The sequence below is a fragment of the Panthera tigris genome, chromosome X (genome assembly GCF_018350195.1).
Source record: "Panthera tigris isolate Pti1 chromosome X, P.tigris_Pti1_mat1.1, whole genome shotgun sequence".
Taxonomy (NCBI): Eukaryota; Metazoa; Chordata; class Mammalia; order Carnivora; family Felidae; genus Panthera; species Panthera tigris.
Window position 1 is genome coordinate 66,747,809 of NC_056677.1, and position 72,089 is coordinate 66,819,897.

The following is a 72,089-nucleotide window of genomic DNA, read 5'->3' on the forward strand; positions in this document are numbered from 1 at the left end:
GACAGATGATCTAAGCAGAAAATCAACATGGAAAAGTGGCTTTGAATAACACACTGGACCAGAAGTTCTTAACAGGTAAATTCAGAACATTCCATTCTAAAGCAGCAGAATACACATTATTTTCAGTGCACATGGGACATTCTACAGAATAGATCACATACTAGATCACAAATAAAGCCTCAACAAGTACAAAAAAAATAAGAACACACTATGCATATTTTCTGATAATAACACTATGAAACTTGAAGTCAACCACAAGAAAAAAAAAGGAAAGTCCACAAATACATGAATATTAATCAACATGCTACTAAAGAATGAATAGGTCAAACAGACAAACAAAGAATAAATTTAATATACATGGAAACAAATAAAAACACTGCAATCCAAAACTTTGGGATGCAGTAAAGTGGTCCTAAGAAGCAAGTATATAAAGCGATACAAGCCTATATCAAGAAGAAATAAAAATCTCAAACAACTTAACCTTACACCTAAGGGACCTAGAAAAGGAACAACAAATGAATTTTAAAGGCACCAAAAGAAGGAAAATAATAAAGATTAGAACAGAAATAAATGACATAGAAACAGAACAAAACAAAATAACAGATCAAAAGGACAAAAATAAATAAAATCACAAATGAAAGAGGAGAAATAACAACCAAACCAAATAGTCAACCAAACTACAGAAATACAAACAACTATAAGAGAATATTATAAAAAATATATGCCAACAAATTGGACAGCCTGGAAGAAATGGATAAATTACTAGAAACATAGAACTACCAAAACTGAAACAAAGAAAGAAAACTTGAACAAACCAATAACCAGCAAAGAAATTGAATCAGTAATCAAAAACTCTCCCAACAAACAAAAGTCCAGGGCCAGATATGTTTACAGGGGAATTCTACCAACCATTTAAAGAAGAGTTAATACCAGGGCACCTGGGTGGTTCAGTCGGTTAAACGTCTGACTTCAGCTCAGGTCATTATCTTAAAATTCACAAGTTCAAGCCCCATGTTGGACTCTGTGCTGACAGATGGAAGCTTGGAGCTTGCTTCAGATTCTGTGTCTCCCTCTCTCTCTGTTCTTCCACCACTCGCACTCTGAACCTCTCTTTTTCTCTCAAAAATAAATAGGGGCACCTGGGTGGCTCAGTCAGTTGGGCGTCCGACTTTGGGTGGGGTTGTGATCTTATGGTTCATGGGTTCAAGCCCTGCACTGGGCTCTGTGCTGACAGCTCAGAGCTTGAAGCCTGCTTTGGATTCTGTGTCTCCCTCTCTCTCTGCTCCTCCCCTGCTCACGCTCTGTCTCTCTCTCTCTCTCTCTCTCTCTCTCTCTCTCAAAATAAAATAAATATTTTTAAAAAGCTTAAAAAAATAAATAAACATTAAAAATTAAAAAAATAAAAAGTTGATACCTATTTTTCTCAAATTAGTCAAAAAATAGAAATGGAAAGGAATATTTCAAATTAATTTTATGTGTGCATTATCCTGATACCAAAACCACAAAAAGTTTCCACTAAAAAAGAGAATTACAGGCCAATATTCCTGATGAACATGGTTGCAAAAATTCTCAACAAAATATTAGCAAATCAAATCCAACAATACTTTTAAAGAAACATTCATCCCAATCAAGTGAGATTTATTCCTGAGCTGTAAGGGTGGTTTGGTATTCACAAATAAATCATTGTGATACATCACATTAAAAAAAAGAAAAGATAATACTCATATGATATTTTCAATAAATGCAGAAAAATCATTGAAAATTATAATATCCCTTCATGTTAAAAACCTACCAGAAAGGAGGGATAGGGGGAAAATACCTAGACATCATAAAGGCTATATATCAAAAACCCACAGCTAATATCATCCTCAAGGGAGCACAAGTGAGAGTTGTTCCTATACAGTCAGGAACAAGACAGGGATGTCTACTCTCACCACTAGTATTTAACAAAGTACCGGAAGTCCTAGCCATGACAATTGGACAACTAAAAGAAACAAAAGGGGTTCAAATTGCCAAGGAAGAAATCTAACTTTCATTATTTGCAGATTACATGATACTCTATAGAGAAAATCTGAAAGACACCAACAAAAAATTGGTAGAACTGATACATGAACTCAGTAAAGTCACAGGATCCAAAAATCAATGTTTACAAATCTGTAGCATTTCTATAGACCAATAGTAAAACATCAGAAAGAGAAATCAAGGAATCGATCCCATTTACAATTGCATGAAAAAACATAACTAAAGAGGTAAAATATCTGTCCTCTGAAAACTATAAACCAGTGATGTTGGTAGTTGAAGATGACACAAAGAAATGGGAAAACATATGCTCATGGATTGGAAAAACAAACATTGTTAAGATCGTTATACTACCTAAAGAAATGTACACATTTAATACAATCCCTATCAAAATAACAGCAGCATGTTTTACAGAGCTAGAGCAAACAATCCTAAAATTTGTATGGAACCAAAAAACCCTGAATAGTGGAAGTAACCTTGAAAAGCAAAGCAAAGGGGGAAGCATCGCAATTCTGGACTTCAAGATATATTAAAAATTTGTAGTGATAGAGACAGTATTGTACTAGCAAAAAGACACACAGAATAATAGAACAGAATAGAAAATCCAGAAATTAACCCACAACTATATAGGCAAATCAGGAAAGAGTATTCAATGAAAAAAATACAGTTTCTTCAACAAATGGCATTGGTAAAACTGAACAGCAACATGCAAAAGAATGAAATGGGACCATTGTTTTTAAACCATTCACAAAAATAAATTCAAAATGGATGAAAGACCAAAATATGAGACAAGAAACTATCAAAATCCTAGAGAAGAACACACAGGCAATAACTCCTTGACATCAGATGCATCAACTTCCTACTATATATGTCTCCAGAAGCAAGGGAAACAAAAGCAAAAATAAACTTTTGGGACTTCATCAAAATAGAGTTTCTGCACAGTGAAGGAAATAATCAACAAAACTAAAAGTCAACCTACAGAATGGAAGAAGATATTTGCAAATTATATAACTGATAAATTATTACTGTCCAAAACATATAATGAACTTATGAAAGCCAACCCCCAAACCCAAATAATCCAGTTAAAAATGGGCATGGATAGACATTTTTGAAAAGAACACAAACAGATGGCTAACACACACATATAAAGATGCTCAATATCACTCATCATCAGGGAAATGCAAATCAAAACTATAACTAGATATCACCTCATCCATTCAGAACAGCTCAAAGTAAAATCATAGTAAAAAATGGGTGTTCATGAAAATTCAGAGAAAAGGAGGAAGGGGAGCCCTCTTACATTATTGGTGGGAATGCAATCTAGTCCAGTCACTCTTTAAAACAGTATGGAAAGTCCTCAAAAAAAGTTAAAAATAGAACTACTCTATGATCCAACTACTGCACTACTCGGTATTTAACCAATGGATGCAAAATACTGATTCGAAGTGATACATGTACCCCAATGTTTACAGCAGCATTATCAGCAATATCTGAATTATGGAAAGAACCCAATGTACCTTCAGTAATGAATGGATATATTAATACTATACACACACACACACACATATGTACACACACACACACACCATGGAATATTACTCAGCCATAAAAACAGAATGAAATATTGCTATTTTCAATGATGTGGATGGAGATAGACTCTATTTTGCCAAGGAACAGACTCTTAAATACAGAAAACAAACTGGTGGTTTCCAGAGTAGAGATGGATGGATAGATGTGTGAAATAGGTAAAGGGGGTTAAGAGTACGTTTATCATGATGAGCACTGAGTAATGTAAACATTGTCAAATCATTATACTGTACAATTGAAATTAACATAACACTATATGTTAATTATACTTCGATAAATTTAAAAAGCGCTAAAAAGAAAATAAAACTGTACAACCTGGAATAATCTACCCAGCAAGATTATCATTCAGAATTGAAGGAGGGCTAGAATTTCTTAGACAAACAGAAGTTGAAGGAGTCCATCACCACTGAATCAGCCTTACGAGGAAAGTTAAAGGGAACTATAAATAAAAAGAAAAAAATCATTCCCAGAAGTGAGAAAATTATGAAAGAAAAAAATTACTGGCAGAGGTAAATACGTAGTAAAGATAGAAGATCAATCAAATAAAAAAACTAGTAACAAGGTTATAACACAAAAGTAGTAAAACAAGTATATATAACAAATTTACTCAAGGGATACACAAAGTGAAATGATATGAAATATGACATCATATAAAGAAAACATGGAGAAGTGAGTCAATATTTAGTGTGTTTATAATGTGTTTGAATGTAAGGGACCATCTACTCAGTGTAGACTACATACACATAAGATACATGAATGCCATGGTAACCACAAACCAAAAACCTATAATAGATCACACACACACACACACACACACACACACACACAGGAATTCAAGCATAACAGTAAGCAAATCAATAAAACCACAAGGGAAAATAGCAAGAGGAGAAGAAAGGAACAGAGAATAATTACAGAAATCATCAGAAAACAATTAACAAAATGGCAATAAATTCATACCTATCAGTTTTGTGTGCTTTTGCCACTCAGGGATATCTAAGCTCAACTATAATTGAGTGTTATATTCCCCAGAGTGTTTACCAGAGAGGCCCTGTTCTTACATGACTCACTGACCTGCCATGTTTTGTGAGGCAACTCAGAGAAAATACTCTTATAGTCATGCCACAGGATGGGCACCATTTAACTGGGTGTAAAGATTCTTAGAGCAAAATCCACATATGAGTGAAAACATATGATAACTGTCTTTCTCTGACTGACTTACTTCACTTAGCATAATACCTTCCAATTCCATCCACATTGTTGCAAATGGTAGGATTCCATTCTTTCTCATTGCCAAGTAGTATTCCATTGTATATATAAACCACATCTTCTTTATCCATTCATATATGGAACTTAAGAAACTTAACAGAAGACCATGGGGGAAGGGAAGGGGAAAATAGTTTCAAACAGAGGGAGGCAAGCCATAAGAGACTCTTAAATACAGAGAACAAACAGAGGGTTGATGGCTGGGGAGCAGGAGAGAGGGGAAATGGGTGATGGGGATTAAGGAGGGCACTTTTTGGGATGAGGAGTGGGTGTTGTATGTAAGTGATGAATCATGGGAATCTACCCCCAAAACCAAGAGCACACTGTATACATATACACTGTATGATAGCTAACTTGACAATAAATTGCATTAAAAGAAGATTCTTAGAGCAAGAGAATCAGAGTGGCTACACTGTCTTGGAGGGCACAGTAATGTAATTCAAGTAATGTAATTCAAGTAATTCAAGGACAGACATGCAACAACGCAAACAAGCGACAAAAGTGGGAAAGTTTATTAAAGCATAAAGTGTGCTCTCCAGATTTGAGAGTAGCTGAACTTGAGAAAGAGAGACAGACAGACAGACAGACAGTGACAGAGATCATGAGATGTGTCCCTGGGGATCACGTTTTTCTTTTTTATCAGCAGTGTTATATAGGGGGTGGAATAATCATTAATTGGGTCATGGAAACAGCGTTCCATGTCTTTTCTTCCTTATTTGGTCAGGAATTTCCTGTCATGACAGCCATCATCTTTGGCCTGTCTGATCTGATCTGGTTTCTTGTGGAGTGCTGCCAAGACAGGCCTCTAACTTTCCCAATAGTTGATAGTTGATAAGGACATGACTTCCTTATTGCTGGTCTCCAGGTATCCTGTTAGAACATAACAAACTGCCGGCTCCAACACTTGGGTGGGGATTTTAGTATTATAATGAAGTAAATGTAGTTGTCTTTCGTTTTGAGGTCATTTCATCGTCCATCTATGCAGGGATTATGTTTAAACTTGTTTGGGTGGTCTGGGCCTTGTCTTGTCAAGGCGATCACTATCACTTGAGGTGTGGTTTTGGTTTCCATATGCCTGAATTAAGATATAAGCTGGGAATAAGAGTTTAAGGGAAGATGTGGGACAAAGATAATTGAATACAATCAGGTGGGCAATAAAGGGCAGTTCTTGGGGTCTAGCTGGTGACAGTACCTGATAGCTAAATTTTTTATTCTTTCAGCCGCTTAAGGAGTATAAGAGAAAGGAAAAAAATGCAATTGAAAATAATATTTTCTGAACTATGACTCTGGTGTTTGATATGTCCCAGATATTTGGTTAAACATTATTTATGAGTGTGTCTGTGATAGTGTTTCTAGATAAAATTAACATTTTTATTGGTAGAAAGAGTAAAGCAAATTGCCCTCCCCAATATGAGTGGGCCTTATCCAATCCACTGACAGCCAGATAAAACAAAAAGACTGACACAAATGACCATCAACTGATGAATGGGAAAAAAAATAAGTGGTATATATATTCAATGGAATATTACTCAGCCATGAAAAATGAATAAAATCTTGCAATTTGCAATGATATGGATGGAGCTAGAGTGTATTATGCTAAACAGAATAAGTCAATAAAGACAATACCATTTGATTTTACCCATATGTGGAATTTAAGAAATAAAACAGATGAACATGGGAAGAGAGGGTGAGAGAAAGAGGAAACAATAAAACAGACTCTCAACTGTACAGAACAAATGGGGCATTGCTGGTGGAGAGGTGGGCTGGGGAATGTGTTAAAGTATTGATGGGTAATAAGGAGGGCAGTTGTGATGAGCACCAGGTGTTATATGTAAGTGATGAATCATTAAACTCTATTTGTGAAACCAATATTACACTAGAAGTTAACTAACTAGAATTTCAATAAGAACTTGGAAGAAAAGAAAGAGAAATTTTAAAAAAAGACTGAATAGAAAAATTATTTCTTTCAGAACGTCTTTGTTCTTAAGGGTTTATTTTGAGAGAGAAGGAGAGAGCCTGCATGCACATGAGCAGCGGAGGGGCATAGAGAAAGGAAGAGAAAGAACCCCATGCAGGCTCTGCACTGTCAGCACAGAGCCTAATGTGGGGCTCAGTCTCATGAACTGTGATATCAAGAGTCAGAGTCTCAACCAAGTGAGTCACCCAGGTGCCCCCAGAATGTCTTTGAGGTGAAACATCAATCTTCTCCTACCTCCAGACTCTGACTTGGACTGCAAGTAGCACTGTCAAATCTCCATGTTCTCAGGACTTTAGACTTAGACTAAAACTTAGACTGGGTTACCATCTGTAGATCAAGGAAATTCTGAGACACCATAATAGCACAAGCCAATTCCTTTAAATAAATCATATATATATATATATATATATATGTACATATATGTACATATATATATATATGAATACCTCACTTTATTACACATCACTCTATTGTGCTTTGCAGATGTTGCAATTTTTATAAATTGTTTGTTGAAACCCTGCATTGAGTAACACTACTGGTGCAATTTTTCCAAGGGCATTTTCTCACCTCTTGTGTCTCTATCACATATAATAATCCTTACTATATTTCAAATGTTTCCATTATTATATCTTTAATTTTTATTTAATTAATTTTTTTTACATCCAAGTTAGTTAGCATATAGTGCATCAATGATTTCAGGAGTAGATACCTTAATGCCCCTTACACATTTAGCCCATCCCCTCCCACAACACCTCCAGTAACCCTCTGTTTGTTCTCCATATGTAAGAGTCTCTTATAGTTTGTCCCCCTCTCTGTTTTAGATTACTTTTGCTTCCTTTCCCCTATGTTCATCTGTTCTGTGTCTTAGAGTCCTCATATGAGTGAAGTCATATGATATTTGACTTTCTCTGACTGACTAATTTTGCTTAGCATAATACCCCCTAGTTCCATTCACATAGTTGCAAATGGCAAGATTTCATTCTTTTTGATTGCCGAGTAATACTCCATATATATATATATATATATATATATATATATATATATATATATATCTCACATATTCTTTATCCATTCACCCATTGACAGACATTTGGGCTCTTTCCATACTTTGGTTATTGTTGATAGGGCTGCTATAAACATGGGGGTGCATGTGTCCCTTTGAAACAGCATGCCTGTATCCCTTGGTTAAATACCTAGTAGTGCAACTGCTGGGTCATAAGGTAGTTCTATTTTTAATTTTTTGAGTAACCTCCATACTGTATAACAGAGTGGTTACACAAGTTTTCATTCCCACCAGCAGTGCAAAAGAGATCCTCTTTCTCTGCATCCTTGCCAACATCTGTTGTTGCTTGTGTTGTTAATGTTAGCCATTCTGACAGGGGTGAGGTGGTATTTCATTATGGTTTTTATTTGTATTTCCCTGATGATGAGTGATGTGGAGCATTTTTTCATGTGTCAATTTGCCATCTGGATGTCCGCTTTGGAGAAGTGTCTATTCATGTCTTTTGCCCATTTGTTCACTGGATTTTTTTGGGGGGGCTGTTCAGTTTGATAAGTTCTTTACAGATTTTGGATACTAACCCTTTATCTGATATGTCATTTGCAAATATCTTCTCCCATTCTTTACGTTGCCTTTTAGTTTTGCTGGTAGTTTCCTTTGCTGTGCAGAAGCTTTTTATTTTGATTAGGTCCCAATAGTTCATTATTGCTTTTGTTTCGTTTGCCTCCAGAAAAGTGTTGAGTAAGAAGTTACTGCGGCCAAAGTCAAAGAGGATTTTGCCTGGTTTCTCCACGAGGATTTTGATGGCTTGCTCTTTTACATTTAGGTCTTTAATCCATTTTAAGTTTATTTTCTGTATGGTGTAAGAAAGTGGTCCAGGTTCATTCTTCTGCATGTCACTGTCCAGTTTTCCCAGACCGCTTGCTTAAAAGACTGTCTTAATTCCATTGGGTAGTCTTTCCTAATTTGTCAAAGATTAGTTGTTTATAAGTTTGTGGGTCCATTTCTGGGTTTTCTATTCTGTTCCACTGATCTCTCTCTTTTTGTGTCAGTACCATACTTTCTTGATTACAGCTTTGTAATACAGCTCGTAGTCTGGGATTGTGATGCTTTTTGCTTTGGTTTTCTTTTTCAAGATTCCTTTGGCAATTTGGGGTCTTTTGTGGTGGCATAAAAATGTTAGGATTGTTTGTTCTTGCTCTGTGAAGAATGCTGGTGCTATTTTGACAGGGATTGCATTGAATATGTACCTTGCTTTGGGTAGTATTGACATTTTGACATATTCTTCCTATCTAGGAGCATGAAATCTTTTTCCATTTTTTTGTGACTTCTCCAATTTTCTTCATAAAATTTCTATAGTTTTCAGGTACATATTTTTCACTTCTTTGTTTAGATTTATTCCTAGGTACTTTATGATTTTTGGTGCAGTTGTAAATGGGATAGAGTCCTTGATTTCCCTTTCTGTTGCTTCATCGTTGGTGTATAGGAATGCAACCGATTTCTGTGCATTGATTTTGTATCCTGTAACTTTGCTGAATTCATGGGTCAGTTCTATCTGTTTTTTGTTGGAATCTTTTGGGTTTCCCTATAAAGTATCATGTCATCTGCGAGGAGTAAAAGTTTGACCTACTCCTGGCCGGTTTGGATGCCTATTTTATTTCTTTGTTGTGTCTGATTGCTGAGGCTAAGATTTTCAGTAGCATGTTGAATAACGGTGGTGAGAGTGAACATCCCTGTGTTGTCCCTTACTATAGGGGGAAAGCCCTCAGTTATTCCCCATTGAGGATGATATTAGCATTGGGTCTTTCATACATGGCTTTTATGATCTCAAGGTATGATCTTTCTATCCCTACTTTCTTGACGGTTTTCATCAAAAAAGGATCCTATATTTTGTCTAATGCTTTCTCTGCATCTATTGAGAGGATCATGTGGTTCTTGTCCTTTGTTTTGTTGATGTGATGAATCACATTGATTGTTTTCTGGATATTGGACCAGCCCTGTATCCCAGGTATAAATCGCACTTGGTCATGGTGAATAATTTTTTAATGTATTGTTGGATCCGGTTGACTAATGTCTTGAAGATTTTTGCTTCCATGTTCATCAGGAAATTGGTCTATTGTTCTCCTTTTTAGGGGGGACTTTGTCTGGTTTTGCACTCAAGGTAATTCTGGCTTCATAGAAAGAGTTTGGAAGTTTTCCTTCCATTTCTATTTTCTGGAACAGCTTCAAGAGAATAGTTGTTAACTCTTCCTTAAATGTTTGGTAGAATTCCCCTGGAAAGCTATCTGGCCCTGGACTCTTGTTTTTTTTTTTTTTTTGGGGGGGGGGAGGAGAGATTTTTGATTACTAATTCGATTTCTCTACTGGTTGTGTGTCTGTTCAAATTTTCAATTTCTTCCTGTTTCAGTTTTGGTGGTTTATATGTTTCTAGGAATGTGTCCATTTCTTCCAGATTGCCCATTATATTGGCATATAATTGCTCATAATATTATTTTATTATTGTTTTCATTTCTGCTGTGTTGGTTGTGATCTCTCTTCTTTCATTCTTGATTTTATTTATTTGGGTTCTTTCCTTTTTCTTTTTGCTCAAACTGGCTGGTGGTTTATCAATTTTGTTAATTCTTTCAAAGAACCAGCTCTGGTGTCATTGACCTGTTCTACTCTTTTTTGTTTTGATAGCATTGATTTCTGTTCTAGTCTTTATTATTTTCTGTCTTTCGCTGATTGTTGGTTTTATTTGCTGTTCTTTTTCCAGCTCTTTAATGTGTAAGGTTAGGTTTGGTATCTGAGATCTTTCTTTCTTCTTTAAGAAGGCCTGCATTGCTATATACTTTCCTCTAACGACTGCCATTCCCACATCTGAGAGGTTTTGAGTTGTGGTGTTATCATTTTCATTGCTTCAATGTACTTTTTAATGTCCTCTTTAACTTCTTGGTTAGCCCATTCATTCTTTAGTATGATGTTCTTTAGTCTCCAAGTATTTGTTACCTTTCCAAATTTTTTCTTGTGGTTGATTTCGAGTTTCATAGTGTTGTGGTCTGAAAATATGCACGGTGATTTCGATCTTTTTGTACTTGCTGAGGGATGATTTGTGTCCCAGTATGTGATCTATTCTGGAGAACGTTCCATGTGCTCTAGAGAAGAATGTATATTCCACTGCTTTAGGATGAAATGTTTTGAATATATCTGTTAAGTCCATCTGGTCCAGTGTGTCATTCAAACCCATTGTTTCCTTGTTGATTTTCTGATTTGATGATCTGTCCATTGTTGTAAGTGGGGTGTTGAAGTGCCCTACTATTATGGTATTATTATCAATGAGTTTCTTTGTTTGTGATTAAGTGATTTATATACTTGGGTGCTCACACATTTGGCACATAAATGTTTACAATTGTTAGATCTTCTTGGTGGATAGACCCCTTAATAATGATATAATGTTCTTCTTCATCTCTTGTTACAGTCCTTATTTTAAAGACTAAATTTTCTGATATAAGTATGGTTACTCTGACTTTCTTTTGGTGACCATTAGCATGATAGATCATTCTCCATCCACTTACCTTCAATCTGAAGGTGGCTTTAGGTCTAAAGTGTGTCTCTTGTAAACAGCATATAGATGTATCTTGTTTTATTGTCCGTTCTGTTACCCTATGTCTTCTGATTGGAGAATTTATTTCATTGCTGTTTAGAGTGAGTATTGAAAGGTATGAATTTATTGCCATTATGTTTCTTGTAGAGTTGAGTTTCTGGTGGTGTTCTCTGGTCCTTTCTAGTCTTTGCTAAATTTGCTCTTCTCCTTCTTCTTTTTTTTTTTTATTTTTTCTCCCCTCAGAGAGTCCGCCTTAAAATGTATTATGGGGCTAGTTAGTGGTCATGAACTCCTTTAATTTTATTTTTATTTTTTTGGTCTGGGAAACTTTTAATCTCTCCTTCTGTTTTGAATGACAGCCTAGCTGGATAAAGAATTCGTGGCTGCATATTTTTCCAATTCAGCACATTGAATATATCCTGCCACTCCTTGGCCTGTCAAGTTTCTGTGGATAAGTCTGCTGCAAACTTGATTTGTCTTCCCTTATAGGTTAAGGATTTTTCCCCCTTGCTGCTTTCATGATTCTTTCCTTGCCTGAGTATTTTGTGAATTTGACAATGATATGCCTTGTTGATGGTTGCTTTTTGTTGAATCTAATGGGAGTCTTCTGTGCTTCCTGGGTTTTGATGTCTGTGTCTTTCCCCAGGTTAGGAAAATTTTCTGCTATGATTTGCTCACATAACCCTTCAAATCCTTTTCTCTCTCTTCATCTTCTGGGACCTCTATGAATCTGATGTTGTTCCTTTTTAATGAGTTAATGATTTCTCTAATTCCTAAATCATGCTTTTTTGCCTTAGGCTCCCTCTTTTTTTCTGCTTCATGATTCCTTATAAGATTTTACTCTATATCATTTGTTCAATGTTCTGCCTCATCCATCCTTCCCCCGTGGAGTCCATTCGAGATTGCAGCTCAGTTATAGCATTTTTTAATTTCATCCTGACTGGTTTTTACTTCTTTTATCTCTGCAGAGAGGAATTGTAATCTCTTTTTGACCCCAGCTAGTATCCTTATTATCGTGATTCTAAATTTTGGTTCAGACATCTTTCTTCTATCTGTGTTGATTAATTCTCTGGCTGTTGTTTCTTCCTTCTCCTTCTTTGGGGGTGACGTCCTTCATTTCATCATTTTGAAGGGAGAAAGGGAGTTGATAAGGTTAAAAAAATAAAATTAAAGAATTAAAATCAATAAACACACACACAAAACCAAATAAATGATGCTAAATTCTAGGTTCGTTTTGGTCTGATTATTGAAAGGAACTTGATATATTATAGCAAAAAGTGAAAAAAAGGAAATGTTTGAAAATTTGAGAAAATGAATACAATGAAATAGAATAAAATGAAATGATGGAAGTAAAATAGAATTTGAAAAATTTACAAAAAAGTAAAAAAAAATTAGAAAAAAGAAAAATATTTTTAATAATAATTGAAAATGTAAACAAATTTTTTCTCTTCCTGTATTCAAAAAAAAAAAGAAAATAAACAAAAAAGAAAATTTAATAGATGGACCAGTGAACAGGCTGAAATACGATTGAAATTACATTAGTTTCCCCTAGAGGTCAAACTATGAAGCACTTTATAGTCCATAAATTAAGCAGGCGAAGAGATTTGTGGTGTTCCTGAAGAGCAAGGTTGGCCCAGTTGGGTAGGGCTTAGTGTAATGGCTCCTTTCACCACTAGATAGCACTGCTTAGCTTACTGAGGTGGATTGTTGTCATGCTTGTAGGTGTGGATGCACATGCGAGGGAGGGGTGAAATGGTGTTACCCAGCTACCCAGTCTCTAGTATCTGAACTCTGTGTTCTCCCTGACCAGCAATCAAGCACCTGTCCTTTGTCCCTGGCTGCCATCCACTCCCTGCTTTTACACTGTGACCAAGCTGTTAGGTTGCCAGGTGGCACCTTTCTCCTGAGTTTTATCTCAAATGCAGCTATTTTTCCCAATCCCTCACTTCTGAGGGACTGTGGCTTAGACCAGCTCAGATCCTCTGGGGTAGGGTCTCACCAAGCAATGGCCAGGTGCTAGCCACACCCAGGAACTTTCGTTGGACCATGCTGCTGCTGATACCCAGAAACTGCGCTGGATGCCAGCCCACCCCAGAAAAATTTCCTGTGATTGTGTAGCAGCAGCGTTTCAGGGATTATGGAAAATCATAACACACATCTGGCATCAGGCTTCACCCCTAATGACCTTCTTTTAGCACCAGCAAATGAGATTGTTCTCTGGGGTCTGCTGGGACTGGGTGACCACACAGCCTCTACCACATATCCTTCCAAAAGTGGAACCACTTCTCTCCATGTGGCCTGAGAGCCTCCTGGAACCCACTCTGGTCCTGGGAATTTGCCTTTCTCACCAGAGCACCTCCAGGTATTGAACTGTAGAATTTCAAACTCTGTGCTTCCCCTGTTTATAGAGTCTTAATGGAATTTAAACCCTCTCCTTTCTCCTTTCTTCCTTTTTAGTTCAGTCTCTGTGGCTATTTCCACTTTTCCACTTTCTCTCCAGCTGCTTTTTGGGGAGGGGAGGTTTCCCAATGTATCCCCAATCTCTGTCCTCTCTCCACAAGCAAAAACAGCTCCCTGTCCTCCAAAGCTTCTCTCTCCCCCAACTTACCTCTCCACGCCGTGTACCTGCTGAGTTCTGTAGTTCAGGTTTTTCAGATTGTTGTGTTAATCCTCAAATCAGTTTTCTAGGTGTGCAAGATGGTTGAATGTTGATCTGGCTGTATTTCATGGATGCAAGATGCAAAACCAAACAAACAAAAACCTTCCATGCTGTTCCCTTCCATTACTATTATATTATTCATCATGACCTGTGATCAGTAATTTCTGATGTCAACTATTGTAATTTCTTACATGAACAATGCCCATATAACATGGCAAACTTAATAAATATTGTGTGTGTTCTGACTACTCCATCAACTGGTCTTTCATCCATCTCTGTCCCTCTCTTTGGGCCTCCCTATTTCCAGAGACACAATAGTAATTAAATTAAGCCAATTAATAATCCTGTAATAGCCTATTAGTGTTCAAGTTAAAGGAAGAATTAAACACCGTTTGCTTTAAATCAAAAGCTAGAAATGATTAAACTTAGTGAAGAAGGCATGTTAAAAGCTGAGATAAGTAAAAAACTAGACATCTTGCACCAAACTATTAGTAAAGTTGTATATGCCAAGAAAAAGGTTTTGAAGGAATTTAAAAGTGTTACTCCAGTGAACACATAAATGATAAGAAAGTGAAACAGACTATTGTTCCAAATGTAAAGAAGGTGCAATATATATATATATATATATATATGAATATTACTCAGTAATCAAAAAGAATACAATATGGCAACAATGTGGATGAAACTAGAGTGTATTATTCTGAGATAAATAAGGCAGAGAAAGACAAATATCATATGATTTCATGCATATGTGGAATTTAAGCAACAAAACAGATGAATATAAAGGAGGGAAGGACAAATAAAATAAGAAAAAACAGAGAGGGAGGCAGACTATAGGAGACTCTTAGTTATAGAGAACAAACTAAAGGTTTCTGGAGGGAGCTGGGGGGCATGGACTAAATGGGTGATGGGAATTAAGGATGTCACTTTTTGGGATGAGCACTGTAAGTGATGAATCACTAAATTCTACTCTTAAAACCAATACTACATTATATGTTAACTAACCTGAATTTAAATTAAAAAAAATAAAGAAAATTACCAGTCTTAAAAAAAAATTAGTAATGGTAATAGAGGTAAACAAGCATTTATGATATACTTTTATTTTTGAATCATTCAAAAAATTCAGTTTAAAATTAACAGAGTGCTTCTTTTGGGGAATTTTCCTCATAAAATGTTCTTAATCCTGAACTAAAGGATTAAATTATTATTGAGGTTTACTTGTCTTTCTGCTTATCTCCACAGGAAGTCTCTACTTTCAAGGAACTCTTCTGTTGTCCTTGTTCTCTCCCAGGACCTAGTAGAGTACTCACAAGTACTAAGAACTCGGTACATACATAATGTTTTGAAAAGTTCATTATAAGTATTTCTTTGTACAGTTTTGGCATATTAAATACTCTTTCTTTAAAAAAAAAAAAAAAAAGAAAGAAGGGGCACCTGGGTGGCTTGGTTGGTTAAGCGTCTGACTTCGGCTCAGGTCATGATCTCACGGTCTGTGAGTTCGAGCCCTGCGTCAGGCTCTGTGCTGACAGCTCAGAGCCTGGAGCCTGTTTCAGATTCTGTGTCTCCCTCTCTCTCTGCTCCTCCCCTGTTCATGCTCTGTCTCTCTCTGTCTCAAAAATAAATAAACGTTAAAAAAATTTTAAAAAAGAAAGAAAGTGAAACAGGCTATTGTTAATATAAAGAAAGTTTTAGTGGTCTCAATCAAACCACCCACCCAATATTTCCTTAAACCAAAGCCTAATTTAGGGCAAGACCCTAACTCTCAATTATATGAAGGCTGAAGGAGGTATGGAAGCTGCAGAAGAAAAGTTTGAAGCTAGGACAGGTTGTTTCATGAAATTTAAGGAAAGAAGCCATCTCCATAATAAAGAAGTTCAAGTTGAAGCAACATGTACTGATGTATAAGCTGCAGCATGTCATGCAAAAGATCTAAGTAACATAATTAATGAAGGTTGCTAACTAAGCAACAGATTTTCAATGTAGATTAAAAATCTTTTATTGTAAAAAAATGCCATCTAAGACTTTTGTAGCTAAAGAGAAGTTAATGTCTAGCTTCCAAGCTTCAAAGGACAGGCTGACTTTTTAGGGGTTAACTACCTGGTGACTTTAAGGTGAAGGTAATGCTCATTTACCACTTCCAAAATCCTAGGGACTTTAGGAATTATGCTAAATCTACTATTCCTGTACTCTACAAATAGAACAACAAAGCCTGGGTGACAACACTTCTGTTTATGAAATAGTTTATTGAATATTTTAAGCTCTCTTTTGAGAACTACTCCTTTCAAAATGTAACTGCTTATTGACATACACCCGGTCACCCAAGAGGTCTCTGATGGAGATGTACAATGAGGTTCGTGCTGTTTTGTGTCTGCAAATACATGACCCATTTTGAAGCCCATGGATCAAGGAATAATTTTGAATTTCAATTCTTATTATTTAAGAAGTATATTTTGTAAGGCTATAGGTGTCATAGTGATTCCTCTGATGCATCTGAGCAAAATAAATTTAAAACCTTCTGGGAAAAATTTGCCATTCTAGATTCCAATAAGAACATGTATGATTTGGGGCTCTTGGGTGGCTCAGTCGGTTATGTGTCCAACTCGGTTTCAGCTCAGATCATGATCTAGCAGCTTTGTGGGTTCAAGCCCAGCATTGGGCTCTGTGCTGGCAGCACAGAGCCTGCTTGGGATTCTCCTTCTCTCCCTCTCTCTATCTGCCCCTCCTCCACTCACACTGTCTCTATTTTACAATAAATAAATAAACTTAAAAAAATAATATCATGTACAATTCATGGGAAGAGATTAAAAATACCAACATTAACAGGAGTTTGGAAGAAGTTGATTCCAAACCTCATGGATGACTTTGAGAGGTTCAAGACTTCAGTGGAGAAAGTAACTGCAGATGTGGTACAAAAGCAAGAGAACTAAAATTGGAAGTGGGGCCTGAATGGTGACCCAGTCAGTTGAGTACCCAACTTTGGCTCAGGTCATGATCTCATGGTTAATGAGTTTGATCCCCACCTCAGGCTCTGTGCTGAGTCTGCTTCAGATTCTGTGTCTCCCTCTCTTTCTGCCCCTCCCCTGCTCACACTCTGTCTCTCTCAAAAAAAAAAAAAAACACATTAAATTTTTTTTTATTTTTTTATAAAATTTTTTTTTATAATGTTTATTTATTTTTGAGACAGAGAGAGACAGAGCATGAATGGCAGAGGGTCAGAGAGAGGGAGACACAGAATCTGAAACAGGCTCCAGGCTCTGAGCTGTCAGCACAGAGCCCAACGCGGGGCTCGAACTCACGGACGGCAAGATCATGACCGGAGCCGAAATCGGCCGCTTAACTGATTGAGCCACCCAGGCGCCCCCACATTAAAATTTTTTAAAAAAGAAGTGGAGCCTGAAGATGTGACTGAATTGCTGTAATCTTATAATAAAATTTTAACATATAAGGATTTTCTTCTTATGGACAAGCAAAGAAAGTGATCTCTTTTTTTAATATGAAATTTATTGTCAAATTGGTTTCCATACAACACCCAGTGCTCCTCCTAACAGGTGCCCTCCTCAATGCCCATCACCCACCCATCACTCCCTCCCACTCCCCATCAACCCCCAGTTTATTCTCAGATTTTAATAGTCTCTTATGGTTTGGCTCTGGCCCTCTCTAACTTCTTTTTTCCCTTCCTCTCCCTTATGGTCTTCTGTTAAGTTTCTCAGGATCTACATAAGAGTGAAAACATAGGTTCCTCAAAAAATTAAAAATAGATCTACCTTATGACCCAGCAATAGCACTGGTAGGAATTTACCCAAGGGATACAGGAGTCCTGATGCATCGGATGCTTTAGTCTTAAACCTGTTTAACCCATTGGTGCAAGCTCAGAGAATTCCTAAACTTATTCCCCACAGAAAACCATCAAAATACTACAGGAGAACACAGGCAATAACCTCTTTGACATCAGCCATATAAACTTCTTTCTAGATATGTGTCCCAAGGCAAATAAACCTTTGAGACTTCATGAAAATAAAAGGTTTCTGCACAGTGAAAGAAAAAAATCAACAAATCTAAAAGGCAACCTATGGAAGAAGATATTTGCAAATGACATAACATATAAAAGGTTATTATCCTAATATATATAAAGAAGTTACAAAAATGAACACCTATGGGTGCCTGGGTGGCTCAGTCATTTAAGCATCCAGCTCATGATTTTAGCTCAGGTCATGATCTCGTGGTTGTGGGATTGAGCCCCACATTAGCGCAGAGCCCATTTGGGATTCTCTTTCTTCCTCTTTCTCTGCCCTTCAACCACTAGCATGTTCTTTCTCTCCCGGTCTCAAAATAAATAAATACATTTTTAAAAAACTGTACACCTAAAAACAAATATTCTAGTTAAAAATGGAGGAAAGTCATGAATACAAAATTTTCTAAAGAAGATAGACAGATGGCTAACAGACACATGAAAAAATGCTTAGCATCAGTTTTCATAAGGTAATCGAAAATCAAAACTACAATGAGGTATTACCTCACACCCGTCTGAGTGACTAATATTCACTACACAGAAACAACAGCTGTTGGCGAGGATGTGGAGAAAGGGGAAACCTCTTGCACTATTTGTGGGAAAGCAAACTGGTGCTGCCACTCTCAAAATAGTATGGAGTTTCCTCAGAAAGTTAAAAATGGAAGTACCCTATGATCCAGCAATTGCACTACTAGGTATTTACCCAATGGATACAAAAGTACTGCTTTGAAGGGGCACATGCACACTGATATTTATAGCAACATTATTTAAAATAGCCAACTCATGGAAACAGCTCAAGTGTCCATCAATTTATGAATATATACATACATATATATATACATATATATGTATATATATATGCTTTTATCCTGTGACTTCCCATTCTTATGCTTTTGTACTATCCTGGGGGTGCTTTTGCCTTGTTTACCTAATCTCGGATGGTTAATCTTAAGCCTTGTTAACCCATTGGTGCAAGTATGTACATATACATACACATGATGGAATCTTGCTATTTCCAATGATGTGGATGAAACTAGAGTGTATTATGCTAAGCGAAATAAGTCACTCGAGAAAGACAAAAATACCTAATGATTTCACTCATACGTTGAATTTAAGACACACAACAAAAGATCGTAGGGGGATAAAAGAGAGAGCTAAACCAATAAACATATTCTTAACTATAGAAAACAAACTCATGATTACCAGAGGGGAGGTGGATGGGGGAATGGGTGAAATAGGTGATGGGAATTAAGGAATGCACTTATTGTGAGCACCTTGTATTATATAGAAGTATTGAATCACTGTATTGTACATTTGAAACTATTGTTAAACTGTATGTTAACTAACTGTTAAGTTAGTTTAAGTTTTTTTAAGTAAAAACTTAAACAAAATAAGGTAGCTAACCTCTAGCATTTGCTTAATTCAAACCTGCAAATTCCAACCGTTCAATAATAAATAGAACTAGGGTGGAATGAGTGATTTCTAGTTCTAGAAATGGGGCCTAGTTGAGAGGGTGCAACATAAGTGCTGACTGATCAACTGCATGAGTCTCATAGTTTAAGGGAAGGAGTTGTGGAAGTAAATAATATAGACTGAAAAGCATTTCCAAGCTCAGGAAGGTTTAAAAAGCAAATATATACCTGATAGAGTTTGTTGTTGAAAGAGTTTCTTCCCCTCACTCCAGCAAGCCCACTTCTGTATATATCCCCAAAGGAAATAAAAACAATATTTTTAAGAGATATATGTACTGCCATGTTTATTGCAGCATTATTAACAGTAGCCAAGATATGGAAACAACATAGATGCCCATTGACAGATGAATGGATAAAGAAGATGTAATGTGTGTGTATGTGTGTGTGTATTCATATGTATATCGATATAATTATACATGGATATTATATAATATAGTTATATATTAATAATGGAACATTATTCAGCTATGAGAAAAAAATGACATCTTGCCATTTGCAACATAATTGATAGTCCTTGAGTATATTTTACTAAGTGAGATAAGTTAAATACAAGTACCTTATGATATCACTTGTATATGAAAACTTAAAAACTCAAACTCATACAGTGAGTAAAATGTAGTTACTAGTGAATAGAGGGTAGCAGGGATAGAACAGATGTTGTTTAAGGGTACAAATTTGCAATGAGTAGTAAATAAGCTATAAAGATATAATACACAGTATAGTAAATATAGACAACAATATTGTGTTGTAATCAAGAATTACTAAAAGGAGGGGCACCTGGGTGGCGCAGTCGGTTAAGCGTCCGACTTCAGCCAGGTCACAATCTCGCGGTCCGTGAGTTCGAGCCCCGCGTCAGGCTCTGGGCTGATGGCTCGGAGCCTGGAGCCTGTTTCTGATTCTGTGTCTCCCTCTCTCTGTGCCCCTCCCCCGTTCATGCTCTGTCTCTCTCTGTCCCAAAAATAAATAAAAAACGTTGAAAAAAAAAATTAAAAAAAAAAAAAAAAGAATTACTAAAAGGAAAGGATAATGATGTAGCTGATATAGGTGCTAATTATTGCTACAATAGCAATCATATTACAATTTATCATTGTATCAAATCTATCATTTACAAATGTTGTATATCTTAAATTTACACAATGTTACACATCAAATATGTTTTAATAATTTTTAAATGAAAGAAGTTCTTTTAGTAGCTAATTAGTAGCTAATACTGGAAAATGGGAAATAGGTAAGAACAAATAATTGATTCCATATATGCATTACTTTTCTCTGCACTAAACCATTTCAGATTTTGTTGGTTATTTCTACCATGAATTCTACCCTGGGGCCATTTAAACAAACAATAAAAATGGTATATGAGATAATAATTTGGAATAGAAATGGTTAAATGAATTGTTGCCTACTGCTCAACCTGGTCAAAGTTAGGTGGTTTACACTAAAAGTTGTTTGGTGCAGGAGTGATCTTGTTTCTCTGAATGTGTGGGAAATCAGACATCTAGTGACTTTTATTCACTCAACTTGTCTTGACTCTCTCTGTATACCTGCTTTTACTTATTGCAAAATTGTCTCACCCACAAATGGCAGGTAGGCTTATTAACTGGAATGAAATCATCATCATGCTCCTTAGAGTGAGTTTGGGGCAATATTTACAGTGAGGTGGTTACGTGTTATGACATCATGTCCTCACTCCACACGAAAGTTGATAAGAGTAGATATGGAATAGTACTGGGAACAACATTGATTATAAGGACTACTGGTAGGTGTACCTGGGAAGTAGCTGGTTTGTTCCAATTTTATACATGGGTAAAGAGCTTCAGACCAGGTAAATCAATCACAAAGTTATAAACATATGGTCTATGATAGATTCAGAGCAAAGACTTGAAACTTCTTGGTTATATAGTGGATATAGAGAGGATGAGAGACAGACAGCTAATGACAGAACTGTGGCCTAGAGGAAAGGAGACAAATTTGGAGGTGGAAGTGGGGAACAATGCTCAGCAATCATGTGCACTTGAGAGGGTCTTCAAGGGAATGGGGTGGTAAGATAATAGCAAAACTTTATTCTCTGTAACCTGGGTGCTGACTTCTTGTGGAGTCATACACATTTTTGAGGTTGTCATTTTTGTGAAGACTTATATCTGTTGGAACTTAAAAAAAATAACAGACATGTCTTATGAATATCTGGAAAAATTTCATAATACTGTTTGAATTCAAAAGAAGAAATGTGAATAATGGGTAGGAAGTAAAAGTAAATACATATTCAAAACAAGGAACAGTTAGGGTAACTCCAGAAACAGAAATAACTATACAGTTGTGAGCTAACTGCAACTAGAAGTGCTTAAGTGAAGACTGCAAATAATCATCATGGATCTTATAGATTGGTTGAATGGTTGGATAGATGACTTTTGTATCCTCCTAACTCTAAGACAATGTGATTATTAGGAAGTACATCTGATAAAAATAATACCATTATGGATTCATTAAAGCAGCATGTAGTAACCACTAAATAGTATCCATATTCCCATGTCTCATAGTCCATTCTTAATCCTTTTTTTAATTTGATTTTTTCACTATCAATTGGAAAAGCTAAACACCCTCTACTTCCTGAAACACTATTTTCATTTGACTTCTGGAAAACTAATCTTTCCTGAGTTTCCTCTTACTTTTCTTATTGCCTCATCTCATAATCCCTCTCTGGATCCTCCTTAACTCTCCAACTTCTAAATATTGGAGTACCACAAACTTAAATCTTTGTATATCTTGAATTTTCTATTTACAAATACTTTCTAAGTAATGCCCAGGATAATTTCATTGAATATAATCTATGTTCTGATGCCTCCTAGATTTATATTTCTTGCCAGACTTTGCCCTGAAATTCTGATTCATATATCCAGTTACTTTCTTAGCATTTCCAATTGCATATCTCATATATCTCAAAAATAATGTGTCCTTCCACTATCAGGAATATGGACCATGTATACTTTCCCCTATTTGTCCTACTAATTGACACTAAGCAACCTGGGTCTTATATATAAAAAAAAAATGTAAGGAGACTCTGCATGGTGGACAAAAGTGTCAAATCTGCTATCAGCCTCAGGACTTGAGGAAGTTATATGGTGATAAGTTCAGATAGTTTTTGTTTGTTTGTTTGCTTGCTTGTTTGTTTTTGGCTTCCTGTAGCCTAGAATTGAAAATAAAGAAGCCAGTAACGGAAACACTAACAGGAACAGACAAAAAAAAAAAAAAAAGCTTGCTCTCTCCAGTCAAATGACCATGAAGTGACAGAATAATATAATATAAAATATAAAGTAATATTCATGCTATTTCAGCCACCTGCCACAGAAAACATCCTGTGGCCTTACGCTATCCACATAAGCAAAAGTCAAGTTAAAAGCCTAGACTTAAACTCTCAAGAGGTTATAAGTATCCCTAACACACTAATGGAGGAGAAGGGATGTACCTAATTGTCCTTTGAATCCCTATGGATACATGCCCAGCCACCCTTGCTTTGTGTGGTTCAAGTCTCATGCCCTAATTTGAGGCTTAATAATGTATTTCTTTAGCAGTGACAGAAAAGTAGATGGATGGTGTTTGAAAAATTTAGATATCTAGATCCTATTTCATTCAAAATAGTCAATGTAGCTAGCTTCTCCACTTACTGCCATATTTCAGAAAATGTTTGAGACATCCTTGGACCTTTGTCCTTTTTAAAAATTAGCTTCTGAGTGGGTGTATCCTTTTGAATATCCTTGGTGTTGATAAATCTTTCTCCTTGGTGTTGATAAATCTTTCTCCTAGAAAAGTAGACTCGAACTTTTGGAAACAACTGCGTGGGATAGAGTTTTGCATATTAAGTTATATGGGAGCTCAAGCTGAGTAATACAGCAATGGGTCAAAGATAAGTTTAGCAGAAAGTAACGTTAATGTCTTTTAGGCTCTGACTGTAATTTCCAAAGGGAAGTTTTGAGAAAGTTCACAGTATATGAGTGTAGCCTATCAAAATGACTATGAAGAGGAAGGCACAAAAATTTGACTTCTGCATGTGTATATGTAAATGTGTTTCAAATTTCTTTATTACACATCCTTAGGTTTTGTAGGATTCTTCCTTGCACCTCAGCATTCTATCTGCATGCAAAAAAGATACTGTGCCTGGAAAGAAATTAATTTTCTATGAAAATTTTTTTCAAGCAGATTTTCACATTTTATATTATCTTTTCTCACCAACTTTTCTCTACATGGACACATATAATATGGCATGAACACTTTCATGTATATACATTTTTTAGTATTGGACAATTTTATAGTGCTGGAATATGCTAAAGCCATCTTTGAAAGGAGATATGTAACTTATATGTGTCTAGAATTTGTAGGTAGTAATATTGCTTTTCTAAGTGGTGAATTTAATAAAAATTATGTTTTCTAAAATTGTTCCTACAGGTGAGATTATTTTTGGACTGGATATCATGAAAATGATTATTCTCTGTTGACTGCTCTCCTATATAATTGGATAAAATGAAGTTTGTCTTTCTTATGACCAGAAGAGGGCACTAGTGGTCCTTAAGTCAGGAACTTTAAGGTAAAGAGCTGAGGGGAATTTTGAGAGGTCTTTTTTTCATTTCCAGCATTTTCTCAACTTTTATGTGAAACTTACATTTATTACACATATGGATAACTTAGCAAGGGAACTTTACAGGGTCCAATAAAAATACTTCTGTATGTCAACTATAAGGAAGAACTATTACATAATTCATTAAAAGCTCAGCAATCTACAAATTTGCTAGAGTGGAAATCAGGTTAGGTCTCAGAGCCTCCCTGAAGTTATGCCTTGTTTTGGAGGGACTGAGAAAAGCATCTGGGAAACCTTTCATCAGCTGGGCTAAATGGCAAGAGGCATCAGAATACTTTAGAAAGAAAATAAATTGTAAGCATCTTAAATATTACACAGGCTCTGAGTATTAGATAACAGCTTCTTAGACTCAGTAGAGAAATTACTGGGTGAGAAAGAGCTGCTATTTTTTTTTAAAAGCAACTTTTCTGTGTTTCAGGTGTTCAATTTATATTTCAGAACTACATTTCTAAATGGGTGTCAAAATCAGAGTGTATTTTATTTGACTGCCACTATTAACAGAGTGGGAACACTCTTATATCCCAGTCAATGCAGAATTATTAGGGTAACACAGGGTTTAGGAATAGCAGGCACGTGGATGGATGGTGGAATTCATGAGACAAAAAAACCTACCAAACTTACTAGTAAATTTCACCTCATTGTTAGATCACCCCTTTGATAACTCTATCCAAATAGTTGTGTGAAAAGGCAAATACTTGACACACAAGAAATGCATTAAAAACTTAATTATGGGGCACCTGGGTGGCTCAGTTGGTTAAGTGTCCAACTCTTGGATTTGATCAGATCATGATCTCATGTTTTGTGAGTTCAAGCCCTGCATGGGGCTCTGTGCTGACAGTGCAGAGTCTGCGTGGGATTCTCTCTCTCTGCCCTTCCCCACTTCCTCTCTCAAAAATGAATAAAAATAAACTTAAAAAATAGTTAATTATATGATTTAATAAGCTCAAGGAGTAATTTATAATATGGATAAGTTTTTTTTTTTTTATGTGGGGAAAGCAGAAGGGAATGAACACTTCACGAAGTCATAAGGTCTCAGAGGCTGAGTGGACTCAGGGCAGCCTGGTGTAACAGGAACACATTTGTTGTTTAGTAATAGATTTGAGTCAGTGGTTGGAGAAGAATCCAAGATAACTTTTATTTACTTTATTGTTGTTCTAGTTTCTCTCCCCAAAATTGTCCTGCACAGCACCACCTCTTGGGTACCATCTAATGCAATTTTTCATTATCATATTTACTCTATTTTCATTATGATATAAATTTGAGCTGGGCTTCATTTTGACAGGGTACCACATTTTAAAAGTCGTTTGCCTAAATGATATTTGTCTCAAAAAAATCCTAGCGTAGGACTTCCTATTGTGGTTAATTTGTGATGCGAAAGATTAAAAAACTATTTTCACTTATTGTGCTTATTCTAACTTACATAAACTTATTTTTTTGTATCCTCTGGTATTCCAAAAGTATTTGATGGCATAAGTCCCTAAACAGAAGCTTAGATGAGATTAAAGATACTTAACTGAAACTTAAATGATTGCTTTTAACATTTCAAATTTTAAATTATGCTTAGTCTTTTAGGAAAAGCAATTTGAGCATTTTAAGAATTATTAAGGAAGCTTATTGACTCACAAATGTTAAAACTTTTTCTAGTGTCACTCCTATATATCTCTAAACTTAGATTTCATGAAAAATAATCAATACTGATTACAATTATGATGGATTTCTGAGGAAAGATTCTAACTGCAATTGGCCAATTATGATTTTACAGGGCTTTTAAATATTCTTAAAATAAAAACCAAACAAGCAATATTATGTAGATAGTAAGTATAGTAAGTAATCATAGTGATCAGAACACTTATATGCACCTTCCTATATTATTAATTATGCTATTACCATATGTTGTAAACTAAATGCCTGTCCTGCCTACTGGGGTGTTGTGAGGTCACAAGAAAAAAAAATGGATATAAATGCATTGGCAAATAAAAAGCACTGTAGCATATAAAAGTACTGCTGTTTCTGTTCAGGTCTTAAATAGTCTATCATCCAAAGATTGCAAAATATAGCTAATCTTAAGGAGACAGAAAAACAAAACATTTAAATTTGGATTCATATTTGTGTGATAGACACCTTTGAGACTATAGTTGACATATGTGTGAGTTCTACAAATACCATTCTTGCTAGATTTGATTCTACAGTATAGAAAAATATTGCTATAGCAACAAAATCATTTGTGAGTACATGCATGACAAAGGAAGGGCCATCATGGAAATTTTATGAGAACAAACTTAATACACTGAAATAAGATCCATGCTTCTTTTTGTGAGACCTAATAAGCATAAAGAAACAAGTATACATCCATTTGTAAGATTGTGCTTTCAAATTAGCTTCATTTCTTGTCTTTGGAAGTTTCCAGTTACTGAGAAATATTATATATATATTGGTGCCATAGAAGAGGTGCTAATATTAACCAACTCCAATGCATACCTTCCTGATTGACACCCTGAGGCTGCATGAGTTTGTGTTGACCATTTACAAGTAGCTCTGTTAAGACCTATGTGCAATCTCTGTAGATGTATAGCCATTAATCACAGCCATCAGCAGACCTCCTGGAGTGCTTTACAGTGTCTTTTAATGTATGTTTTGTTAATTGGAAGTTGTAGCGGTGCTGTAAATTACCAGATGAATAACTACTTTGGTGCTCACTGCCTGAGGAGGAAAAGCCCTCTAAATATTCCTCTGGAAGGTCAGTTAAAAATATTATTATTATTATTATTATTATCATTATTATATAATATTATTATTATTTGCTTCTAAGCCCTCCAAGACTAAAATTTCTTCCATGTTTTTTAATACAAAGATGGTCCCAAATGATGTAAATCATATTTTTATTAATATTTCCCCAAACCTATATTTAAAATGGTGTTCTTTCTTCTACTCTGAGCTGTCGTTTAATGCCTTTCTGTTTGTAGTTCCTTGACAAAGACCATTTTTCTTGCCTCTCAGATGGCTCTTGAAGAGATGTTTACGTCCATTATGCAAAACATTTTTTGTAGTGTAACAGAGGCATAATCATCACAACATCTGACAAAGCATCCACCATAACCAAAGAATCAAATCTTGGAGTCTGGCCACCTTCCTTAAGTTTCAAGAACTTTGTTATCATTGAGGTCCTTTTGGACCTTAATACACAAGCATACAGGATGGATATTTTCAAAATGGCTTTAAGCTTCTAGTCAAAGGCAATATTATCCGACACTTAGCACCAGAATATTGGTAATATTAATTCAGACATTGTGAATAATGCTTAAAGAATAACTAATATTAAAATCAGAAATCTGCAATAACTTGAATAAAAAATAATAATCTGTGTTTTCCACAAGTACTAGTATTATGTGGATTTGGGGACTTCATCCATCATTCAAAGGGGGACTTATCAAAGGACAATAATATGCATCTATTCCAAAGTACTTGTGTTTGATTGTTATAAATTACTATCACTTTACTAGACTTAGTTTTACCATTAATTAATATATGAAGACACAATTTATAATATTTCTCATACCAACAGATTTTAATGTGTTATTTTCCCATATATAATAAACAGAAATGTTGGAATATTTCATACATGATAATTTTAGATATGTTTTAGCACTGCTATTTACCAGTAATTGAATCACTTTTTTTAGAAACTAATATTTTTCCTACCTCTTTACTTTCAATTTATTTTTAAGTCTCTATATAGGATAGTATCAAATAATTAATGAAAAAGATCCGGTTTGATTAAAACCCTACTGAAAACTACTTACCAAAGTTATGATTTGATTGTTTCTTAAAAAATGATTGCAGTAAAAAAGTATGTATCCCCCTATATGTGTTTTACTTGTTTAGCTGATGTTCAAGAGGGCTCAAGTGATATTCAGTGATTTGTAGATAAAGGTAATATCATCTACTCATCCTACTAACTTTAAACCTTAGAGAAAGAAGACAGGTTGTATCATAGTAATAAAATAACAAAACATAAAACTTGCTTTAAACATGATAATACTGTGCCCATAACTGTTAAGTTATATTTGTGTCCCCTATCATTTTTCTTTCTGTGTATTTTTTTACCTTTTTTCTCAGTGTCTTCATGTTTTTTTCTGAAGTTTTCATTTAAATTCTACTTGGTTAACATACAGTGTACTTAGTTTAAGATGTAGAATTTAGTGATTCAACACTTCCATACAACACCTAGTACTCCTCAAAACAAGTCTCACTCTCTTCTTAGCCACCTATATTGTAACTGACATAAAGATGTCCTCTGATTGACCGCGGCTGCCTTTTTTCAGGCAGCTAAAACTGATCATCTGTCTCAAAATTTCAATGTTGGTTCTTCGAATCCATGAGGATGAAAAGTTTTTTTTTCCCCCCATTTCATTGTGTCCTCTTTAATTTCTTTCATAAGTGTTTTATAGTTTTTAGAGTACATATCTTTTACTTCTTTGGTGAGGTTTATTCCTAGGTATCTTGTGGTGTTTGGTGCAACTGCAAATGGGATCAATTCCTTGATTTCTCTTTCTGTTGCTTCCTTTTTTTGTGTATACAAATATAACATATTTTTTGTACATTGATTTTGTATACTGCAACATTACTTAATTTGTGTCTCAGTTCTAGTACTTTTTGGTGGAATATTTCAGGTATTCTACATAGAGTATCATGTCATTTGAGAATACTAAGAGTTTGACTTCTTCCTTGCCAATTTGGATGCCTTTTATTTCTTTTTGTTGTCTGAATACTGAGGCTAGGACTACCAGTACTATGTTAAATAATAATGGAGAGAGTGAACATTCCTGTTTTGTTCCGGACCACAGAAGAAAAGCTCTCAGTCTTTCCTCATTGAGGATGACATTAGCTGTGGGTCCTTCATATATGGCCGTTATTTATGATGTTTAAATGTTTCCCCATAACTACTTTGTTGAGGGTTTTTTATCAAGAATGGATACTGGACTTTGTCAAATACTTTTTCTAAATCTATTGAGAGGATCATATGGCTTTTATCCTTCCCTTATTAATGTGGTATATCATGTTGATTAATTTAAGATTATTGAAATATTCTTGCAGAATAAATCACACTTGATTGTGGAAAATGATTCTTTCTATGTACTTTTGGATTTGATTTTCTTGTATCTTATCTAGAATTTTTGCAACAATGTTCATCAGAGATATTGGCCTATAATTCTATTACCCGGGGTCTTTGTTTGATATTGAAATCAAAATAATGCTGGCCTCATAGAATGGGTTTGGAATTTTTCCTTCCATTTCAAATTTTTGGAACGGAGAAAAATAGGCATTAATTGTTTTTAAAATGTTTGGTAGAATTCCTCTTGGAAGCCGTCTGGCCTCTGACTTTTGTTTGTTGGGAGATTTTTTATTAGTCATTCAATTTCTTTGCTGGTTTTGAATCTGTTCAAATTTTCTATTTCTTCGTGTTTCAGGATTGGTAGTTTATATGTTTCTAGAATTTGTCTGTTTCTTCCATATTGGCCATTTTTTGGCATATAATTTTTTTATAATATTCTCTTATAATTGTAGTTCTGTGGTGTTGGCTGTGATCTCTTCTTTTTCATTTGTGACTTTATTTATTTGAGTCCTTTATATTTTCTTTTTGATAAATCTGGCTAGAGGTTTTTCAATTTTATTAATTCTTTCAATGAACAAGTTCCTAGTTTTATTGATCTGTTCTACTGAATTCTTTTGTTTCTGTATCATTTATTTCTACTCTAATATTTATCATTTCCCTTCTGCTGGCTTTAGGATTAATTTTCTGTTCATTTTCTAGCTTCTTTAGGTGTAAGGTTAGGTTGTGCAATTGAGATTTTTCTTGCTTCTTGAGCTAGGCCTGATTGCTCTACATTTCCCTCTTAAGACTGCTTTTGCAAAACCTTCCCAAAGGTTTTGAACTATCATGTTTGTATTTTCATTTGCTTGTTTTTTTTTTTAAATTTCTTCTTTAATTTCCTGGTTGATTTATTAATTCTTTACTACAATGTGTTTTTTTAATGTCCATGTATTTGTGTTCATTCCAGTTTTTTCATGTGATTGACTTCAACTTTAAGAGTGTTGTGGTCAGAAAAGATGCATGCTATGACCTCAGTCTTTTTGTATTCTTTGAGGCCTTATTTGTGACCTAGTCTGTGATCTATTCTAGAGAATGTCCCAAGTGCACTTGAAAAGAATGTGTATTGTGCTGCTTTAGGATGGAATGTTCTGAATATATCTGTTAAGCCCATCTGGTCTAGTGTGTCATTCAAAGCCATTGTTTCCTTGTTGATTTTTTTTTCCTTAGGTGATCTGTCCATTGATGTAAGTAGGGTGTTAAAGTCCCCTACTATTATTGTATTATTATCAATTAGGTCCTTTGTAATTGTTATTCATTGTTATACATTTTGGTGTTTTCAAGTTAGGGGCATGAATATTTGCAACTGTTAGATCTTACTGTTGGATAGTCCTCTTTATTATGATATTGTGCCTTTCTTCACCTTGTGTTAAAGTCTGATTTAAAATGTAGTTTATCTGATGTAATTCTTGCTACCATGACTTTCTTTTGACATCCATTTGCATAATACATGTTTCTTCATCCTCTCATTTTCAATCTGCACGTCTCTTTAGGTCTAAAGTGAGTGTCTTGTAGGCAAAACATAGATGGGTCTTGTCTTGTTGTTGTTGCTTTTTTTTAATCCATTCTGATACCCCATGTCTCTCAATTGGAGTAGTCTGTCCATTTTCTTTCAGAGTGATTATTTATAGATATGAATTTAGTGCCATTATGTTACCTGTTAAAACATTGTTTCTGGAGATTTTATCTGTTCTTTTCTAGTCTTTGTCACTTTTGACCTTTCTTACCCTCTCAAAGAGACCCCTTTAATATTTCTTGCAGAACTGTTTTAGTAGTCATGAACTCTTTTAGTTTCTGTTTATCTGGGAAACTCTTTATCTGTCTTTCTATTCTGAATGAAAGTCTTGCTGGATAAAATATTCTTGGCTGCATATTTTCCCATTCAGCACATTGAATATATCATTCCACTACCTTTTTACTTGTCAAGTTTCTGTGGATAGATCTGCTAACCTTATTTGTCTTCCCTTGTAAGTTAGGTATTTCTTTTCCCTTGCTCCTTTCAGTATATTTTCCTTATTTCTGTATTTTCCAAACTTTGCTGCAATATGTCTTGATATTGGCCTGCTTTTGTTGATTTTGATGGGAATTCTATATGCCTCATGAATTCTGTTTCCTTCTTCAGATTAGGGACATTTTCAGGTATAATTTGTGGAAATAATCCTTATGCCTGCTTTTCCTTCTATTCTTCTTCTGGGACTCCTATTGTATGAATATTATTATGCTTTATGGAGTTTATGAGTTCCCTAAGTCTACATCTGTGAGCCTTTATTTTTCTTTCCCTCTTCTTTTAAGCTTCATTATTTTCCATAGTTTTATCTTCTACATCACATATTCATTGCTCTGCTTCTTCCATCCTTGTTGTCATTACATCAGTCAGTTTCACATCTCAGTTATAGCATTTTTTAAATTTGGATCTGACTTGCTCTTAGGTCTTTTATCTCTGTTGTAAGGGACTCCCTCATATCTTCTATGCTTTTCTCAATCCCAGCTAGTATTTTTGTTTTAAATTTTTGGTCAAGCAGATTACTCTTATCATTTTTAATTAGATCCTTGACTGACCTTTTCTTGCTCCTTCTTTGGGGATGAATTCTTCTGTCTTGGCATTTTGACTAGGTCTCTTCTGTTTGTTGGGGAAGCCTGCTATGTTTTCAACTCCTGAGAGGAATGGCTTTATGAAGAAGAGGTCATATACTTTCCAGGGCCTGGTGCTTCAGGATGTGTTTCTGGTGTATGCTGTGTTCACTCTGTTGCTGTGTTTCGGCTTCTTTTTCCTTCAGGTCAGTCCTCTGCAAAATTTCTCTTTGCCTGCAATAGGGAGTGTTTGGACTTTGTTGAGAGTGCAGTAATTTTTAACTAGGCTTGCTATACTCTGCTTGTTAAAAGAGGTCAGATCCTATTTCCACTAGAGCTGAAGCTTTTCAGAAGTCTATAGTTAGTAGACTTGGTGCACATGGAGTACCTCTGTCCCTATGCTAAGGAACGGGGCAGCACAATGATACCCACTGACTCTTTTGTCCCCTGAGAAGTAATTCCCTATCTACCAGATGCACTTCAGTAAGGGAAAACTGTGTCTTCCAGTGCATCCCAGGGGATCCTCAGATCATCCATTCTGCTCATGGGACTCTCCCCTTCTTCTCCATGGAAGCATCACTGTGCCCAACAGGTTCTAAGCCAACTATGGCATGGAGTTCTAAAACTCCATTGTTTGAGCTCCACTAGTTGTAAAAACTCACAATAATCATCCACTCTTGTTTCATCAACTTTTGGGTAAGTGTTTTTCTTGTGCAATCACATGTGCACGGGTCTCTCTCTCTCTCTCTCTTCTCTCCATGATCAGGGCTTCCTCCATTCTGCAGCACCTATGATTTTTCCCCCTAATATCATGTCTCTGTACCTCCTACCTTCCAAAATGTGGTCTCTTCTCTCCTTCTAGTTGTGCAGCTCATTCTCTCAGTCCTCAGATTGATTTATTTGGTGTTCAGAATGATTTTATATTTACCCAGCTGTGCTCAACAGATAAGGCAGGCATAGGCTCCTCCTAATACTCTGTGATCTTAACCTACTAGTCAGGTGTTATCTTTTAAAATATGATCACCTATGGCTACAGGTGATCCTCTTCAGGTATCTTTCACTATTTGGTGAAAGACTGAACTAAGGGCCATAGTTTAAAAATGTTTTAAACCCCGGGATGATCCTCAAAAGTTTTTGTAAATAGATTACTTCCTAAAGCAATTCAAGAAAAGCAAATAAAATTTCACATTGTCTCTTTCCAAATCCAGAACTCTTGTTTATTGACCTTACTTTCCTGTGAATAGATATTGCCTTCCTGCTGTTATCTTTTGAATTCTAAGAACTGGGCTTGGGTTTCTCCTTCCTGGGACATTCAGGTTGTTGGTTCACTCTTTGGCTATCTTAAGGAGTGACTCCAGATCTTATAAAGATAGTATCTTTTGCACATTCTTCAAGGAAACCTCTTAAATCCAAAAAGTGTTTGCAATACTGCTAATACATACTTATTGTGTCTGGCTAAAACCAGAACAAGATATTTGAAAGGATTTAATAAATCTATTATCATATATTTTGTCAAATTGAAAGCTGATATTTAGAGCCTGATAGGATTTTTTGGGTCTTTTCTCTTAAACTAAATATACCCAGAGGGATAAAAATGCATTGTAACACATGTGCATGGGTGTGTCAGTCCTTTGACATGATTTAAGCAGTATCCTAATGCCGAGGAATTAAAAACAGCTGACTGTGTTTCATAAATATAGTCTTTACAGGCCTTTGGATGTGGTTTCAGAAACAATTCAAAGTCCATAAATCATTTTACCAGTCCCAAAACTTCCTCTATTTTTCTCAAAAAGCTTGTAAGTATTGTGGAAATTCAGGCCTTAAAGGAACAAAATGTCCTAGGAGCTTTTTGTGTGTGTGTGCCTTTGAAATATAAATGTTGTAGTGGTCTTCTCCAAAACTATTATCTAGATCAACTCTTTAATATGACAATTTTAGGAGGGTAATTATTATTAAAAAATAAACAAGATCAAGAAAGGTCATTTGGAAATTGAGCTGTTAAAGAGAAATACAAATTTTAAGTGTCTTCACATATATTAAAAAATGACCTAGTTATCTGAACAGGTAACCTTAATTTTTTCATCTATCAAAAAAAGACAACTTAGATTCAAATTAATTTATAACTGAGTTTCATACATAATTCATGGCAGTAATTTTTAAACAGAAGCTTTAAGGTCTCTGCATTTGTCTGTATGTGTATATATGTATGTATGTGATGTACATGTTTTATAAGTGTGGTATTTTCTACTTCCAGATGGTATTGCCACTTTAAAATGTAAAAGAGCTCTGCTGAATTGGTTCAATCAATGCTTATATAAATTATGACACATAAAAATTCTTAGAGAGGGGTGCCAGGGTGGCTCAGTCAATTAAGCATCAGACTTTGGCTCATGTCATGATCTCACAGTTCATGAATTTGAGCCTTGTGTCAAGCTCTGTGCTGACAGCTCAGAGCCTGGAGCCTGCTTTGGATTATGTGTCTCCTTCTCTCTCTGACCCTCCCTTGCTCATGCTCTCTCTCTCTCTCTCAAAAATAAATAAACATTTCAAAAATTAGAAAAAATTCTCAGAGATATAAGAGAAACTAATGCAAATATTTTTCAAGTCCATGTCATTTGGGATAATCTTCAGAAAATAAAGCTGGTTTAAGTTTGTTGATTTAATTAAAACAGATATGTCTTTAGAGTTGCCAACATTGAATATGCACATAAAACAACTTTTATTCTATTAATTTACTAGTTCAGTTTATGTCATATCTGTTGCAATTGTCACCAAAAATAACTTAAAATATCTTATTTTTGTGTAATATCTCATAATGATTTTATAGGTAATCTAAACATAATTGTAGAGAGCAAATGATTTAGATATGTGTAATAAGATTTTATAAATAAATTATTTAGAAACAATTATATTTTATGGTATGTTTATTTAAAAATACACAAAATCCAGTGAATAATTGGGCAGAAGACATGAATAGACACTTTTCCAAAGAAGACGTCCAGATGGCCAACCGATACATGAAAAGATGCTTAACATCATTCATAATCAGGGAAATACAAGTCAAAACCACAGTGAGATATTACCTTGCACCATTCAGAATGGCTAAAATTAACAAATCAGTTAACAACAGATGCTGGCAAGGATGTGGAGAAAGGGGAATACTACTGCACTGTTGGTGGGAATGAAAACTGGTGCAGCCATGCTGGAAAAGTGTGGAGGTTCCTCAAAAAATTAAAAATAGAACCACCTTGCTATCCAGCAATTTTACTACTAGGAATTTATCCAACAGATACAATGAAGGGGCACCCCAATGTTTATAGCAGTGCTATCACCAATAGACAAATTATGGAAAGAGCCCAAATGCCCATCAACTGACAATGGATTAAAAAGATGTGATATATGTATATATATTTTTTTACATTTTGTGTTTATTCACTTACCATACAGCATTTAAGAGACTCAAATTATGAATAAACATTGTTGGGGAAAATTTTTATAAAATTGCTAAATCTACCAGCAATGTCTGACATATCAGGTCCAAAAACTTTTGGAAAACTATTTTTGCTCTCAGCGTCCACAGATCTGGACGTTTGAACACCTGCAGTTGGACTTCATTCAAGTGACAGTACAGGTTATTAATATTTACTTTTTATTACCTATTTTTTATTGGTTGAAGCTTTCCTCTGGTGCAATGCTGATATGGTTACATTGGCATGGAAAGTGTCAGAAAATATGTTTCCTCCAATGATCGAGGAACTGTAAAGGAAAATCTTGCAAATTCATTAGCATTATCACTGTCCCTATTATCCCCAACCAGTAGGCAAGATTGAGAGAACTAATGGAATCCTCAAACTTAAAATTTCTAAACTTGCTGAAACTACTGGATTTATGTGGCCTATAGGTCTGTGGTCTTTGCTCTTGCTGATTGTTTACAGTACTCCCTGTGGAAAATGTAAGCTCCATTACATAGTCCATAGGAGACTAGTCACTGGCAGACTAATGTATATTGATAAATAACCTCCTGCTAATCCTTTGTTGACTCATGCTAGTATGATCAGTTACTGTAAGTCTGTAATGTCTTATGCTCAAGCTTATCATCGAGAGGTTAAAGAAGTCTTCCAGGATTCCAATTTAAAAGATTCTGTTGCTCACAGTCCAAAGCCTGGTGATTGGATATTCTGGAAACATCATCAGAGAAAGACAGCTCTTGAGCCCCATTGGAAGGACCTTACTAAGTGCTCCTGAAGGACACTGTTACTACATTAGATGGTATTAAACCTTGTGTACATATAACACAACTGAAGCAGGCTTCAGCTGACATCTGGCCCTGTCCTAGAGACATCTGAATCAAATACGTGAGGAAGAGATGTAGTTGAAATCAAGATAGACTGCTTCCACACAAGACAATGGATCAGGATTTTATGCTTCAAATAAACATGAATCCTTTTCTCCTTCTTTTGCTTTCCTTTATTCTGGCATTGGCCTAGAATATCCTCATGTATATCTTCCAGGCAATTCATAAGGGAAGTAATCTCTGGGATCTAGAACAACCTTTTATTTTAAGGTAGGAGAAAATCTAACTACATTCTATTAGCCGACTCCTGAATTTATATCAAGTTGGAAAGGACCAAGCAAGAAGCTTTTATGATTCAGGATTCACTCCTTTTGGCAGAGTCCCTATTTCCCTGGTTAAGAATACATGTCAATGAGGCTATAATCAGGAACTTCTTAATTCTTGAAATTATTACATAATGTGCTGCTAAAGCAATAGTGGCCCAGAAAATATCCTTAGACTCTCTAGTGAAAGCTGTTCTTAAAAGGCATATCCCTTGACTATATTTTAGCTGAGTAAGAAGGCAACTGTCCTATTGCCAATGCCACTTCCTGGGTCAAAACTTCAGGCAAAGTTGAAACTCAGTTACATAAGATTCCTCAGGAAGCCATTTGACTTGAAGGGGAGACTCCTTCAATGGAATCTTTCATGACTTATTTGATTTTGGTTGGTTTGGGTCTTGGTGATTATGGCTCTGAAGTGCAATCTGAACATTGAGAAGTATCCTGCTTATAATCTCTCTGGTGTGCTGTATTCTATCAAAGCTTTGAATGCATGCCTGCAGCCACTAACTATGAAGCAGATGATCTCCATGAAACTAGAGCATCAGAGAAGCAAATAAAATGACTAACTTAAAGAATGTGAACCTGAAGCTGTACTTTGTGAATATCACAGAAGTGAAGCAAAAATGTCAGGACCTATGGATACCACACAAAGGAACAATAAAACTTCAAGAACTTCAGAAAGTTAGCTGATAGTGGTGCTAAATGCCTTAAATTTTTATTATATCTCTGTTATTTCTCATTTAAGTGAGACTTGTAATAAAAAAAGAATCGTTAAAAATAGTCCCAAAATGTAGTCACTTAAGCCAAGTCACCAAACCTGGGCTTAATACCTAACATAATTGCAGTTTCAACCTCCCCCAGAAATGTAGTCTCAACTGATCAGTCAGGAAGTTTCTTATCAGCATTGAAGTAATTTGCCATATGGGTCCTCTTCATTCCCTAAAGAAAGATACTTTCTTTTATTTTTCTGATAACTTCTTACCCTACTATCCTTCTTTTTTTATGAACATAATTTATTATCAAATTGGCTTACATACAACACCCAGTGCTGATCCCAACAAGTGCCTTCCTCAATACCCTCAATACCCATTACCCATTTTCCCTTCTCCCCCACCCCCATCCACCCTCAGTTTGTTCTCTGTATTTAAGAGTCTCTTGTGGTTTGCCTCCCTCCCTCTCTGTTTGTAACTATTTTCTTCCCTTCCCTTTCCCCATGGTCTTCTGTTAAGTTTCTCAAGATCCACACATATGAGTGAAAACATATGATATCTGTCCTTCTCTGACTGACTTATTTCACTCAGCATAATACCTTCCTGTTCCAGGTAGTATTCCACTGTATATATAAACCACATCTTCTTTATCCATTTATCAGTTAGTGGACATTTAGGCACTTTCCATAATTTGGTTATTGTTGAAAACACTGCTATAAACATTGGGGTACACATGCCCCTATGACCCTACTCTCCTTCTTATAACAACCTTCCATTTTTTTACAACTGCTGGGAGCTTCCCTGTGTTTGCTAGATGGGATGCTGCCTGATTCACAAATTACTTAATAAAGCCAATTCAATCTTCAAATTTATTCAATTGAATTTTGTTTTCTAATAGACCTTAAGCAAGTTAATTAACCTAATCTCAGTTTTCTTATCTGCAAAGTGAAGTATCTACCTTAATTATCATTATCACGATCCATATATTCACCATCAGCAGGTTTTTTTCTATTAAAAAATATGATGGTCCTAGAGGTCCAAGCACACTCACATTGAACCAATGACAAAATTTCTAATTAGTAGCCTATATTTCAATTTGAGTGTGTAACCCTAAATAAGGATTTGAGAAAATAACATAGTCCTAGAATAAATTTGAATATTATTTTCAAGTTTATGGAATATATTCCCAAAACAAGTTAAACATTTAATTCTCCAAGAGCTAAAACATGTAGTAAAAGAGCAGAAAAATGGACACCATCAAATACTGGTTCTCAGGAGTAAATTTGTACAGTATTTATAGAAAACAATTTGAAAATATAATTAAAAGTTTATTAATGTTTATAAACTTTGGCCTACTAATTCCCTTTTTAGCACTCTACCTTAAGAAAATTATCATAAACATATTCAAAAACCTGTGGTTTTAAAATAGTAAACAATTCATAAACAATCTAAATATTTACCAATAGAAAAATAATTAAATAACTTAAAATATACTAGTATAGTGGAACACTATAATTATAAAAGCATGGTGTTAAATATTTTCAGATATGAAAAATGCTCATATTGTTACTTGAGGTTATAAAACAGTATATATAAAATGATCTTAGTTTTATAAAACTTAAACAAGAGCATCTATACATTTTTAAATAGACACACACAAAAGAAATCTTACGGGGTTAACTTACATGTCTATACGTGATAGGATTTCTAAGGATTTTTATATATGCACCTTTCTCCATATTCAAAGTTTTTTGCTCCAAATATACATTTGTGCAATAATCATAAAAAGGATAACCTTAAAACAAAAGTATAGCATACAGAATTTGTGTCGTGCCAGAGTTTGCTCACCAGATGCTTCATCTGTTCTTTGTTGCTATATCCAAGTGCTAATAATTATTAATCTCAACTGTAGGCTGCAAAGTTAATCTTCTAGGACAGGAGTCACAGAACAACCTAGATACAGGAGTAATAGTTAATTTCAGTATAACCAATGAAATTAGTCCGTCCATAGGGTGCAGTTTCAGAGAGCGTTAATGTGTAAACCCATTACTGGCAATTACTAGTCATGTACTTTAGAGAAAATCACTTTTCTTCCCTAAGCCTCATTTTTCCCCATGTGTAGAATAGAGCGATCATATATCTCATTTGGTTGTTGAGAAAATTATATGACATTGCATTGCAAAGCATTTAGCCCAGAGCCTAACAAATAGTAAGTGCTCAATAAATGTAATCTACTGGCTATTATTGACTGTATTTGCTTGTTGGGCTTGACTTTTTCTTTTCCTGTACCCGCATTTTAATCTAGCTCAGCATCTTTGTAAATAGGAGGCATTAAGCAAAATTATGCTTTAATCAATTATAGACAGGCAGTGCCATGAAAAAAAAAATGAAAAACAAGCACCAGCCTGAGAAACAAAATATGTGAATCGTCATTATTTCCATATTTTCAATTTCCTGTGTGACACCAGGCAAGCTATTTCTCATTTGTAGACTTCAGCTTTACTTTCTTCTTTACTTATACTGAAGGTGAAAGGTAACATCAGTAGAGATTTTCTTACGTCCTTGCCAATTTTGAAATTTTACAAAACCTTGGTTTCTGACACTCCCATCTGCCTTTACTGTGAAACTAGTCTTTACAGGCCTGCTGCCTGCTTTCCATCTGTTGCTGACTCCTGATCTGCTCTCATACTAGACATTGATGTGTGCCATACTGCCTGTTTGCATGGCTGCTGTCCCTGGTAATGCATCAGCCCCTCCTTAATCCCCTTCCTTGTCTTGATCATTGAACCCCTACCTGCTCATATTCAATGCTGAAAGATATACAAAACATTGTGAAAGGAGCAGTATGTTGAAGCTACATCACTGGTAATAATATAGATATATATCTTGGTGTTCCTAAGACTGACTTTCCTTGCTTCCCAAAGTTTTCCCATTATATTAATTAATCTCAACTACTAATGTTTCCAGAAAAGATCTTAGCATTCTGGGAAATAAAACAAACCTTCCAAGGAAGCAACTCCTTTCTCCTGAACTATGCTCAGCATACCTACCACTTTCGTGGGTTTCCTTTATTCCACTTCTAGTGTAGCTACAGAACACACAATCCCTTTTAATTCCTACTTGTTTGTAATGAGTTCTGTAAGGAGATTATTCACTATTGTCGTTTTGTTATTAGGATAATTTTTTTGTGGAAAAATGAAGTTTAAAAACAAGTCTCTATGTGCAGACAAGCCCAATATTTTCTGCCAAATTTGAGTGTAAACTCAAAGATTCATTTTTGCAAGTAGAGTGTTTGCTTTTATTTCTGACTAATGCAAATTGTCTAAAGTAGAAAATAAATTGTATTGTGAGGTAGTTATAAGCATACTAATTCTTTTAAAAAGCTTTACTTTTTTATAAATATTACCTTAGGTAGAAAAAGCTAGTTTTGTCACTTTTATAATGTTCTTTGGAATAGCTGATCAACACCCAATCACTTACAGTTGGTCCATGCTTAATCTAATTTATTTCACATCAACCTAAATGATCAATGGAATCATATTGGCCATATATAAATTTAACTGTTGATCTAATGCAAGTCAACTAGAAAATATTTGATAATGTTTTACAGATAGAATTTCTGTTTGTTTATGAAGTCTGTAAGAAAAAAAAAAACACATCAGATTCCATAAAATCCTTTCTTACCCCGAACCCTTCAGTTATAAAATAGCTGTAAAAAAAATCTCAATGTGGAACACCTAGGTGGCTCAGTTGGTTGAGCACTGACTTTGGCTCAGGTCATGATCTCATGGTTTGTGAGTTTCAGCCCCGCATCAGGCTTGCTACTGTCAGCATGGAGCCTGCTTTGGATCCTCTGTTCCCTTCTCTCTCTCTGTCCCTGCTCATTCTCTCTTTCCCAAAAGTAAATAAAACATTTTTTAAAAAACTTTAAAAATGTCTTACTGGAAGACATGAGAGTTTCTGGTAAAACACTTCCTGTACTGGGGCGCCTGGGTGAATCAGTTCACTGAGCATCTGACTGGATTTCAGCTCATCTCATGGTCTCATAGTTGGTGAGAACGAGCCCCCACATCAGGCTTTGTGCTGATAGTGTGGAACCTGCTTGGGGCTCTCTCTCTGTATCTGCCCCTCTCCTGCTCTCTCTTTGTCTCTCGGTCTCTATGTCTCTATCTCTCAAAAGTAAATAAACTCAGGAAAAAGAAGCGTCCTTTACTATTATGTTAAACTGAACAGAATTATAGTTCTTCATTCAGCTGTAAGTATATGATAGCAAAACATTGCAGAGATGTAATCTAAGTTACTGGGAGTTGGGAAGACTATTTTCTCTTGATTTTCTTGCCATGTTGTTCACAACAGTCTCCAAAACAAACCTTGACTTTCTAGACTTGGCTTCTTATTTCTATGTGTCCCTAGTATAATATAGTATAGTATAGTATAGTATAATATTATATATATAAAATGAAAAGTCAATAGTTCTTTAATGATTTATTTCTACAATTTCACACCTCACATGTATAAAGTATAATATACTATGAAAGGAGGATGCAACTGTTTGGTTTATTGCAAGGCTTAAGTTCTGTTGTTAATATAAGGCAGGTATTTCTAGGAGCGCTTGCATGATCAGAAACTCAGCCATTAGCAAGCAGCACAGAAGATCAGGCCTAAGTAAATCAAATTATTTTAGACCAGAATGTCATAATCAAATAGTCCACAACAGTGGTTCTCAAATATTATATTTTAACAAATTACTGTTACTTATAAAAAGTTTAGATTAATAGTCTTCAATGCTAGAAATTCTGACTGACAATAAATTTTGAGTAAGATTTAGGTATTTATTTTAAAAAGCACATGCAGGTGATTATGATGCTTTTGTTTTCTGTACCATATTTTGAGAAAAAATATTTTATTCTTTGAAAACTAGCTTAAATAACATTCAATCAGGATAAATAGCTTACTTTTTACATTAAGAGTTGTGTCACATTAAAGCAACAAGGCACTGGCACCCACCCTACCAATTGTTTTCAAACTTCAGGGCACATCAGAATCATCTGCAGTGTTTCTTTACAATTGTGAGATTCTGGGAATGAATATCAGAGTATGGAATTCAGTAAGGTTAGTTAGTGTTGGGCCCAAAAATCTATAGGTCAATGCAGGTGATCAGGGTACCTTTTTTGGAAGACACTGTTGTCCATGCCTTTTGTTGAATGGGAGCTGGGAGCAAGTGTAGACAAGAAAACAGCTACAAAGTGCAACTTCTCACTCATCTAATAAATAAGCAGGTGTTAGAGCCAAAAGGCAAGGAAATGTATTGACTTAAAGAAATGGCTTTTGGGACACCTGGTTTGCTTAGTCGGTTAAGCATCCAACTCTTCATTTTGGCTCAGGTCGTGATTGTCTGGTTTGTGAGATCAAACCCCATGTTGGGCTCTGCACTGACAGTATTGAGCCTGCTTGAGATTGTCCCTCTCCCTCTCTCTCTGCTCCTTCCTCACTCACTCTCTCTCTCAAAATAAATAAATGAGCTTTAAAAAAAAAAGAAAGGGCTTTTAAGAAACTTACTTCAAATCTTCAAATGCAGATCTGAGACTATCTGAAGCTAGGGAGGATTTACATAAAACCCCAAGGCCTGTTGGCAGATTATACAACCCCAGTGGTGCTGCCTTACTCCAGGATCATTGTGGAGGATTTCTGCATGAAGATTCACCTTATCAAAGAATTTAAATATACTCTGGTCTGGGGTCTGCGTGTGGAACACGATCCTCAAAAAATGGGTAAAGACCTTATGTTGGAGGATTAGGGTGTCATTCAGATTGAGAAAAAACAAAACCTTCCCTTCTGCCCATCTGCTGGGCCAACCACAACAGCTTTCCTCATGACCAAGCAACCTACCCCAAACCCCTTCCAGCTTTGGCAGCCAGTGGTCACTATTCAGCAAAGGGAGATGGAGGCACCCAAACCGGATGCCTTGTAAATTCAAGCATAAAAGATATGGCAGGCCAGATAAACATGGGCCAAAAAATGATGGATTTTTGGTGTAGTCTAAAGGACAGTTACTAAATGCCATGCTTCAGCACATTTCCTGAGGGTAACTCAGAGGCTGTCCAGTGAAGATTAGGTTGCCAGCTATAGCAAATAAAATACAGGATGCCCAGTTAAACTTATATTTCATACAAGAAACAAATAATTTTTAGTATAAGTATGTCCCATGCAATATTTGTGATGTGACATGTGATTCTAAAAAAAGATTAATATTTTTTACTTTGAATTAATTTAATTACTTTAAAGCCAAAAAAAATGACATAATTAAACAAAAATATATTTATTTTTAATTATACAGCAATGTAACATAATAAATATTTTCTGTAAATGAGCCAAATTTTATTTTTTTATTTGAAATTTTAAGGCAAAATGACTCTACCATAGCCTTATAATTATATCATTTTGGAGACCAAAACAATATGATTATGTTTTAATTTGCCATTTCTTATTTATTTTGGTAAAATTTTTCAATTAAGAGTATTAAATAAATTCAATAAATTCTGAATCGCACCAGATTTAGACAGTAACATTGTATAAATCTTTTATTTTCTGCTCTCTCAGCTGTAAGAATGGAATACTTGTGAGGATGTAATTATGACTTGTAAACCTCCTAGCAATTATCAAAAAATAAAGTGTTTAAAAATAAAAGTGTTGCTTTTATATTTTCAAGAAACATAAATTGCCCCCTTCCCTTTATCAGGACGTAGGCAAATAAGTTTATTAGCAAACAAATACATGTTTAATTGTGAAAGCATGTCTATCTTTGGAAAAAATATTTGTTAGAAGTGCTCTGAATATATATATATATATATATATATATATATATATATATACACATATTATACATATCTCCTGGGGAAAACGTCCTGGCTAGCATACCCAATGCCCAATTTTGAGGTAATTTTTTTTTCAGTAAAAAGAAATACTGTTTGTTTTCACTCTCGTTTTTAAATTTTTTTATGTTTATTTATTTTTGAAAGAGAGAGAGAGACAGAGTATGAGTGGGGGAGGGGCAGAGAGAGAGGGAGACACAGAACCCAAAACAGGCTCCTGGCTCTAAGCTGTCAGCACAGGGCCCAACACAGGGCTCGAACTCACAAACCGTGAGATCATGACCTGAGCCGAAGTGGGACGCTCAACCGACTGAGCCACCCAGGCGCCCCTCATTTTTAAAATTTTAATTCCAGTATGGTTAACATACAATTTTATGTTAGTTTCAGGTGTACAATACAGTGATTCAACATTTCTTTTTTTTAAGTTTATTCATTCAATTTTGAGAGTGAGAGAGAGAGAGAGAGAGAGAGAGAGAGAGAAAGCACAATCAGGGATGGGACACAGAGAGAGGGAGACACAAAATCTGAAACAAGCTCCAGGCTCCAAGCTGTCAGCACAGAACCTGATGCTGGACTCAAACCCACAAACCATGAAATCATGACCTGAGCCAAAGTTGGATATTTAACGCACTGAGCCACCCAAGCATCCCTAGTGATTCAACATTTCTATACATTACTCAGTGATCATCAAACTAATTGCACTCTTATTCCCCTTCACCCATTTCACACCTCCCTCAGACCACCTCCCTATTGATAACCATCTCTTTGTTCTGTATAGTTAAGAGTCAACAGACTCTTTTGTTTTGTTTATTTTTTTCCCTTGTTGATTTATTTTGTTTCTTAAATTCCATATATGAGTGAACTTATATGGTATTTTATTTTCTCTGACTGACTTACTTCACTCAGCATTATACTCTCTAGATACATCCATGTGATTGCAAATGGCAAGATCTCATTCTTATATATGACTGAATTATATTCCATTTCTTGTATATACCACATTTTCTTCATTCATTCATCTATTGATTGTAAATAATGCCACAACAACAAGCACAGAGGTGCATATAAACTTTCAAATTAGGGTTTTCATATTCTTTGAGAAAATGCCCAGTACTGCAATTACTGACTCAATGGTAATTCAATTTTCATTTTTATGAGGAACCTCCATACTGTTTTCCACAATGACTCCACAAGTATTCATTCCCACCAACAGTGCACAAGGGCTCTTTTTTCTTCACATCCTCATCAACACTTGTTGCTTCTTGTTGTTTTTTTTTTTTTAATTTTAGCCATTCTGACAAATGTGAGGTGATATCTCATTGTGGTTTTGACTTGCATTTCCCTGATGACTAATAATGCTGAGCATCTTTCAGTGTATTTGTTGGCTATCTGTATGTCTTTGGAGAAATGTCTGTTCATGTCTTCTACCTATTTTTAACTGGATTATTTGTTTCTTGTGTGTTGAGCTGTATAAGATCTTTACATATTTTGGAAATTAACCCTTCATCAAATATATAATTTGCAAATACCTTCTCCCATTCAGTAGTGCCCTTAGTTTTCTGAATTGTTTCCTCTCCTCTGCAAAGGTTTTTAATTTTGAAGTAATGACAAAAGTTGAATTTTTTTTTCTTTTGTTCACTTGCTTCAGGAGACATATCTAGAGAAATCTTACTATAGCCAATGTCAGAGAAATTACTTCCTGTGTTTTCTTTTAGGACCTTTATGGTTTCAGTCTTACACTTAGGTCCTTAATCCATTTTGAGTTTATTCTTGTACATAGTGTAAGAAAGTGATCCAGTTTCATTATTTTTTACATACAGCTATCCAGTTTTCCCAGCACCATTTGTAGACTATCTTTTTCCCATTACATATTCTTTACTCCTTTGTTGAAGATTAATTGAACAGATAATTGGGGATTTATACCTGGGATTTCTATTCTTTTCCATTGATCTATATGTCTATTTTTGTGCCAGTACAATAATGTTTTTATTATTCTACACCTTTGCAGTATCTTGAAATCTGTTATTATGAAGGCTGCCACTGTGTTTTTCCTTTTTAAGGTTTCTTTGGCTCTTTAGGGTTCTTTTGTGGTTCCATACTAATTTCAGAATTGTTTGTTCTACTTTTGTGAACAATGCTATTGAAATTTTGATAGGGATTGCATTAAATCTGTAGATTCCTTTGGGTAGTATGGATATTTTAATAATACTTGTTCTTCCAAATAATGAGCTTGAAATATCTTTCTATTTGTCTGTGTTGTCTGCAATTTCTTTCATCAATGTTTTATACTTTTCATAATATAGGTCTCTCACTTCCTTGGTTAAGTTTATTCCTAGGTATTTCATTATTTTTGTTGTAATTATAAACTTGATTTTTTTATGTCACTTTCTGCTGGTCTATTATTGGTGTAGAGAAATGCAACAAATTTATGTACATTTATTTTATATCCTACAGTCTTACTGAATTCGTTTATTTTTTCTAGTAGTTCTTTTGTTGAACCTTTAGGGTTTTCTATATATTGTATGATGCTATCTGCACATAGTGAAAATTTCATTTCTTTCTTACAATTTGAATGTATTTTTTTTCTTTTTCTGATTGCTGTCACTGGGACTTCTAGTACTATGTTGAATAAAATTGGTGAGACTGGATATCCTTGTCTAGTTCCTGACCTTAGGGGGAAAGCTGTCAGCTTTTTACTATTGAGTATGATGTTCACTGTGATTTTTTCATATATGGTGCTTATGATGTTGAAGTATGGCCCCTCTAAACCTACTTTGTTGACAGTTTTTAATCATGATTGTATGTAATACATTGTTAAATGATTTTCCTGCACCTATTGAAATGATAGTATGTTTTTTATCCTTTCTCTTCTTCGTGTGCTATATCACATTAATTGATTTCTTTATATTGAACCACATCCTGGAGATAAAGCCCACTTGATCATGTTTGATATTTTTTATTATATTTTGGATTAAGTTTGCTAATATTTTGTTGAGGATTTTTGTATCTATGTTCACCAGAGATATAGGCCTGTAGCTCTCTTTTTTGGTGAATGTCTATCTGGTTTTGAAATCAGGGTAATGTCTTCATAGAATAAATTTGGAAGCTTGCCTTCCTCTTCTATTTTTCAGAAACGTTTTAGAAGAAAAAGTATAAACTATTTTTTTTTAATTTTTGGTAAAAGTTACCTGTGAAGCCATCTCCTCCTGGATTTTGTTTATTGGGAGTTTTTTTTTTTTTTCATTATTGATTCCATTTCATTGCTGGTAACCAGTCTCTTCAAGTTTTCTATTTCTTTCTGATTCAGTTTTAGGAGGTTATATGTTTCTGGATATTTATCTTGTTATTATTCCTTGTATATTTCTGGCCTTGTTTGCTTGAGTCTTCTCTCTCTCTCTCTCTCTCTCTCTCTCTCTTCCTCTTTTTGAGATGGGCCTGGAAGAAGATTTATCAGCTTTTTAAAATTTTTTCAAAGGACCAGCTCCTGATTTCATTGACCTATTCTATTTTTTTTAGTTCCAATTTTTTTATTTCTGTTCTAATATTTATTATTTCATTCCTTCTACTGGTTTAGGTTTTGTTAGTTGTTCTTTTTCTATAACCTTTAGGTGTAAGGTTACGTTGTTTATTTGAGAGTTTTCTTGCTTCTTGAAGTAGGCCTGTGTTGTGTTTTTTTTAATTTATTTACTTATTTCATTTTGAGAGAGAGAGAATGAGATAGACATAAAGAGAGAGAGAGAGAGAGAGAGAGAGAGAGAGAGAGAGAGAAGGAGGGGCAGAGAGAAAAGGAGAGAGAATCCTAATCAGGCTTGGCACTTTGAGACCAGAGTCAAGTGCAAGGCTCGAATGCACAAACTGTGAGATCATGACCTGAGCTGAAACCAAGAGTTGGATGCTCACCCCACTGAGCCACCCAAGTGCCCTAAAATAGGCCTGTGTTTTTATAAATTTCCCTCTTAAGACAGCTTTTGCTAAATCCCAAAGATTTTAGAATGTTGTGTTTCATTTTCATTTGTTTCCATGTATTTTTTTTTATTTCCTGTTGGATCCATTCATTGTTTAGTAGCATGTCACTGAATCTTTATGTATTTCTGCTCTTTCCAGATTTTTTCTTGCGTCTGATTTTTGGTTTCATAGCATTGTGGCCAGTAAAGATGCATGGTATAACTTTGATCCTTTTTAATTCATTGAGGCTTGTTGTGTGGCCTAATATATGATCTACTGGAGAATGCTCCACGTGCACTTGAAAACAATGAGCACTCTGATGTTTTAGGATGGGAAGTTCTGAATATGTCTGTTAGATTGATCTGGTTTAATGTATCATTCAAAGCCATTGTTTCTTTATTTTCAGTTTGGATGTAGGTGGGGTGTTAAAATTTCCTAGTATTATTATATTACTATTGATTACTTCCTTTGTGTTTGTTTTCAGATGCTTTATGTATTTGGGTGCTGTTATGTTGGGTGCATAAATATTTATAATTGTTATATCTTCCTTCTGGATTATTCCCTTTATGACTATACAGTGTCCTTCTTTGACTCTTGTTACACTCTTGCTTTAAAATCTATTTTGTCTGTTATAAGTATTGCTACCCTGGCTTTCTTTTCACATCCATTTTCATGGTAAATGCTTCTCTATCCCTCCTTTTTTATTCTGCATGTGTCTGTAGGTCTGAAACAAGTCTTTTGTAGGCAGCATATTGATGGGTCTTGTTTTTTTAATGTTTTATTTATTCTTGAGAGAGAGAGAGCACAAGTGGGGGTGGGGCAGAAAAAGAGAGGGGGACAGATGATCCAAAGTGAGCTCTGTGCTGGCAGCAGTGGGCCTGATATAGGGCTCAAACTCATGAACCATGAGATCACGACCTGAGCTGAAGTCAGAGGCATAACCAACTGATTCATCCAGGTGCCCTATGGGTCTTCATTGTTTTTATCCATGCCATCACCTTATGGCTTTTGATTGGAGTGCTTCATCCATTTACATTCAAAGTAATTATTGATAAATATGTACTTATTTGCAATTGGTTACTTGATCTATGGTTGTTTTTCTCATTCTTCTGTTTCTTTCTTCTCTCATGATTTGTTGGCTTTCTTTAATTATATGCTTAAATTCCTCTGTCTTTATTTTTTTACATGTTTATTACAGGTGTTTGATTTGAGATTATCGTTTTGTTTGTAAATAATATCTTCTACAGATAGAAGTCAATATTAAGTTGGTAGTCGCTTAGGTTTGAACCTATTCTTTACTCTTCTCCCCCCAGAGTTTATATATATGGTGTCATACATTGCATTCTTTTATTTTGAAAATTCTTTGATTTTTGATGAAATACTTACTTTTACTGATTTTGTGCTTCCTACATCTCTTACTCCTGCTTATGGTCTTTCTTTTTCACTCAACAAGTCCCCTTTCACATTTCTTTTAGAGCTGATTTAGTGGTTATGAATTTCTTTAGCTTTTGCTTTTCTATGAAAACCTATCTCTCCTTTTATTCTGAATGATAGACTTTCTGGATAGAGTATTCTTGAGTGCAGATTTTTTTTTTCCTTCAGCCTTTTGAATATACTATGCCACTTCCCTCTGACTTGTATTGTTTCTGCTGGAAAATCTACCAGTAGCCTTATAGGGTTTCCCTTGTATGCAACTGTTTTCTTTTCTCTTGATGCTTTTACAATTATCTCTTTATCATTACATTTTACCATCTTAATCACTATGTGTGTTGGTGTGGATCTCCTTGTGTTGATTTTAGTGGGGGAATTCTGTGCCTCTTGGATCTGGATTTCTGTTTTCTTCCACAGGTTTGGGAAGTTTTCATCTATTATTTGTTTAAAAAGTTTTCTATCCCCTTGTCTCTCTCTTCTCCTTCTGGGATCTGTATATGTGAATGTTATTCTACTTGATGTTGTCACTGAGTTATTTAAGTTTATATTTATTTTGTAAAATTTTTTCACCTACTCAACTAGATTGTTTTCCATTACTCTGTCATCCAAGTCGCTTATCTATTCTTCTGCTTTCTCTAGTCTACTATTTATTCTATCTAATGTAATTTTAATTTCATTTATTAAGTTACTTATCTCTGATTTTTTAAATGTTTTCTATCTGTTTGTTAAGGGTCTCAACAAGGTCCGTCACTATTTTCTCAGGTCTAGTTATTATGTTTATGATCATTACTTTAAATTCTCTATCAGCATATTATTTACCTCCATTTTGCTTAGGTCTGTTGCTATGATTTTGTCTCCCCCTCCCCTTTGGAGATGTGTTCCTTTGTATTCACGTTTGTCTAACTCTCTATGACTTTCTCTGTGTTAGGAATGTCAGCTATGACTCTCGTTCTTTCAAGTAGTGGCCTTGTGAAGAAGAGGTTCTGTAGTGTCTTGCAGTGCAGTGCCCCCATTCACCAGAACCTGGTACTTCAGGTGTGTCTCTTATGTGTGTTGTATACTCCTGTTGTAGCTAATCCACTTTTTCTTCAGTCCGGTGGTCTGCAATGGCTCAAATGTGAAGTGTTTTGTCCCTGTGCTGTTGGGAAAATCTGAGGCAGCTTTGGGCTTAAGTTTAGTCAGACCAGGTGTTTTCCCAAGATGCAATAGTTGTAAACTGCAGGGCACTTCCTTGTTTTGTCATCTGAGATGCTTTCATTAATGTGTAGGGACTACAGTAAGACCAACTGTCTGCCCCCAGACTGCTTGGGCCACAGTCTCACTGGTTTTTGTGGTTATCTTTCCCTCTCTGCGGAAAGAGGGACTTTGATGTGGTGATGGCCCCTCTCTGGACTGCTTGCATATGACCAAGCTTGCAGTGTTGCTTTCAATGGGCTTCAGTGAAGAACACATAGGAGGAGGTGGATCTGTGGATGTGCAAAGGGGTAAGAGGCATGGTTTTAGCAAGGTTTGCGCTGGACTTCTGCCGGGGGATAACTGTAGTTGAGGCATGGCTATAAGGGTTGGACTCACAGAAGCATGGGCTGGACACACAGTTAGGTAGAGAGTGTTGGCACTGTTCTGGTTCCCACAAGTAGATATGTCTTTATGCTGGTAAGTGGGGGAGGGAAGTGGTTCCACTAGGTCCTTTGTTGCTGGAGAAGCCTCCCAAAGATACCTGTCCCTCCAGCATGTGCTCTGAGTTTAGTAAACATATGTCCCTCCCATATACCCCAGGTTGTTTTCAAACTGCTGCTTCCATGCTGTATTTCCATGAGGCTCTTTTTTGTGCTATCTCTTTAAGGGTAGGGACTCAGTTTCCCCTCTCTCTCTCTCTCTCTCTCTCTCTATAGGCTTTCCCAGACCTGAGCCAGCCGATTTTTAAAGTTCTAGGTTTTAAGTCCTGCTAATTGTAACTAACAACTTGTAAAATTTGTCCCCTCTGGTTTTCAAAGCCAAATATAATGATTCATCTCTCTTGTGTGGGCTTTTCTGCCTATTTAGCTCCTATTCCTATGCCCTTCTTTCCCTCTTTGATGTGGCCTCTTCTCTACATTTAGCTGTAGGGATTTTTTTCTTCCAGTCTTTTGGTCATTTAGTGGGTTATTTACACTGATGTGGGTGTTATCTAGTTGTATCCAGGGATGAGGTGAGCTTAGAGTCCTCCTACTCTGCCATCTTCCCTAGAATATCATACATATTTTTAAATATTTAATGCTGTAATAATCACCATTGCCAATTAGATGTGTGAAAATTGCAAACAAGAGAAGATAAGAAATCTTGAGGGATATCTCTCAGCTGTCCAGTATCAAGAAAATAAAGGCAATGAAGCTACAATTCTTCTCAAAAAAAAAGAAAAAAGAAAAAGAGAAATGTACACCAGATATAAACTTTCTTGACTTGCTTTCTTTTAATATTCATGCTTATGTGTCATGAACATTTATTTTCTTTTTCCTCAATGGAAGAATTATTTTATCCTTTCTAAAGGTGACTTCTGCACTTTGATCACCACCTTCTGCACGTTTGTGTTAAATATAGCTTTTTTTCTATATTTTTAGCATGATCTTTTCTTCAACCCACTTCTTAAATGTACTCAAGTTCATTTATCTTCAAATACTTCCCTTTAAACATATCTCTACCTCAAACTATTACTGTTTATTCCTTCTTCCATTACTACTACAGTTTCTGTGAGAGAAGCTTACATATACTTTGTCTCTTGTTTACAACTTCTATCAACCCATTCTATACACTGGTAGCCTCACCATACCACAGAAACTGTTTGAACAAAATTTATCAGCTCTGTTTCTGTGTATTTTATTTTTACATAAACTTCCGATTTTTTTAGATTTCTTACATGTCAATAATCAAACAATAAAAGCTACACAAAAACACAAATATTAGAAATAACATTCATATACCTTCTACCTACATTCATCAATTGTAAACAATTTAGTCTTTATCTCTTTACCATTAAATACTTCAAACTGTATTTCTTTAGGAAAAATGTTTTATTGCAAACACTCACTACAGAGATCAACTTAAGTAAACTGGAAGTAGACATAATAGTTTATTCTTTGTCTGTCAATTTTGTCAGTTGACCCAATATCTTAATTTTTTTTTTCTCCTGAAGCAAAAGATTGAGTCTAAGGACAATTATTGCATTTAGTTTTCATGACATTTTGGTCTTATTTAATCTAGGTCCTTTCCATTGCCTTTCATTGTCTTATATTAAACTAATATATTTGTAGATTAATAGACTGTTCCTCATCTGGGGTTTGTGTGATATTTCGTTTTGATTAGATTCAAATTATGCATTCTTATCCAGAATACTTTATAGGGCTTATTGTGTCCTTCTCAGTATATAACAGTCTGGAGGTCCACAATGCCTATCTCTTCCTCCTTAGTAATGTTAATTTTGATCATTTAATCAAGGTGTTATCCAATTTCTCCACTATATAATTATTATGATGTTTTCCGCCTTTGTAACTAATAGCAATCTTTGGCGATACATTTAAGATCATGCAAATATTCTGCTACTTGTCAAAAATTTCCTCTAGATTTAGAATCTATTAAATATTATTTTTTTATCCAATCTTTGTTGTGATGGTTACAAGAAGATGATCTTGCAACTCCAGATCTCCATGTACATTTATCAGTCAGCATATGCATTTTATACTAAAAAATTTTCTCAACCCCTGATATTTATCAAACAACTTAGTTTTCTATTTATTATTTGGACAGATTCATGAATTAATGTTTTCAATATTTTATAATTCATCATCATATTTAATTATTTTGGTGGTCATATTTTTCTAGACTTGACCAAGTGGACCTCCTTTTAAGCCAGCTATGGTGTGTGTGTGTGTGTGTGTGTGTGTGTGTGTGCGTGCATATCAGCCCTATCATTTTTTCAGTGCTTCCTTAGTGTATGTCATATTAAGACATTTTTTTTTCATTTTAAGATATCTTTTACCCACCATGACACTGTAATCAACATTATTCCAAGGACCTCTACTTCTTTGTAGGGAAGAATGATAGTAGAGACCAATATCTGGGTGCTGGGTGTGCTTGTTGCAACTGGGATACCTTTGTTTCTTGGTTCATTAAGTAATACTATATTCTTTTTTATGAAAAAAATCACTTTAATCACTATAATATTTGATATTATTTACTATCCTTTCCTTGAAACATATTATTTTATTGGCCTCTATAACATGATTTTTTTCCTGGTATTTTTTCTTTTTGTACTTGTTCTTGGTTCCCTTTTCAAATTCCCTTTTTCAATGGCCTGCCCCTATTTCCCATTACTAAAAGTGTGTCCCAAAGTTTCTATTCTTGGTTGTGTTCTCACTATATTTGTTAATTTTAGTTATATCTATGTCTTACAATGTCATTGATATATTCATCAATATCAAGTGATTTATTATCATCTAATAGCTCTTTCTGGAACTATACACTCATATTATCAAACACCAAATTTAACACATCTATTTAAATTTCCTGCAAATATCTCAATCCCACCATGTCATAAAATACCTTATTATCTATCAATCTCCACTACCCTTCCCTCTAAAGAGCAAACTTCATACATTTCTTCACTTATTTCACCTATAGTTTTTTCATTTATCTAGTCTACCAAGATGCCTAGGAATAATCACTAACTTCTTTCTCTTCTTCTTTTTCACCATTCAATTAGTTAGTAAACTGAACAGATTCTCTACCTACTAAATAATTTTGTAATCTTGTCCATCCTCTTCATACCTAATGTAAATTCCCTTTCCTCTCTTCTTAATGATCTATTTCAGTGGTTTCCTAATTAGTCACTTTGATTCTTATCTTTCCCTTTAATCCTGTACATTGCAGCCAGAGTGATCTTCTAAGGCATTAATCTGATGAGGATACTTTTCTATATAAAACTTTCTATGACTCAGGGCGCCTGGGTGGCTCGGTCGGTTAAGTGTCCGACTTCGGTTCAGGTCATGATCTCGCGGTCCGTGAGTTCGAGCCCCGCGTCGGGCTCTGTGCTGACAGCTCAGAGCCTGGAGCCTGTTTCAGATTCTGTGTCTCCCTCTCTCTGACCCTCCCCTGTTCATGCTCTGTCTCTCTCTGTCTCAAAAATAAATAAACGTTAAAAAAAATTTAAAACTTTCTATGACTATTTATGGCATTAGAATGGTATGATTTTTTTCAGGCTTGTCTTTCGCCATTATCTCTTACTATTCCTGTGTTCTACATCAGAAGACTTATTTTTTTAATTGAGAAAATATGTACACATATTTACATAGAGTCAAATGCCTAAATCCTAACTATACATTTTGATGAATTTCTACAAAACTATACATCTATATAATCATCACCCCAACTTCTAAATTCTAAGCTGCATTGGTAATCACTGTCCTGATTTCTATTATCAAATATTATTTTTAAAAATCAAATATTAGTTTTTGCCTGTTCCTGACTTTATATAAATGAAATTACCCCTATTGTGAAATGTACCACTAGTCCATTCTTTTTTTTTTTTTTTAATTTCTGAGTAAAATTCCATTGTATTAATATAAAATGGTTTGTCCTTTCTTTTACTGGGAGGTAGTTGGGTGTTTTTCAGCTTTGGATTATTTTAAAGTTGCAACGAAAATTCTCATACAAGTCTTTTTGTGGACACATATTTATTTTATAGGTATGTACCTAGAGGTGAAAGCTAAGTTATAAAGTAAGGATACATTTTTCTTTATGTGAAACTGCCAAACTCTTCTCCAAAGGGTCTGTGCATATTTACATTCCTACCAGTAAATTATGAGAGATCTCTGAGTTCCTAATCCTTATCAGATTAGCTTCTATCAAAGTTTTTAATTCCTATCATTCCAGTGAGTGTATGATGACATCCAACTGTCATTTTAATTTTCATTGCTTTATTCATTAATAAAGTTCAACACCTTTTAATGCAGTCTTTGGTCATCCCTAATTCTTATTTTGTGAAGTGTTTGTTTAATTCTTATATATATTTGTACAGGATGGCTTGCAAGTTTGTTATGGATTTTTACAAGCTATTTATATACATTTATATATTCTAGAAACGTTTTCTTTTGGATATATGCATCATAAATATTTTCTCCAAGTATATAGATTTTTAAAAATATTTTTCCTTAGCTTTATTGAGGAATAATTGACAAAATAAAATTGCAGATATTTATTTATTTTTATTTTTTTAATGTTTATTTATTATTGAGAGACAGAGAGAGACAGAGCATGAGCAGGGGAGGGGCAGAGAGAAGAGGAGACACAGAATCTGAGGCAGGCTCCAGGCTCCGAGCTGTCGGCACAAAGCCCGACACGGGGCTTGAACTCACAAACCGTGAGATCATGACCTGAGCCGAAGTTATCCGCTCAACCGACTGAGCCACCCAGGCGCCCCAAATTGCAGATATTTAGAATGTACAATGTGATGACCTGATATATATATATATATATATATATATATATATATATATGGAGGCAAAACATAAGAGACACTTAAATACACAGAGCAAATTGAGAGTTTCTGGTGGGGGTGGGAGTGGGAGAATGGTTTACATGAGTCACATGCATTAAGGAGGGCATTTTTTTGGATGAACACTAGTAAGAGATGAATCACTGGGTCATACTCCTGAAGCCAGGACTAGATTGTATGTTGATTAACTTGAATTTAAATTTTAAAAAATGTGTATATAGTAAAGTAAAATAACAATTTTTCAAATATAGAATACAGTATTAACTACATCATCATGGTATACATTACATCCTCAGAACATATTCATAACTGGAAGTTCATATTGTATAATTTTCAGTGTACAGACCTTTTCTCATCTTGCTTAAATTTATTCCTATTTTATTGTTTTTGGTGCTGTTGTAAGTGGAATTGATTTATTTCTTTTTGAGATAGTTTATTGTCAGCATATAAAAACACAGCTAATTTTTATGTTGATTTAATATCCTGCTGCTTTACTGAAATTTCGTATTAGGTCTAATCATTGTTTTGTTGTTGTTGTTTAGAATTTTCTATATAGAAAGTCACGTCAGAGGCCAATAGAATATTGTACTACTTCCTTTTTTATTTGTATGGTTCTAATTATTTTTATTGCTTAAGTATTTGGACTTGCTTCCATTATTATGGTTAACAGAAGTGGCAAAAGTGGCCATGCTTGTCTTGTTCTTGAACTTGGAAAAAATTAGTCTTTACCTTTAAGTATAATGTTAACAGGGGGCATATATACATTACATTGATGTACTTAAACACAGTGTATGTTCGTTATATTGTTCTATTCAAATAAGATTGGTTAGTATTTTGTTAAGAATTTTTGCATCTGTGTTCATGAAGGATATTGGACTATATTTTATTTTATCGTAGTGTCCATTTCTGGTTTTGTTATCAGGGCAATACTGGATTCATAAAATAAGCTTTCTCTTTAATATTTTAGATAATTTTGAGAAATATTGGTATTAATTTTTCTTTACATGATTAGTATATTTCACCATTGAAGCCATCTGGTCCTGGATTTTTCATTGTTAGATGATTTTTTATTAATGATTCTATGCCTTTAATTCTTTTTTAAATATAGTTTATTATAATATTGGCTAACATACAGTGTGTAAACTATGTTCTTGGTTTTTGGGGTAGATTCCCATGGTTCATCACTTACATAAAACACCCAGTGCTCAACACAACAAGTGACCTCCTCCATGCCCATCAACCATTATCCACTCTCCCCCACTCCCCAGTCAACCCTCAGTTTGTTCTCTGTATTTAAGAGTCTTTTAAGTTTTGCCTCCCTCCCTCTCTGTAACTATTTTTTCCCCTTCCCTTCCCCCATGGTCTTCTGTTGAGTTTCTCAAGATTCACATATGAATGAAAATATATGGTATCTGTCTTTCTCTGACTGACTTATTTAACTTAGCATAATACCCTCCAGTTACATCCACATTGCTGTAAATGGCATGATTTCTTTCTCATTGCCAAGTAGAATTCCATTGTATATATAAACCACATCTTTTTTATCCACTCATCAGTTGATGGGCATTTAGGATCTTTCAATAACTTGGCTATTGTTGAAAGTGCTGCTATAAACGTTGGGGTACATGTGCCCCTATACATCAGCATTCCTATATACTTTGGATAAATTCCTAGTAGTGTTATTGCTGGGTCGTAGGGTGGTTCTATTTTTAAGGTTTTGAGGCACCTCCACACTGTTTTCCAGAGCAGCTGCACCAGTATGCATTACCACCAACAGTACGAGAGGGTTCCCACTTCTCCACATCCTCACCAGCATCTGTAGTTTCCTGAGTTGTTCATTTTAGCCCCTCTGACTGGTGTGAGTGGTATCTCAGTGTGGTTTTGATTTGTATTTCCCTGATAATGAGTGATGTTGAGTATCTATTGGCCATCTGGATGTCTTCTTTGGAAAGTGTCTATTCATGTCTTCTGCCCATTTCTTAACTGGATTATTTGTTTTTCGGGTGTTAATTTTGGTAAGTTCTTTATAGATTTTGGATATTAACCATTTATGCAATATGTCATTTGCAAATATCTTTTCCCATTCCATCAGTTGCCTTTTAGTTTTGTTGATTGTTTCCTTTGCAGTGTAAAAACTTTTAATCTCGATGAGGTCCCAATAGTTCATCTTTGCTTTTAATTCCCTTACCTTTGGAGATGTGTCAAGCAAGAAATTGCTATGGCTGAGGTCATAAAGATTGTTGCCTGCTTTCTCCTCTAGGGTTTTGATGGTTTCCTGTCTCACATTTAGGTTTTCATCCATTTTGAGTTTGTGTATGGTGTAAGAAAGTGGTTTAGTTTCATTCTTCTGCATGTTACTGTTCACTTCTAGCACCATTTGCTAAAAAGACTGTCTTTTTTCCATTGGATGTACTTTCCTGTTTTGTCAAAGATTAGTTGGCCATACATTTGTGGACCCAATTCTGGGTTCTCTATTCTATTCCATTGGTCTGTGTATCTGTTTTAGTGCCAATACCATGCTGTATTGATGATTATAGCTTTGTAGTAGACGCTAAAGTCTGGGATTGTGATGCCTCCTGATTTGGTTTTCTTCTTCAATATTACTTTGGCCATTTGTGTGTTTTGTGATTCCATACAAATTGTAAGATTGTTCTAGCTTCGAGAAGAATGCTGGTGCAATTTTTATTGGGATTGCATTGAATGTGCAATAAATGTTGCACTACCCAATGTGCATCAAGATTGCTTTGGGTAGTATTGACATTTTAACAATTTTTATTCCTCCAATCTATGAGAATGGAATATTTTTCCATTTCTTTGTGTCTTCTTCAATTTCCTTCATAAGTTTTCTGTACTTTTCAGCATACAGATCTTTTACATCTTTGGTTATGTTTATTCCTAGGTATTTTACAGTTCTTGGTGCAATTGTAAATGAGATCAATTTCTTGATTTCATTTTCTGTTGCTTCATTATTTGTTTATAAAAATGCAACCGATTTCTGTACATTGATTTTGTCCCCTGTTACTTTGCTGAATCCATGTATCAGTTCTAGCCACCTTTTGGTGGAGTCTTTTGGTTTTCCATGTAGAGTATCATGTCGTCTGCAAAAAGTGAAGGATTGACTACTTTGCCAATTTGGATGCCTTTTATTTCATTTTGTTGTCTGATTGCTGATGCTAGGATTTCCAAAACTATGTTAAACAGAAGTGGTGAGAGTAGACATCACTGTCGTGTTCCTGATCTCAGGGGTAAAGTTCTCAGTTTTTCCCCATTGAGGATGATATTAGCTGTGGGCTTTTCATATATGGCTTTTATGATGTTTAGGTATGTTCCTTTTATCCCAAGTTTCTTGAAGGTTTTTATTAAGAAAGTATGCTGCATTTTGTCAAAGGCTTTTTCTGCATCTATCGACAGTATCATATTGTTCTTAGCCTTTCTTTTATTAATGTGATGTATCACATTGATTGATTTGCAGATATTGAACCAGCCCTGCATCCCAGGAATGAATCCCACTTGATCATTGTCAATAATTCTTTTTATACATTGTTGAATTTGATGTGCTTGTATCTTGTTGAGAATTTTTGCATCCATGTTCATCAGGGATATTGGCCTGTAATTTTCCTTTTTTGTGGGGTCTCTATCTGGTTTGGGAATCAAGGTAATGCTGGCTTCATAGAGTGAGCCTGTAAGGTTTTCTTCTATTTCTATTTTTTGGAGCAGTTTGTAAAGAATAGGTATTAACTCTACTTTAAATGTTTGGTAGAATTCCACTGGGAAGCCATCTGGCCCAGGACTCTTCTTTGTTGGGAGATTTTAGATAACTGATTCAATTTCTTCACTAGTTATGGGTCTGTTCAAATTTTCTATTTTTTCCCGTTTGAGTTTTGGCAGTGCATGGGTGTCTAGAAATTTGTCCATTTCTTTCAGGTTGTGCAATTTGTTGGCATATAATTTTTTTAGTATTCTCTGATAATTGGTTGTATTTCTGAGGGGTTGGTTGTGATAAATACATTTTCATTCATGATTTTATCTATTTGGGTCCTCTCTGTTCTTCTTGAGAAGTCTGGCTGGGGGTTTCTCAACTTTGTTTATTTAAAAAAAACAGCTCTTAGTTTCATTTTCATTGATCTGTTCTACTGTTTTTTTTTTATTCTATATTATTTATTTCTCCTCTGATATTTATTATTTCTCTTCCTCTGATGGCCTTGGGGTTTCTTTGTTGTTCTGCTTATAGTTCCTTTAAGTGTGCTGTTAAATATTGTATTTGGGATTTTTCTTGTTTCTTGAGTTAGGCCTGAATTGCAATGCATTTTCCTCTTAGGACTCCCTTTTCTGCATCCCAAATGGTTTGGACTGTTGTGTTTTCATTTTCATTTGTTTCTGTATATTTTTAAATTTCTTCTCTAATTGCCTGGTTGACCTATTCATTTTTTAGTAGGATGTTCTTTAACCTCTATGAATTTGGAGGTTTTCCAAACTTTTTCCTGTGGTTGACTTCAAGTTTCATAGCTCTGTGATCTGAAAATGTGCATGGTATTATTATAATAATTATATTTTTTGAAGGCTGTTTTGTGACCCAGTATGTGATCTATCTTGGAGAATGTTCTTTGTGTACTTGAGAAGAATGTGTATTCTGCTGCTTTGGGATAAAAAGTTCTGAATATATCTGTAAAGTCCATCTGGTCCAGTGTATCATTCAGGGCCTTTTTTTAATTGATTTTCTGTCTAGATGAACTGTTGTAAGTGGAGTATTAAAGTCCCCTGAAATTACCACATTCTTATCAATAAGGTTGCTTATGTTTGTGATTGTTTTACATATTTGGGGGCTCCCATATTTGGCACATAGACATTTATAATTGTTAGCTCTTCCTGATGGATAGACCCTGTAATTATTATATAATGCCGCCCTTCCTCATCTCTTGTTACAGCCTTTAATTTAAAGTCTAGTTCGTCTGATAGAAGTGTGGCTACTCCAGCTTTCTTTTGACTTCCAGTAGCATGATAAATAGTTCTCCATCTCCTCACTTTCAATCTGAAGGTGTCCTCAGGTCTAAAATGAGTCTCTTCTAGACACCAAACAGTCGAGTCTTGTTTTTTATTCATTCTGATACCCTGTCTTTTTATTGGAGCATTTAGTCCATTTACATTCAGTGTTATTATTGAAAGATATGGATTTTGAGTCATTGTGTTATCTGTAGGCTTCATGCTTACAGTGATGTCTCTGTTCCCTTGTAGTCTTTGCAACATTCCACTCACAGAGTCCCCCTAAGGATCTCTTGTAGGGCTGGTTTAGTGATGATGAACTCTTTCAGTTTTTGTTTGTCTGTGAAAAGCTTTATCTCCCCTCGATTGTGAATGACAGGCTTGCTGGATAAAGGATCCTTGGCTGCATATTTTTCCTATTAAACACATTGAAGATTTTCTGCCACTCCCTTCTGGCCTGCCAAGTTTTAGTTGATACGTCTGATACTAACCTACCCTTATGTGTCTACCCTTGTAGGTTAAGGCCCGTATGTCCCTAGTTGCTTCCAAACTTCTCTATTTATCTTTGTATTCTGCCAGTTTCTCTATGATATGTCATGCAGAAGAACGTTTCAAACTATATCTGAAAGGAGTTCTCTGTGCCTTCTGGATTTTGATATCTGTTTCCTTTCCCAGATTTGGGAAGTTCTCAGCTATGATTTGTTCAAGTACACCTTCCACCCCTTTCTCTCTCTTCTTCTTCTGGAACTCCTATGATACAGATATTATGATTCATTGAATCACTTAGTTCTCTAATTCTCCCCTCATTGTCCAGAATTTTTTAATCTTTTTCTCAGTTTCATCTTTTTTCCATAATTTTATCTTCTATTTCACATATTCTCCCCTTTTCCTCTTCAATCCTCGCTGTCACTGCCTCTAGTTTATTTTGCATTTCATTTACTGCATTTTTTATTTCATCATGACTATGTTTTAGTTCCTTGATCTCCACAGCAAGACTCTCTGCTGTCTTCTATGCTTTTTTTCAAGCCCAGCAATTAATCTTATGACTATTACTTTAAATTCTTGTTCAGTTATATTTTATATCTGTTTTGATCAATTCTTTAGCTGTCATTTATTCCTGGAAATTCTTTTGAGGAAAATTCTTCTGTTTCATCATTTTGGCTAGCTTTCTGTCCCTTATGTGTTTTTAAAAGTTTGTTATGTGTCCTGTATCTGCGAGAACTACTATATTATAGAGGGGTCATACACTGTCCAGGGCCTGGCCCTTCTGGAGGTATTTTATGGAGTGTGTTACTTGCTCTGCGTTGTTGTGACTCTGGTTGCCTTATGTCCCTACTCTTAGTGATGTTTTGGACCCCTCACCAGGTGTGTTTTGATTTTTTTTCATTGAAGAAGCCCTGGAAAAGAAAACAAACAAACAAAAACAGAAAAAAAAAACACCAGGTACAGCAAAACAATGGGGTGAGGGTGTTGTTGATGGAAAAGGCTTTATCTTATACAAAGAGAGAAATGACAGGGGTGGGAAAAATGAAAAGTAAAAGAGAAACTATATGGTTTAATCCAGACAGAGAGAGAGAGAGAGAGAGAGAGAAATAAAGAAGGAGATATAGAACAGATATAAAGAGAATAGATTAAACAAATCAACATCCAGAATAACGAGACTGGAGTAGAGAAGAAATGAAAAGCAGAAAAGGAAGGAAAAAATATATAATAAGATTTGTCCAAGAATTAAATCAGGTAATGCAAAACCGATGGCAGCACTGGTCTGGAGGAGGGTCTGTCTGGTTAGTCAGCATCAATCCCACTCCAGTAGAGATGCAGTTACCAGGCAGGGAGGGGTGTGGTATGGTGTAGGCAGGTCCCTCCTCTACTGTGGTCCCACTATCCATTCCGTGAAGCCCCATTTTTTCCGTTTTGGGGAGAAAAATGGCAACACCCCAGTCTCTCCTCCATGGGCCTGGTGTCCCAAACCACTCTGTTCAGGCTGCCCTCACAGTGCTGCAGGAGTGAATGAGGTGGTTTGTCCCACTTTGCAGACTCCCAAGCCTTCTTGGCTCTCAGCTGGCTATTCTCCTCCCAAGGTACACAAAAAGTTCAGCCAGCCCGTCTGGAGAAAGACCTGCAGTTGGCAATTGGATCTTTGTCCATCCCCGTCCGTGGTTTTTAACCTTGTCCAGATACAAGTCCTAAGATTCCCCACCCTCTCTTTCTCTTCCCTTTGTTTCTCCACAGAAGGGGGTCCCTCCCATCCATGCCTATGTGGCCTGTTTTATCTCTCCCAGTTTGCAATCACACACCAATGGCCCACCACATTGCCCCTGTGAGCCCCTGGAGATATCTTTGTCACTCTGCAACCCGGATTCTTGGAATTCAAAGTCCTTTGGCCTCAACTCTGCTTTGTTTGAGGGAAGAGGGAACTTTGGTTCCCCCTATATCTCTGCCATGTTGGATCTACCTCCTCTATTACTTTACTTCTTATTGACCTATTAAGATTTTTATTTCTTCATGATTCATTCATGACAAATTGCATATTTTAGTAATGTATTTCTTTGTTTTAGATTATCAAATTTGTTGAAATATAAATGTTCGTAGTAATCTCTTATTTGTGTGCTATTTGCTGCAATGTTTCCTCTTTTATTTATAATTTTATTTGAGTCATCTCACTGTTTTTCCTATTTAGTATGATTACAGGTTTATTGATTTGGTATATATTAAAAAAAAATTCAGAGGTGCCTGGGTGGCTCAGTCCATTAAGTGTCTGACTCTTGATTTCAGATCAGGTCATGATCTCATGGTATGACAGCACAGAGCTTTCTTGGGATTCTCCCTCTCCCTCAGTTTCTCTGCCCCACCCCAACTCTTGCACCCTCTCTCTCTTAAAATAAATAAACATTTAAAAAATCTCAATTATATTAACATTTTTCTTTTTTTAAGTTAGTTATTTAAATTGAAATTAGTTAACATACAGTGTAGTATGGCTTTCAAGAGTGGAACCCAGTAATTCATGACTTACATATAACACCCAGTACTCATCCCAACAAGTGCCCTACTTAATTCCCATCACTCATTTAGCCAATATTCTCACCCACCACCCCTCAAGAAACCCTCACTTTATTCTTTGTATTTAAGAATCTCTTATGGTTTGCCATCTGCTCTTTTTTTATCTTATTTTTCCTTCCCTTCCTCTATGTTCATCTGTTGTGTTTCTTAAATTCCACATATGAGTGAAATCATATGATATTTGTATTTCTCTGACTTATTTTGCTTAGCATATTCCACTCTAGTGCCATCCACATTGTTGCAAATGGAAAGATTTCATTGTTTTTGATCACCAATAATTGTGATTTAAAAAAAATGTTGTTTGGTATGATTTCAATCATCTTAAATTTATTAAGAATTTTTTTTACCTAATACATAATTTATTGGAGAATGTTCTATGTGTGCTTAAGAAGAATATGTATTCTGCTGCTGTTGGATGGAATGTGTTGTATACATCTGTTAGGTCTATTTGGTGTTTACTATCTTTAAGGTCCACTGTTTCCCTATTGACTTTTCTGTCTGGTTGGTATAGTCATTGTTGAAATGGAGTTTTGTATTTCCCTACTATTACTGTGTGCTATTTCTGCATTTAGGCTTGTTAGTAATTCCTATCTATATTTAGGTGCTTTTATGTTGTGTATACAAAATTTCTAATTGTAAATTCCTCTTTAAGAATTGAACCCTTTTCATTGTAAATTACCTTCTTCTTTGTCACTTGTTACAGTTTTTGACTTGAAGTCTGTTTTGTCTAAAGTAGGTATAGCTATTTCTGCTCTCTTTTTGTAGAATATCTTTTTACATCCCTTTATTTTCAATCTGATTTTCAAGCTGAAATATATCTGACAGGCAACATATAAGAGAGGTTGTTGTTGTTGTTGTTAATGTAGCCACTCTGAGTTTTTTTGATTGGAGAATTTAGTTCATTTACATTTCAATTAATTATTGGTAGTTTAGAACTTATTATTGCCAGTTTGTTTGATGTTTCCTATAGCTTTTTTATGGTTGATTCATTCTTGTATCTTGGTATTTTCCTTTCTGATTTATTTTTATAGTGGTATGTTTGTTGTTTTTCTCTTTATTTCTCATGTGTCTATTATAGGCTTTTGCTTTCTAATTGCAATGAGGATTGCATAGATCATCTTATAATTATAACATGCTATGATAAACTTTATTTCAATTACATATAAAAGATCTGTGGAGTTAATTTCTTCTCCACATATTATGTTTTTGATTTTGCAATTCATTTTATACTGTATATCCACTAACAAGATATGTAGCTTTATTTTTTAATACTTCTCTCTTTTAACCTTTATACAGCAGTCAAAAATGATTTAAATACCACCATTGCAGTATTAGAGCACTAAGAACTCAAGCATATATTTACTTTTAACAGTGAATTTTACACCTTTATGTATTTTCATGTCACTAGTTGGTATCCTTTTGTGTTTATTTTTTTTTTCAGCTTGAAGAACTCCCTTTAGCATTTCTTATAAGACAGGCCTAGTAATGAATTAATCCCATCGACTTTTGTTTGCCTTAGAAAGCCTTTATTTCTCCTTCAAATCTTTTTTTCCATGTTTTTATTTCAATTCCAGTTAGCCAACATACAGTGTAATATTAGTTTCATATATAGAATTTAGTGATTCAATACTTATATACAACACCCGGCGCTCATCACAAGTGCCCTCCATAATCCCCATCACCTATTTAACCCATTCCCCACCCACTACTGCTCTGGTAACTAACCACCAGTTTGTTCTCTGTATTTAAGAGTCTGTACCTTGAGTTGCCTTTATGTCTCATTTTTCCTTCTCTGTTCCTTTGTTTTGTTTCTAAAATTCCACATTTGAGTGAAATCATATGGTATTTGTCTTTCTCTGGCTTATTTTACCTAGCATGAAAAGATGTTCAACATCACACATCATCAAGGAAATATATATCAAATCTACAATAAGATATCACCTCACACCAGTCAGAATGTGTAAAATTAACAACACATGAAACAATGGTTGTTGGTGAGGATGCAGAGAAAGGGGAAACCTCTTACACTGTTGGTGGGAATGCAAAACTGGTCCAGTTGCTCCTGAGAACAGTATGGAGATTCCTCAAAAAGTTAAAAATAAAACTGTACAATTATTCATCAGTTGCACTATTATGTATTTATCCAGAAGATACAAAAATACTATTTCAAAAGGATACAGAAGTACTAATTCAAAAGGATACATGCACCATGATATTTATAGCAGAATTATCAACAATAGCCAAATTGTGGAAAGAGCACAAATGTCCATCAACTGATGAATGAGTGTCAGATATAAAAACAATTAAATATTGCCATTTGCATTATTATGGATGGAGTTAGAGAGTATTTTGCTAAGCAAAATAGGCACATACATGTCCTTCATATCTTACGGAAAACTTACCCAGATAAAATATTCTTATTTGGCATTTTTTTTTCTTTCAACACTTTGAATGTATCAACCTATTGTCTATCGGCCTGCAAGTTCTCTGCTGAAAATCCATTGTTAACGTTATGCTGGTTCCCTTGTATTTGATAAGTCTTTTTTTTACTCTTGATGCGTTGAAAATTGTCTCTTTTTCTTTACTTTTTGAGATTTTATTATAATGTCCTTGAAGTCCTATTTGGGTTTGGTGACTTTTGAGCTCATGTACATGAATATCTCCAGATTTAGGAAGATTTTAGGCATTACTTACTTAAATAAACTTTCTGTCCCCCTGTTTTGTTTTCTATTTCTGGGTCTCCTAAATAGAAATGGTCCTATGTGGTCACTTTTAATTGAGTCTCCTAAGTCTTTAGGTTGTTTTAACTACTTTTCATTCTTATCTTTGTTTTTCATCTGAGTGAACAATTTGAAGAGATCTATATTCATGTTCATAGTTCTTCAACTCCCTGATTATGTCTCCTATGGAAACTTTCTATTATATTTTCTTTTTAATGTTTTTTTTAATTTATTTATTAAAATTTAAGTTAGTTAACATACAGTGTAGTATGGGTTTCAGGAGTAAAACCCAGTGATTCATCACTTCCATATAACACGCAGTTCCCATCCCAACAAGTGCCCTCCTTAATGCCTGTCACCCATTTAGACCATCCCTCAACCCATATCCCCTCTTTCATTAATCATATTCTTTATCTCCACAATATCTACTTGGTTTTCTATTATTTCTTTTTGTTTAACTTCTCCTATAGTTCACATAACTCTTTGTTTAAGCTTTCATGGTTTTGTTAATTTGTTTACCTGTGTTTCCTTGAATCTCATTGAACTCTGTTAAATTAATTATTTTGAATTCTTTCTCAGGCAATTTGTATATATATATATATTTCTTTGGGGTCAATTATTGTAAGGGTATTGCATTCCTTTTGTAGTGTTGAGTTTCCTAGCTTTTGCTTTTAATGGCTTTTAGTTAATAGCTGCACATTTTAGTAAGCAGTCATCTTACTTCCATTCTTTTAAGACTAGTTTTATTGAGGAAAGACTATCACCTGCAAGTGGTTGTGAAGGTTCTGGCTGGTGAGAGCACATCAACTATTTCTCCTTAGAAGGCACAGTGTCATAGTCTTTGTGTAGTTCCGTCAGTACAGGTCAACATCACTGAGGACTGCAATGGTCCTCAGTGGCCATATCTGCAGATATATGTGATGGCAGTGGTGACTAAGGTTGTTGTTGTCTTCAGTGACAAAGGCTGCTGTGGCATCCTCTTTTATGTCCATAGGAAATAGTTCTAGCTGAGGAGATACTGTTTAATGGTTCATCTGGCTCACTGGCACTTAGAGTGGCAGCAGAACCAGGATATTGAATTCAAGGATGTAAGTAACTACCATGGTGCTTAGATTTCAGGGCACAGGTATACTTTATGTAAAAGTGGTTTCAAGGTCTGGTGTGTGGGTGTGTGTAAATTGCCCATTGAATGGAAACGTAGGTCTCTGTGGTTACTGCAATGACTTGGACCCTGATGTAAGAGAACTGACATGCAACAGCTGCACGGGACCAAGGATGACAGGGCAGTGGTGGCCTGGGGCCAAGTGGCAAGACACAGTGGCAACATGACCCTGTGAATAGTGGGTCACAACCCTGACTTAAGTCACAAGGGGCTGGAAGCAGAAGAGTGATTTAATGATCACAACTCTGACTTTGGCACCAGGTAGTGGGGTGCAGAGCAGCAACAATGCTTTCCAAATGGTGGTGGGTTAAAGCCTTGACTCAGGACACAGAAGGGTAAGGTCTAACACCACAGCACCTCAGCTCTAGGGATGGTGGGTCAACGTTGTGACTTCAGACTAAGGGTGCATGGCACAGTGCAAAAACAGCTCCATTCCCACAGAGTATGAGGTATTATATCATCCCTATCCCAGAAAGCAGAGTGCAGCAGTGACTTGAATCAGTAGGGTCAGTTCTCACCACAATTATATCTTTAGCTCCAGAGAGAAGATGCAGTGGGAGGGAATCCAAGTAGTTACATTATCTGGGTTCAGCATACGTAAAGGCTGTAGGGTTTCTCAAGTCGTAAAGGTTACAAATGTCCAGTGATGAAGATTATTAGGGGCTTCATGTTTTCCATTTCCATAGGGGGTAAAATCCTCAGAGGGTCCTTATTGTCACCAAGCTGCTCCAGACTGGTGAATAGGGTGATGTAGGTAAAATGCTTACTGTGCTTTTCTATGCAGTCATCCTTAGCTTTTGTGCTACACAGTATTTCTAATGCATTTTTTGTTTGGTTCAGGGCTTTTCAAAAGCTATCTTTATTGGTTTGTACTTGTTTATTGTTTTGTTATTTTGTCAGGGGGAAAAGCATTTGGGGCTCCTAATCTGTCATCTTGTTGGTGTTACTTCTTTTATAGTTTCTTAACACTGACTTGTGTTGACAATAATTTTTACATTTTGATGAAGTACAATTTATTATACTTTTTCTTTGACCATTAGTGACTGTTATATCCTAAAAAGCCTTTGTTACCCCAATGCCATGAAAATATTCTCCCACATTTTCCTCTGTAAGCTATTATATGCAGGTTTGTGACAAATTTCAAATTAATTTTTTGTGTGATGTAGAGATCAAAGTTCATATTCTTTCATATATATATCAATTTCCTACACCACCATTTTTAAAAATAATTTGTTTTTGTCTATTGAGCTTCTTTGTTAGTTTTGTTGATAACTTACTGTCTACATGCATGGCATATTACTAAATGTTCTATTCTCTTGTATCAATCTATTTGCATACCTATATGCAAATCTCTTACTGTCTTGATTAATACACCTTTATACTAACTCTTAAAATCAAATAGTGCTATTTCTGTAACTCTGTTTTTCATTTTTGGGATTGTTGTGTCTTGTTTGGGCTCTTGGTTTACATAAATTTTAGAATAAATTTGTCAATTGCTATTAATTTAAAAACTTGTTAGAAACTTCATAAGGATTGCAATGCTGTTATAGATCAATTTCAGGACAGCAACCTTGAGTTTCAATTCACAAATGTGGTATATTTTTCAATTTATTTAGTTTTCTTTCATTTCAGCAACACTATACATTTTTTCACATATAGTTCTTTTATATCTTCTTTTTTGCATTTTTATACTTTATTTACATAAATAAAATTGAATTTTCTATTATACAATTCTTTGTGCCTTTACATATGCATAGTTGTATAAATCCACCACCACAATCAGAATGCAGAACAATTCCATTATATCCAAATATCTTCCTCATGCTGGCCTTTTCTAATCACATCCACATCAATCTTAATACTGACCATTCTTTTCAAGAATGTCAAATAAGTGAAATCATCCTGCCATGAATTATTTCATTTATGATCTTTTTAGGTATTCTCCCCCTCACACTTTGGCCAACACAAAACCTTTAAGATTCATTCAATTTTTTTGTGTGTATATCAATGGCCTGTTATTTTTTATTGCAGAGAACTATTTTATGATATGGGTATGCCACAGTTTAACTATTCACCCATTAAAGATATCTAGGTTGCTTTCAGTTTGGAGCTATTATAAATTTTATAGACATTTTTGTACATGTGTTTGACTAAACATGAGTTTTACATGTTTTACATAATGATTATACTATTTTCTGTCAACCTCTAATGAATGAGAGTTTCAGTTCTTTTTCTTCCTGATAAACAATTGGTATTATAACAATTATAACAATTGGTATTATATATTGTCTTTTTTTGTTTTGTCTTTAGCCATTTCAATATATGTTTAATAGTATATGATTATTGTTTTAGTTTAATTCCCCTAGTGACTAATGATGAACATATTTTCATTTGCTCATTTTCCATCTACATATCTTTTTGTAGGTGAAGTGTCTGTTAATATATTATTTTGCCCATTTTTGTAAAAATTCAATTTTTAACTTTTTTTTCAGGAGTTTATTTATTTAAGTAAACTATATACCCAAGGTGGCTCATAAACTCACAACACCAAGATCAAGAGTCACATGCCCTACCAACTGAGCCAACCAGTTGCCCCTAAAATTATATGTATATACATATATATATATATACATATATATAAAAGGTGCAAGAAGCTACAAAAATAATACAATCTTTATTATTGAAAAAAATGGCATGGTTTTGATAATATTCCAGCAGACTTCTGGAACTGAAAATTTGGATGAACAGAATACCCTTCTTTGATAAATAAAATAGATTCTCTTTTTAGACTGTCCTGAAGAAAATCTTCCCAAGAAAATAATGAGAAAATTGTCTTGCAAAGACAAACCATTTAAAAAAAAAAAACAGAATTTGTGTATATTTCTAGCCACATCATAAATGCCATTTATGCCTAGGAATGACTAATAGTGTATCATATCTCAAAGACTGCTTCAATTTTTCCTGATATAAGTCACTTTCTATTTAAAAATTTTATTTGAAGACCTACCCTATGACCCAGCAATAGCACTGCTAGGAATTTATCCAAGGGATACAGGAGTACTGATGCATAGGGGCACTTGTACCCCAATGTTTATAGCAGCACTCTCAACAATAGCCAAATTGTGGAAAGAGCCTAAATGTCCATCAACTGACGAATGGATAAAGAAATTGTGGTTTACGGGGCGCCTGGGTGGCTCGTCGGTTAAGCGTCCGACTTCGGCTCAGGTCATGATCTCACGGTCCGTGAGTTCGAGCCCCGCGTCAGGCTCTGTGCTGACAGCTCAGAGCCTGGAGCCTGTTTCAGATTCTGTGTCTCCCTCTCTCTCTGCTCCTCCCCTGTTCATGCTCTGTCTCTCTCTGTCTCAAAAATAAAAATTAAAAAAAAAAAAAAAAAAAGAAATTGCGGTTTATATACACAATGGAATACTACGTGGCAATGAGAAAGAAAGAAATATGGCCTTTTGTAGCAACGTGGATGGACCTGGAGAGTGTTATGCTAAGTGAAATAAGTCATATAGAGAAAGACAGATACCATATGTTTTCACTCTTATGTGGATCCTGAGAAACTTAACAGAAGTCCATGGGGGAGGGGAAGGAAAAACAAAAAGAGGTTAGAGAGGGAGAGAGCCAAAGCATAGGAGACTCTTAAAAACTGAGAACAAACTGAGGGTTGATGGGGGGTGGGAGGTAGGGGAGGGTGGGTGATGGGTATTGAGGAGGGCACCTTTTGGGATGAGCACTGGGTGTTGTATGGAAACCAATTTGACAATATGATATTTAAAAAAATTAATTTGAAATTTTGAAAATAATGACAAAACTTATAACATTATAAATTTTCATAATGCACAAATGTAACTAGAAGCAATCACAATGAGTTTGTTCTTTCCTTCCATGAAGGAAAAAATATTGGCAGTTAACCTTAGGAAGTATATGAAAAATTAGTCTGAACATTTTTGTTTAAAACAATTTTTTAAATTTCTTGATCTAATTCTGTTTGTACATCTTATTCTGCATTGGAATTTCTTGTCAGTCAGATATTTGCTCTGGGATGTTGATCTTAATTTTACCCCATCTGGAAACCAAATAAAACAGAAAAACTCAAAATAGCATATAATAGAAGTTGTTTATTTCTATAAAAACCATACTTTT